The 65,488-nt window shown below is 39.4% G+C and overlaps 1 protein-coding gene and 1 pseudogene across 1 annotated transcript; both read left to right on the top strand.

Annotated features, from left to right (window-relative positions):
- The first annotated feature begins 1,520 nt into the window (after nucleotides 1-1,520).
- On the top strand, nucleotides 1,521-16,200 carry LOC108712705 (chromaffin granule amine transporter). Its single transcript, XM_041587744.1, is given in 9 exon segments — nucleotides 1,521-1,651; nucleotides 2,155-2,464; nucleotides 2,803-2,935; nucleotides 7,938-8,056; nucleotides 10,547-10,627; nucleotides 10,703-10,754; nucleotides 11,984-12,167; nucleotides 14,031-14,147; nucleotides 14,887-16,200. Coding segments are annotated over 9 exon segments (1,320 nt in total). The 5' UTR covers nucleotides 1,521-1,536; the 3' UTR covers nucleotides 15,096-16,200.
- A 13,159-nt stretch (nucleotides 16,201-29,359) lies between these two features.
- On the top strand, nucleotides 29,360-42,857 carry LOC108712706 (annotated as a pseudogene).
- Nucleotides 42,858-65,488: the final 22,631 nt, after the last annotated feature.

Here is a 65,488-nt window from a genome sequence, read left to right on the forward strand (position 1 = left end):
TCATTAAAAATCAACTTCTCGGGAAAGCACTTAGCTAAGTCTTCCTCTGCAGCAACACACCCTTGACCTACACATTTGTTCCCAACCCCTTTCTTTCTGTCTACTCTTCCTTATAGATTTTAGGTTAATTGAGGCAGGAACCTAGTCTCAACTGTGTATTAAATCTTTAGCACTGATGAATTTATGATTACTATTCCCCTATTTGCATCTCGTAAAGCACTGCCCTTCTGTTCCTTTAATATCCACAGCTTCCTATTTCCCATCTTTTCTATGTTTATGTAGAGTTGACCAATGTGACACAATTGATCTTTTAATTTAATTGAAAGATGGTACCTGATTAGTCTGTCAATTAAGTCAACTTGTCCAAAGAAAAAGACCATTATTATTTTCAAGATAGGATCCATGGGGTAACCCCTTTCAACAACACAATTATTGATAACTAGTGATGGGCAAATAAATTTGCCAGGCATGGAGTCATGGTAAATAAATTTGTGATCATTTTCGGCTGCGAAAAATCAGCCGCGACAAAATAAATTGTTAAATTGTTGAACGCATAAAAATTGACGTGTGTCAAAATTATTTTAACGTCCATTGACTTTAATGCATTTTAACAAAATAGTCTCAAGTGTATAAAAAATGTAGTTCGCATCAAAAATTATTATGATGCCCATTGATTTCAATGCGTTTTGCTAATTTTCGCCGTTTTGCAAATCTTATTACAAATTAGCCCATCACTATTCATAACCTTAAGCTTGTTATTTCTTTTATTTTCTTTAGTGGTAACTCCAAGGGGCAGATTTATCAAGGGTCGAATTTCGAGGGCTGATAAACCCTCGAATTCGACCCTCGAAGTAAAATCGTTCAAATTTGAATATCGAAGGATTTTAGTGCAAATACTTCTATTGAACAATCGAATAAAAATCATTTGATTTTAATCGACTGATCGAAGGATTTTTATTCGATCATAAAAAACTGGCAAAGTATGTAGTCAAAGTATTTTTTAAAGAAACAGTACTTCGACCATCGAATGGTCGAATAGTCAACGATTTTTACTTCTACACGTTCGAATCAAGTTGAAGTCGAAGATCGTAGTAGCATATTCGATGGTCAAAGTACTCAAAAAATTATTTCGAAAATATTTTTTTCATTCTAATCCTTCACTCGAGCTTAGTAAATGTGCCCCTAACTGTTCACCTCACAAGGAAAACTAAAGGTGTTTTAGTTGATTTCTGCTAGAGTAACATATTTATATATGTTTTTATATGTTTAGTGAAGGTTATATAAGGTTAGTGTAGTGTAACAAAAAATGAATGCAGTTCTTATTATAATGCAAAGGGAGCTTATCAGTTGTATGAAAGGTCATTAGCAAATTAAAGCAAGTCCTCATTTGTTCAAACCAAATAAATAACTTCGGAGGTACTCTGTAGAAATGTATTAAATTAGTTTACCATTTGTTGATGTACCATGTTTATATGTTTGGCTGTACATTCAGTTAATAAGTCTGTTTATTTTAGGAGTAGCCATTATTACAACACTATGGGAGGATGTTCCTCATGTCAGTGCCTGAAGGAAAAGTCCAACTCCCGGTGGTTGATTTTGTTTGTGATTACAGTGGCTTTGGTTGTGGATTGCATTCTATTCACTGTTGTAGGTATGTTTCCATGTGTTTTAAATATGTTAACAGCTTGTAACTCTGCATAAAGCACCTTTATATAAGGAGTCATTTATTACATAATGGCCTAGCACTAAAGGATAAAATGTGGGTAGAATTTCCCCTCATTAGGCCACCATGCTTGTATATGGTTTATAGTGTGCAAGGTGAATGCTGAAGCACACTTCAGCCCTGTACCTACCATCAGCCTTGATTAGTAAGTACTAAGCTCCTCAAGTGCTGTTTGTACAGACAATGTTTAATGTATTCAAAAGTGCACCTTATACTGTAGGTGAAAGGTTCACCCAAATGCAGGATTTTACTGGGATTCAGAGAAAAATATAGGATTGCCATGCGATAGGATCGGTTGAACCAATATCTTGCACTTTGCACAATCTTGAGAGTCAAACAAATTATGATATAGAAGACATAATTAGAATCAATGTTAGAATGAAGTATACGTGTTTACACTAATCACATACTAAATTTTATTTCTCTTGCAGCTCCAATTGCTCCAGCTATTCTCTATGACATTGAGTATAGAAAAGGAAACACAACATTTCAGAACTCCTCTGGTTCTTATCATGTTGCCAGCTATGCTCTCCTTCCAGATCTTTCACTCTTTGAAAATTCAAGTAAAGAACTCTACCATGACCAGATCATTAACAGCACTGAGAGTCCTACAGTTAAAAGGCATTGTTATAAGGGGAAGGAATATTTAAATAATCAAAATTTGCGAGTGGGTTTTCTTCTGTCAATCAAAGCCATAATGCAGCTTCTGACAAACCCCATAGTGGTTAAGCTCATCAATAGGTAAATCCATGTCATTAGAATTAGCTCAATTTCGAAGACTGCATGCGTGTAATTCATACTTTTTATGCATCCTATGTGATTATGAGTGATGGGCGAATTTGTCCAGTTTTTCGCGAAACGGGCAAAAAATTTGATGCTGCCACCCATTAAAGTGAATGGGAATCCGTTAAATTGTCGCCGGCAAATTTTAGCGGCAAATTTGCGAATTTATTTGTCTGCGGCTAAACACAGGAATTTGCCGCAAATTTGCGCCTGTCGAATAAATTCACCCATCACTAGTGATTATATGAAAACTTTAAATTACTTCCTTCATTTACTTCTACTTTTCACCCCTTCAGAGCTGGATATGATGCCCCATTGTTTTGTGGCTTTATCATTGTGTTCTTCTCCTGTCTTAGTAAGTATGTTCTCATCGTCACCTTTGAACCCCAAATCTCAAATATAATTGATCCCAAATATTCAAGTTTTCATGTATGAGTGTTTAGTGAATATTCACATCCCAAAATCAAGACATCTTCTAAACTCAAGGATCACTTAGAGTCGCCATATGCTGATCTATAATTACTGCTACATTGGCTGTTTGGAGTTACAACGCCGTAACATAGTAACATAGTAAGTAAGGTTGAAAAAAGACACATGTCCATCGAGTTCAACCTTTTTTTTTTTTATTAACTACCTATCTGCCAGTTGATCCAGAGGAAGGCAAAAAAAAAAAACCCATCTGAAGCCTCTCCAATTTGCCTCAGAGGAGGAAAAATTCCTTCCTGATTCCAAAATGGCAATCGGACTAGTCCCTGGATCAACTTGTACTATGAGCTATTTCCCATAACCCTGTATTCCCTCACTTGCTAAAAAGCTATCCAACCCCTTCTTAAAGCTATCTAATGTATCAGCCAGTACAACTGATTCAGGGAGAGAATTCCACATCTTCACAGCTCTCACTGTAAAAAACCCCTTCCGAATATTTAGGCAGAACCTCTTTTCTTCTAATCGGAATGGGTGACCTTGTGTCAGCTGGAAAGACCTACTGGTAAATAAAGCATTAGAGAGATTATTATATGATCCCCTTATATATTTATACATAGTTATCATATCACCCCTTAAGCTCCTCTTCTCCAGCGTGAACATCCCCAATTTGGCCAGTCTTTCCTCATAGCTAAGATTTTCAATACCTTTTACCAGCTTAGTTGCCCTTCTCTGTACCCTCTCTAATACAATAATGTCCTGTTTGAGTGATGGAGACCAAAACTGTACGGCATATTCTAGATGGGGCCTTACAAGTGCTCTATACAGTGGAAGAATGACCCCCTCCTCCCGTGACTCTATTCCCCTTTTAATACAGCTCAATACCTTATTTGCCCTTGATGCTGCTGACTGGCATTGCTTGCTACAGCCAAGTTTATCATCTACAAGGACTCCAAGGTCCTTTTCCATAATGGATTTGCCTAGTGCAGTCCCATTAAGGGTATAAGTGGCTTGGATATTTTTACATCCCAGGTGCATGACCTTACATTTAAGTGATTTGTAATATCATTTTGTGTTCTTTGTTTCTTAGAGTAATGGCACAACTAATCATTTTGGAGTGTTGTGTCTTCCAAGTTCTTTCAAAGACATCAAAAATTTGCCAGCATACGGCTGCTGAGACGCAACTTTGCACTTTAGGGAATTAGCGTAGTGGTAATAAATTTGCACCTGGCAAAGTGACACAGAGTTGGGAGAAGCGGTCGCTGGCGAAAATTGCCCTTTAGTGAATTTGCTCCATAAACTCTAATGGGTGAAAAAAAAATGATTTCCCATAGACTTCAATGCACTTTGGCAAATCCGGTGAAGCGGAACAGGTCAGAGTCGCCCATCACTAAGAATCACATGAAACTGCCAGCACAGATGTTAGTCATGGTTTCATACCGTGCCTTCCTGGGTGAAAAAGTCTTAAAGGGCATGTATCTATCTCCAATATACTTTAATTAAAACATGTGTACTGTTTTTATAAGAAACCTGACTGTATGCAGTGAAATCCTCCCTTCATTTACTGCTGTGAATTGTCAGATGGTCCCTAACTGCTCTGCAGGGAAACAATCATACCTGCCTTACTTCCCAGTCATGCAGAACTCAAGCAGCTTTGTTTGTTTCCCTGTAGAGCAGTCGGCGACTGAGTAGAGATTTGTATTGGATTTTATTTTTGCCTTTACATCCACTTTACTTTTTCTCCAGCTGCAGGGACAAAGATCATGGAGCATATTTAAGCAGATAAACAGGGATTCTATTTGGAGGATTATTTTGCTGCAGTCACTGGTTCTGCAGAGCTGGAGAAAGTTTGTATTAAACAATACAAAAACTATAAAATTCACATTAGATTACATAACAACACAGGACCCAGTGCAGTCTGCCTATTCTGCATTGTTCTGATTGTTGTCTTGTAATCTAATGTGGATTTTTTATAGTTACTTTTTCCAACTCTGCAGAACCAGTGGCTGCAGCAAAATAATAGGCAGACTGCACTGGGTCCTATGTTGTCATGTAACAATGTAGATTTTATAGTTTTCGTATTGTTTAATACAAACTTTCTCCAACTCTGCAGAACCAGTGTCTGCAGCAAAATAATCCTCCAAATAGAATCCCAGTTTATCTGTTTAAATCTGGCTCCATGATCTTTGTCCCTGCAGCTGGAGTTGGAAACAGTAAAGGGGATGTAAAAGCAAAAATAAAATCCAATACAAATCTCTGCACAGTAGCCGACTGCTCTACAGGGAAACAAACAAAGCTGCTTGAGTTCTGCATGGCTGGGAAGTAAGGCGGGGGCTCTCCCTGCTGATCATAAGTATGATTTTTTTTCCCTGCAGAGCAGGTAGGGACCGTCTGACAATTCCTATTCACAGCAGTAAATAAAGGGAATTTCACTGCTTACAGTCAGGTTTCTTATAAAAATGGTACACATTTTTTAATTAAAGTATATTGGAGATATGTTTCTTTTAAATTAAAGTAAGTAAAAATGGGAATAATGGATCCCATACTTATACTTTCATGTGATTCCCACTGACAAGGCAATTTGTCCCTATGTATTAACTGAGAAAAAAACATGTGCCACAAGCTTTAGAGTTCTTCAGTCTATTCAGTTTATTCCAAATATAGCAGCAGGTTCTGGTAATTAACCCATCACACTACTTCAGCAGAGTTTTTTGGATTATGAGTGACCTTCTAATTAACCGAGTTAACTTTTAGTGTTATGTGGCTTGAGACTATCTTGCAATATGCATTTGGACTAACTAATTACTGATAGCATGTGAACTGCCTGTATACGCTTTCCATTCTCTTTGTTCCCCTATGTGTTAGTTTGAGTAATTACAAAATAATACACCCAATAACCTGATTAATAATTTTTTAAAATGGTGAATTTTTTAGTGGTACAGCCAGAGCTTGTTGCCCACATCCTCTTATAAAAGTGCAGGGCAAAATAGTATTCTAAAGTTCACACTTACTGCTTCTTTTGTATTGGTCCTCTAGTAACTTCCTATGGCAGTGATGACCATCTGTTTTAGAAATAGTATTACCTATTTCTTTGTGATGCATATCAAGTAATCAGGGAGGTTCATTTATCAAAGGTCGAATTTCGAATTCATACAAGTTTTTTTTTATTCTAATAAAATTGAATACACTCCAAATTCGATTGGGAGGTTATTTAAAAAAAATTCAAACGTCTAAAACTCGAACCAATTTCACTAAATCAAAAACTCGAAACGAATTCAATTCGAATTCGACTAAATTTGAATTGAGTTTTTTCTCTTAAAAAACTAGAAAGTCAGGAAGGCTATTAACATCTTCAAATGGGTCACTGGACCTCTCCCATTGACTTATACAAAACTTGGCAGGTTTTAGATGGCAAATAGTCGAATTTGAATTATTCCCAGGGTAAAGGTTTGATAAATTCTAATCGAGTTTGCATTATTCCTAACTCCTAATTTGTGAGTTTTGACCAAAAAAAAAACTATTTGAAAATTTGAATTTACTATTCTACCCTTAATAAATCTGCCCCTTAATGTCATTCATTACCTTTTCTTTTTGTCCTTAGCACTCCAACTTTGCATACTTCGGCCTACAAAATTATCCCCAACAGTAAGTATCTGCACTTATGATTAAGGGGGTTATTAAGTTAAGTCCAAATGCCAAAAACTCGAAAATGTCAAGCTTTTTGTCCTATAACATTCGAATTTTTAGTGGGAAAAAAACTTACATTTTTCGAGATTTATTATACCCTGAAGATGAAAAAAGTCTGAATCTGAAAATCCAGCATTTCACACCTACCAAGGTTTTATATAATTCAATTGGAGAGGACCCTATCCTATCCTGAATTTTCTGTGGTCTGCTCTGGAATTAGCCCGAAAATTTGGGCATTTTTGGAAAAAGCCCAAAAAATCTACAGGTTCTGGAAAAAACTCAGAAAAAATCTTACAATTGTCCCCAATCTGATTAAATTATGCTTTTTTACTAATAAACAAGGTCCAATCGGGGATTCTAGTTTGGTCTGACTTTTTAAAGTAAAATACTCATTAGAAATTGGATTTTGGATTTTGTAACCCTCTTTCTTTTCACATGCTATTCCACCCACACCCTACAAAAAGCTTACATTATGGTGACTGCAGGTGAGAACAAGTATCTCCAGTAAAGATTTGTGTATGAGTGTGTTTTGGAATTTCTTGAGCTAAACAGGTCAAATACTAAAACTAGTTTTCCTTTCCAACATCCTGATTCTTGCAAGCAAATGTGGATGGAAGAGAATGTAGTTAATCAATTTTCTAGTCACAGACAGAAAATAGGTTTAACTTTCACAAAAAGAGAGTAATTGCTATATACAGTATTCATAATATTGCAGTTTTTCAATGGAATCAGAGGAAGAATATAGAGGAAGCAGACCCAAAGTCTGTAGGGGGGCCAAGGAAGTATAAAAGGACCCAGGAGGCCCTGATTAATGAGCACTTTCAAGATATATATATATTGGTAAAACGGGTCAACCTCTGTATATGTTGGGGGCCCTAAAATTAATTTGCTGTGTGGCCCAGTAACATCTAGTCATGCCACTGAATGGAATGCTTTCTATTGGTAGTCTCCTAAAACAAAATGTCTTTCTCCTATGTTATGAGTGCAAAGACATACATAATGGACTTCTGCTTTTCAGAGGGGTTTAATTATGTCTATGTCAGCTGATTTCAGAGAGTGGAGGCAGTTGATTAAGTCTAAAAACAAGATAATGATATGTTGAATGGTCACACTGAAAAGGTGTAAATAGACATATACTCTTCAATTAAATATTGAGGAGAAAAGGGTTTAAACTCTCTCTCTCTCTCTCTCTCTCTCTCTCTCTCTCTCTCTCTCTCTCTCTCTCTCTATATATGTATTTCCATATTTTCATAGCAACTCTCAAAACACTTGCTCAGTATTGAATGATGTCTCTTATTATTATCCTATTACATAATTTGAGCTGAGGCCCTTTTGTTTTTCTTTCTTAGGGGGTCTCTGTATTGCTAATCTTACCTTTGGCATGCTGGAACCAACTGTACCCATTAGAATGATGCAAACCATGGCATAGCAATATGCTTTATGATAAAAAGTTTCACTTCTTAACATAGACCTCCCCCTTTTTAAAGGATTATATTAATAGCTTTCCCTTACCTTTATTCATTTTAGTTGCAAAGTTGCATCCATATGCATGTTCATTCATATATTGGCAAGGGCAGATGATTATTTTTCTATTAAATTGTACTCAACATGAAATACTTAAAAGACAGAACTTTTCCTTCATGCAGTATAGCAGGAAATAATATCCATCACCCTTTTCGAAAATATCTGTATTTTCAATTGCATACTCTATAGCTGACTGCCATATATAGAACACTATTGAAGGAACAGTAACACCAAAAAAGGAAAGTATTCTAAATGAATGTCAACATAATGTAGTGTTGTCCTGCACAAGTAAAACCAGTGTACTTGCTTCAGAAACTCTACTATAGTTTATATAAACAAGCTGCTGTGTAGCCATGGTGGCAGCCATTCAAGCACAGGATACACAATCGATAACAGATAAGTTCTGAAAAATCCTATTGTATACTACAGATCTTATCTGTTATCTGCTGTGTATCCTTTCTCCTTTTCCAGCTTTGAATGGCTGCCCCCATGGCTACACAGCAGCTTATTTATATAAACTATAGTTGTGTTTCTAATGCAAACACACCAGTTATAATAGTGCAACACGTCGGTACATTATACAATTTTATTTTTTTGGTGTCACCATTCCTTTAACAGTGTCATCAAAATTCACTTACTGGAGACCACTTAAGGTAATAAAAGATACTTTATTTGACACAGGCTCAGTGGATTCTGAACTCATAAAGAGTCAGAACACTAAGTCAAAGTCTATAAACTTGAGAAAGTATTACATAAGAACTTACGGACGTAAAGGACATTACCAATGGGAGAGCATAGAGATATCATTTCACAGCACAGAAAAACAATGAACTGCAATTACAGCTCTGCAGTCAAGGCCAGGGCTAACTTGAGAAGATAATCCATCCAGGTCAGAGGAGCTCCCAAGGGAATCTGCATACACAGAATTTTATTTTCTATCAACAGTATTCTGAATATTTTGATACAAACATACCTGCACTAATTGGTCTTGTCATGTACAATTGGATTTATATACCCACAGTTAAATCCATTTCTCTGTAGTCGACAGGGGGACACTCTTGGTACAAGAGTAAGGTATGTAGAGGAAGTACCGGGGGTAAAGCCAAGGGTTATTGGCACGCCCCTTCTTTTCATTTGTTAAGTAAGTGTCCTGCCTCCTGGAGGGATGCAGCTTTACCCCTATAGTTCCTGTGTCCGACGGAGACTGCAGAGAAATAATATTATTCATCTTTCATTATTTATGTGGTGTAAGCTAGTACTGGGCTGAGGGTGTAGTGTTTCCCTACAAGTTCTGTCACTCTGAATTCTCCATTCACTTTTACCATCAAAGAGAATAAAAACCTGCAGACAGAAAAACTGTTTCTGTTGCAAATGCAGGGCCAAAAAGTGGACTTCTGACTTACTGCACTTACAGCACTCTGTACCTTGCTTTTTTTTTTTTTTTTACCTGTGAGCCCCATTCATATGTAAAAAGATATGGGGAGCAACACAAGCATGAAAATAGTTCATGGGGGTGCCAAATAAGGGCTGTGATTGGCTATTTGGTAGCCCCTATGTGAACTGGCAGCATACAGGAGGCTCTGTTTGGTAATACTTCGGGTTTTTATGCAACTAAAACTTGCCTCCAAGCCAGGAATTGAAAAATATGCACCTGCTTTGAGGCCACTGAGAGCAACATCCAAGCGGTTGATAAGTTACATATTGCTTAGGAGCCACTGGTTGGGGATCACCGGTGTAAAGGCATTACCACACTAAGGGGCCAATTCATTAACTTCAAGTGAAGGAATAGAAGAAAAAATACTTCGAATTTCGAAGTGTTTTTTTTTGGCTACTTCGACCATCAAATGGGCTACCTCGACCTTCGACTACGACTTCGACTTCGAATCGAAGGATTCAAACTAAAAATCGTTCGACTATTCGACCATTCGATAGTCGAAGTACTGTCTCTTTAAGAAAAAACTTCGACCCCCTAGTTCGCCACCTAAAAGCTACCGAACCCAATGTTAGCCTATGGGGAAGGTCCCCATAGGCTTGGCTAAGTTTTTTTGGTCGAAGGATAATCCTTCGAATCGTTCGATCAACCGATTATTCCTTCGATCGTTCGATCTAAGTATTTGCGCAAAATCCTTCGACTTCGATATTTGAAGTCGAAGGATTTTCATTCCCAGTCGAATATTGAGGGTTAATTAACCCTCGATATTCGACCCTTGTTGAATTTGCCCCTAAGTTATTGTAATGATAATATATAAAACATTATGGCCGGGCAATGTGCAATAATATAAAGTTATGTATTCCAAAAGTTGTTTTTCTTTGCTGAGACAAGGAATGTTTACAGAAATAATCTTAATAACAAGGCCTGACTTCTCTTACGCGTATGAATTGAATTTGTGTATTCCTATTTTTAACAGGACTGTCTTTCATTCCATCCGTGGTCGTATATATAATTTGTCTGAATGCTTTTGCAGGGCTCGCACAAAAAATTGGGAGGTAAGTTATTTTAAAGCTTAAGAGCTGCATCATTACGACTTGTCATCTTATCCAATGAGTTCTTCCCTATTGCAGGTGGCTATGCATTATGCTTGGAATGATAATGCAAGGAATCAGTGTTATGTGTGTAAGTACCATTGCTTATTGCACATGGTAATATGAATTCATTTCTTTATATTTATATTTTATTTATACCCATCTACTGGATGAAGCTTTCTTTATTAATCTTACATTGTGTAAAGAGAAATTATTTTCAGTTTCAGATATTACAGTGCATGTCCCCCACAGACCACCCTAGAAAGAGGGAATGGCAAAGTAGTGACATGTTAACTTCCCCTTTCTTACGTTGTATGTTTTGGGGTGCATGGGCATATATATGGGGGTCACCAATACAAGTATTCTACTCTTTTGTTCTAGACATTAGGACCTGATTTATCGAGTCATGCACACATGCATGGTCTATAATTGTTTACTTCAGATTTTACATAAAAAATTATCTGGTTTTGGAAAAAAATAAAAACATGCCAAACTTTGTAATGTCTTAAAAAACCTGCTTGTGGAAAAACCTGTTTCTCTAAGGCAAAGTAATTGATTATACAAAGCTTGAAGAACTCACTCAAACTTTCTATAACTGATTGCTTGAGCCCAGAGGTCCTTAAAGGAGAAACAAACCCCTTATTAAAAAAAAAAACCCTACCCTACATAGACCCCCCTCCCTCCCCACCCACCCAGCCTAGCTGCTACCCCGGGGAAATGCCCCTAACTTTTTACTTACCCCTCGGTGCAGATTCAATGATAGGAGTTCACGGCAGCCATTTTCCGGGTCTTCATGTCTTTCTGGCAATTTTGGCGCGTGTGCAGTCGTCGCAAACTGGGAAATTGCTCCAACTGCACATGCGCCGCCACGCATGGCTCATTGTCAGATTTCCGAAAAACCCAGAAGATGGCTGCCGTGAACTCCGATCCCTGAATCTGCACCAAGAGGTAGGTAAAAAGTTAGGGGCAGCAGCTAGGCTTGGGGGAGGGTGGTCTAGGTGGAGTAGGGGGTAGGGTTTTTTTAACAAGGGGTTTGTGTCTTCTTTAAGGTGGCTATTAATTAAAATTATAATTTATCTCATTATTTTCTGAAATATAATATGACCAAATCCGCACAGGTTATTTCCCCTTATTTATCAATACATTTTCCAACAGCTAGAAATAATTTAAGTCTACATATGCAACCATTCAGAAGCCATTTAGGTAACCATCAGCCATCGTTTTGCAGTTACAACCTAGAATGCAACAAATGGTTTTAGAGATAACTATATGGAGTATTTTATTATTTTTGTCATGCTGATTAACCATTTTCTTTTCTAGATGCCTTTAGCAAACGATATATTTGGACTTATTGGACCTGATGCCTTCCTTGGAGGTGGCTTTGGATTGCTGGAAACATCAGTAATGCCCCTCATGGCACATCTGGTAGATTTACGGCACACTTCTAACTATGGAGGCATCTACGCCATCTCTGATATCGCTCTTTGTATTGGTTATGCAGTGGGTATGTTACTATACAGCCGTGGGTTATCACAAAAGATTCATAAAACATGAATAAATACACAGTGGAATTGGGGTGGATGTATTTAGAAAACACTTTCACAGGTATCATTTATTTTGTACTACTCTTAACTTAGAGATGGAGACATAAATATGGGTTCTTACACCAGAGTATTGGTTTCAGCAGTCTTACCATACATAGAAATAGAGATATCCACTGTACAATATATGTCAATACCCTGTAAGACAAACATAAGATATATTAATAAACAACACAATTTATTGTATAACAGTTTGGGGTAGATTTAATGAAAGGTCAGGAATAAAGTTATTTCTGCATAACTTTTCCAAACATTAGGGGGCAAATTTACTGAAGGGCGAAGTGGCCATCACTAGCGAAAATTCACCAGAAATCCAATCCGCAGGGATATTGCAAATTTCACCAGAGTTTCCTTCGCCAGGTTATAGCTGGTGAAGTGATAAGATGAAGCTAAATCCTCCTCAATCTTATGTCAGTGACCTCATATCCTGTCTGCAGAAAAGTCGTAAAAAAAAAAAAGTTTAAAACACTGGCGTTTTTTCATATTTTATAGTAGGACTGTTAAATATATTTTTTTAATTTTTATTAACCATTTGAAAGTCATGCCAAATTGGTTTTAGGGTGGGCTCATGTCTAGGATGATCTCTTTTGTCTTTATTTTGCTTCCTTGGACATTTGTAATAATAAGTGGCCACTTCAAGTATTTGCACCATCACAAATTAATAAATATATATATGACCTATATGTACCCGCCCTATTCAAATTGACCTAAACACAAGTGTACTTACAAAATTTCACTAGGCAAAAATGAACACTAGCAAAAGTCCACTATGAAATGCTCGCACTGATCAAGTTTCGCTGGTGAAACTTCCCCAGCGTTCAGCTGCCGAGACGAATCTTTGCATTTTGATGAATTAGCGTATACTCTGCGAATTAATGTCTGACAAAGTGGTGTGAAGTGTTGCAGAGGATTTAAATACATTTCATACATGTTGAATAACTTTTGATCTTGGCAGCCTTATTTTTTTGGCCCATGAGTAAAAACAGCTAATTGAATGGACATTTGGGCCAGATTCAATTCAGTGAGAAAAAGGTTTTATCACATGAAAACTCACGAACGAGATTGAATTTGAGATGCAATTCAATTCAGAAAAACATATTTCATGGTTTATCAACGTATTAAACCTATTAAAGTCTATGGAAAAAAAAATATGAACTAAATTTGGATAAAAGTTTTCTCTTCCTGAATTGAATCTTGTCCATGACTTTTCATGTGATAAACCACAATAAACTTTTTCTCACTGAATTGAATCTGGCCCTTGCTTTGATAAAACAGTAGAAGATAGATGCTGCAGCACCTTCTTATTGTTCGGTGAAAGGGTGTATTTATTAGCTCAAAAAATGGGCATAGTTAATATTTATTTGTTTAATGCAGAATAAGATCATTGGTAGCAACAAATTAATTCACACTACTGAAATAGAAGCACCATATGTTGCATAGCAAAATGTAACTAATGCTATAAAATAACGATGGGGCACAAACTTGGACAGCAATATTCTTAAATATAATCTAAAGTGCTTCTACATATTTGGGAAAATATGAGAGGTACAATTTAAATCTGATTCCCAATAGCATATCTAATATCTGAATTTTTGTGGTGTTATGGTGCAAATTACTGTGGCCGCTGTATTACGTTCAGAATGCTCTTTATCTGTATCATAAATACTATCGTATAATAATAACCTGTCTACAAAATTTGACTATACAAATGATGGTATCAGGTCACGTTTTCTGGGCTTATATTTTGTAACTTTCTGACTTCTTAGGCCCATTGAGTGGAGGAGCCATTGCCAACACCCTTGGATTTAACTGGTTAATGATAATACTGGGAATAATAAACATTGCTTATGCCCCTCTTATCTTTCTATTGCAGAACCCACCTGGCAAAGAGGAGACAAAGATGAAACAACTCGGTTTTTTCATAGTAGAGCCTTATTTGTTAAATGTTTTACAATGATTTATAGTGATGGGCGAATTTGCGAAGCGGCGCCGGTGTCTCATTTTTGATGCCAGCGTTCCGTTTTGAATTTTCGCGGCTGTTTCGCAAATTTATTCGCTGGCGTGAATTCGCGCCTGGCAAATAAATTCGCCCATCACTAATGATTTACACTTTAAAAACGCTTTGTAAAAAGTGGCTTCAACTAAATGTAAAGTGTGTGTCGTTTCCACTTTAGATTTTGCATAACTCATTAATTTCAATTGAAAAAATTCAGATACCAGATAAATTTGAGGGTAAAAACCCAGCATAAAAAAAGGGTATAAAGTACCAATAGCTGATCACTGCTTTTACACAACATTTTCAAGTGGCGGCTGCTTCTTACAAAATGCATTGATTAAAAAGCGTTTTTTTATGCAACAATGTGTGGTTTATAAGAATAAGCAGCATGATTTTTTTTGGAATAAGGTTTATATGAGCCAAATTAATTTTTGTTTTATCTACACTGTGTATATCCTCTATAAGAGTGCACCAAATAAATAAACTGACCATTTTAGGTGAATTAAACACTGATGATTGTATTACTCTTTACTAGATTGGTAACAAATGTTTCCTAGCTTTAATAAAGCTGCTTCATACAATGATGCTTTTCTCTGCTGTAAGCTACAGAATATTGTGTCTTTCAGACAGTACTAAGCCAAGAGGAGAAGCGAGAGCAGGAAGACTCATGACATCTTCCCAGATATGTTCCTCACCTGAACCTGTGATAAAGAGTTGGCCTCTGGCTCTAAGAATAACAAAAGCACAACTTGCTGACCAACAACAACACCCCTCATTCTTCTTTAAGCAAAATGAAAGGATTGTGCCTTATTTAAACAATGGCAAACTTAAATAGACTTTTACAATGCAACATTAGCTAAATTATTAAGGATCAGGTCTGGCACATGTAGGACATTCATTATGGACCAGATTAGAATCCGGTCAGCAGGAGGTCACAAACATCCTGTAATATATGTGCAATCTGTGTATATTCAGGGACCCCCAGGCAAACCAGTTGTACCACTTGCGCAAAAAAAAAAAAATAATAGAACATCCATTGTCCACTGAGGACTTATAACAACTCTAATGTGTTACACAGGATACCTGTATTACTTGTATTTAGAACCATTTCTGTGCATTTATAATGATTTTACAGATATCCATCTTTACCAGTTTGTAGTTATTATGGGATATTCATGCACTAAAACACCCTATTGTTTTGGCTGCCAGATCAGATTTCAGACAAGTGTTAGGGATAAGGTGGGATAGATTTTGCAAGGGGAATCTGCCCTAAATGCATGATCCGTTGCTATTGAAACATTGAGAATGATAAAAAAAAAGTGGCAAATCATATCATTTTGGATTGAACATTACCCCACGTAAATATATTGTCAACAACTGGGGAATTGATGTATAAATATATGATGTTTTTGAGATGCAGCTGAACTCATTACTACAACCATGAACAATGTGTGTTTTAGCGGTGATCTGAGGCACAAGCCCCAATGCCTTCACCCCTCACTTACCTCTGTTGTACCTGGAGAGGATCAATGGGGATGTAATGCTGGTACAGTGAGTTAAATCAGTTATTAAATTGCCCAGGGTGGTTATTTGCTGCTTCTAATATACTGGTGCCTGAGGCAATGTTCTACTGTAGTCTTTATGGCAAAATGAACCTGTGTACTTTAATCACTGTAAACACATTAGCTTTAAAGATTATACAATAAGGGACCCATTTACTAAGGGTCGAAAGTGAATTTTCGAATTCAAAAACTTTGAATTTCGAAGTAATTTTTGGGTACTTCGACCATCGAATAGGCCAAAATTAGATTAGAATTGAAAAAACTTCGACTTCGAAAATCGAAGTACTGTCTCTTTAAAAAACCTCAATTTCGACACTTCGTTAATTGGCTAAGTTTTGAGTAGTCGAAGTATTTTTTTGTAAAATCGTTCGAATCGTGTGAATAGAGCAATTTAATCGATCGAACGATTTTTACTTCAATCAAAAACGGCTTTTTTTCAATCGAAAAAAATACTTCGACTATCGAAGTATCAAATTCGATGGTCGAAAGTTTTTTAACTTTGAAATTCGACCCTTAGTAAATGTGCCTCTAAACGTTTTATTTTACTGATGTGACATTAAGGGGTTTATTAACTAAACTCAGAATTTATTTCACATTTTATAAAAAAAAGAAAAAAAAAACATGACCAAACTTCAATGCCTGTTGCGACCTTATTTATTAATATTAAATTTTTTGCCCGAAAACCCCAAATTTTTCAGATTTTTGGGTTAAACCCAGCAGAACCCTGATATCTTCAAATTGAAATTTGTGCCTCTCCCACTGACTTATACAGGACCTCGACAGGTCTGAGATGGTGGATAATTGAATTCGGTCTTTTTGCAGCATCTCGAAAAAATCAAGGTTTTTTTTCACAAAATATTCCAGTTTTTGCCCCAAAAAATACAACCAAATAAATTCAAGGTTTAGTAAATAACCCCCTAAATATCTGTTTTATATATTAAGGCCAACTGCTTGAAAGGTACAATGTATTAATATTTTAATAAAGATATACATTTTGCACTGTTCCCATATTATTATTTTATTTTTTTTATTAACATGTATTTATATAGCGCCAACATATTGCGTAGCTTCTTCTCATGGGCTTCTTCTGCCAAACAAGGCTCGGGCTCGGGGGGCGTGGCCTAACCGCCAATGTAGTAAGACGTGTTCCCGCTGAGCTCCGGTGTCATTGATCCGTGCTGACTGATCAGAGGGCTCCACAGCCACGAAATTTAATAATCGGCTACCTAACACCACCTGTACTGTCGCAGATGGGGGGCCACAAGAAAGCTAGCGACACAACAGCGTCTAAAATGGATAAATATGTCAGGCTACAGAATCAAGATGGCGCCCGACTCCACAGAACGGACCCGCCATCTTCACAACCTCCACCAGGTCAGTGTGCGGACCAGTCTGATCCGGAACCGACTCTGCAAGAAGTCCTCCTTGCGATCCGTGAATCTAGGACTGCGGTGGAGGTGAAAATTGATACCAGGATCGAGGAGGTTAAAACTGATTTGGCGCTCCTGCACCAAGATCTTCAGAAGGTGCGTGAGCGGACCGCGGAGGCGGAGAGGAGAATCTCCGACATCGAGGATGTTACTAGAGATGTTCCGCATTCCATCAGTGATCTACAACAACAGCTAAAGATGTGTAGAGCCAGGGCTGATGATTTGGAAGGCCGGCAGCGGTGGATTAATATCCGCGTCACGGGTATACCTGAAGGCCAAGAAGGGCCCAACCCGGAACTCTTCCTAGAGGCCCTGATTAAACAGCATGTGGAGGCACGGTACCTTTCTCCTCTTTTCCTAATTGAGCGGGCTCACAGAATCCCCGGGCGCCCTCCGCCTCCGGGTGCACCTCCACGCACTATGATAGCCAAAATTCTCAATTACAGAGACAGAGACGCAATCCTGAAACAAATGCGAGTGAAAGGGGACATTACTATAGAGAACGCTAAATTACTGTTCTTTCCGGACTATACACTTGAAGTGCAGCGTCAGAGGGCAAAATTTGCAGAAGTCCGAAAGAAGCTAAGAGATAAAGGTATTCCTTATTCGACTGTGTTCCCCGCAAAACTCCGTCTGATTGATGGTGAGACCACCCGTTTCTTCGATACTCCCCAGAGTGCCATGGACTGGCTGGAACGGCAAGGTGCACCGGCTTCACCACGCAGAGCCTGAACACCTTCCTACTGCAATGTGAGTTGTCCCAAGATGCAGGTTATTTCAAGTGCTCGACTGTCTCACACATGCTCCCCTCCTGCTAGACTGTTGCCCATCATGGCGCAGGAGAGCCGACAACTACACCTGGGGGACCCCAGGTTCGGACATTTGGAGACTCTGTTCACTGTTGGGACTCGGAGCGCATTGGGTAATATGATATGTTTACAAGTTTAAGTTGAGTGCAATTACTACTGCAATGGTTCAATCGCCCCTTGCAAATGTTTGCTTACTTCAGTTTGGGGCCAAGGCCCACCCCAGTTTACAGGGTGGGCAGGGAGGGCTAGGGTTCTATTTTGTGGGTTTTTTCTTTCCCTCCCCTATCTTTACCTTACCTTTACGCTTGGGTACAGCGCTTGGTCCAGCAAAGGCAGTCAACCATAGGTATATATGGCAACCACAACATTAGTATCGTGGAACGTCAGGGGGCTCAATGACAAAATAAAGAGAGCTCTTATGTTTACAGTTTTGAAACAATGGGCCCCTGAAATAGTTTGTCTCCAGGAGACTCATCTAATAGGGCGCAAAACTCTTGCACTTAAGAAAGGTTGGGTAGCCCAGGCGTACCATGCTACATTTTCCTCCCATGCCAGGGGGGTTGCTATCCTTATAAAAAAAAGCCTTCCCTATGTGCTCCACCAGATTCATACAGATCATTACGGGCGATACATTATCCTACATTGTACAATTAGATCAACTGAACTTCTACTGATTACTGTCTATGTGCCTCCACCCTTTAGTATGGAACTTATGGATCAGATAATGTGGAAAGTTATTGCTCTGCCCCTCCTCCCTCAGTGCTGGGTAGGTGACTTTAATTGCTGCCTAATCCCGGCCCTTGATAGACTTAACTCCATAGACACTACACCGTCTAAATTTAAAAACTGGGTGGATAGTATGGGATTACTGGATATTTGGAGAGCTAGGAACCCCTCTGCCCAGTCCTACTCATGTCATTCAGGGACCCATCGCACCCTGTCACGTATCGACATGGCCCTGGTTTCTCCAGAAGTGGCCGCTAAGATTGTAGACATCAATTACGAACCAAGATCCATTTCAGATCACTCCCCCTTACGTATTAAGTTGCAACTGTACCCGCATCAGGGGTTCAAAAGGTGGAGACTGAACTCCTTATGGCTCTCATGGGAGGAAGTCGTAGAAAAAATTCAGACCTCAGCTGAGCATTATTGGGAGGAAAATAGTAACTCAACATCTCCTGCTCTCCTGTGGGATGCTTTCAAGGCAGTGGCTAGAGGAGACATTATTCAAACAATTAATGCTGTTAGGGCTAATACTAAGCTACAGGTCCAACAGGCTGCTGAGGAGGTGGAACGGGTTGAGCAAGCTTATATTGCAGCTCCTTCAGAGGGGGGCCATGCTCTTCTGGTCCAAGCTCAAACAGCTTTGAAGTGTAAATTCACTGAACTGACCCAGAAAAAATTGTTGTATGCCTCCCAAAGGGGGTTTGAACAGGGAGAGAAGTCGGGTAAAACTCTAGCATTCCTTTCCAAAATAGCTGTGCCTAAGACAGTGATTCATAGAATCAGGACTGGAGAGGGCCGTATCCTAACTGATCCTAAGCAGATAGCTGCCCAATTTAGGGAGTACTTTTCCGAATTATACGGTACCCAAGCCAAATACTCCCAGACGCAGTTGGACAACTTCATAACAACCATACCTCTCCCCAAACTTCATCCCGCATATGCTGCTCTATTAGATAGCCCTATAACGGCTGCCGAAATTCAAGAGGCGATCAGTGCAATGGCGACCTCGAAATCTCCTGGACCTGATGGTCTACCAGTAGAATGGTATAGGGCCTTGGGAAAGAAAGTAACGGGTACTTTATGTGATATTCTGGCTCAGGCCTATGACCAGGGTACATTGCCTCCATCATTTAGTAATGCTTTAATTGTTTTGATACATAAGGAGGGGAAGGATGTGGAATCCTGTGGGTCGTACCGTCCAATATCCCTTCTTAACGTAGATGATAAGATCCTAGCGAAAGTGTTGGCTATCAGGCTCAAGCTGGTTATCACCGAATTGGTGAATCCTGATCAGACGGGTTTTATGCCTGATCGCGCCACTGATGTAAATCTAAGGAGGCTTTACTTTAATTTGCAGGTCCCACATGACAATATAGGTTCCAGGGTGATACTGTCGCTTGACTCAGAAAAATCCTTCGATTCTATTGAATGGGCTTATCTATGGGGAATCATGAAGCACTTTGGGTTTGGGGATCGTTATATTAAGTGGGTCCAACTCTTATACCAAAAACCAATGGCCCAAATACAGGTTAATGATTTTATAACTGATAATTTTCAGCTAGGAAGGGGGACCCGACAGGGATGCCCTCTGTCCCCCCTTCTCTTTGCGCTGGCTATAGAACCACTTGCCATACAGATCAGAACATCACCGCAGATTAAAGGGCTCAAATATGGCGACATTGAGGAGAAAATCTCCTTATACGCGGATGATGTATTGCTATACTTAGCTGACACAGGTCCTTCCTTGGTAGGGGTACTAGACCTGTTTGACACATTTACTAAATATGCTGGTTTACGCATCAACTGGGCCAAGTCTGTAGTTTTCCCTCTAGACCAAGACCTGGACCCTGGTCTGGCAGCTGACCACAGACTGCAATGGGTCACTACCTTTAAATATCTGGGGATACATATCCATAGGGACTTAGAGCAATTTGTACCCCAGAACATTTCCCCCATCACTAGACAGCTCACATCAGCGTTGATATCCTGGAGTTCACTCCCCCTTACCCTCTGGGGCAGAACTAACGTAATCAAAATGATCTTTCTACCAAAGTACCTATATGTACTGCATAATTCACCGCTGAGCATAGCTAAAGATACCTTAGACTCTATACAAGCCCTGATTAGACCCTTTCTGTGGGGTAATAAAGTCCCCAGAGTGTCTCAGAGCACGTTAATGACACCGTATGATAGTGGGGGATTGGGATTGCCCAATTTATATGCTTACTATCTGGCAGCCCAGCTGGCCTACATTAATTGGTGGCTAACACAGGACCTGGAAAATCCCAATGTAATTCTGCAAGCCAAATATGTGGGCTCTCTGGAGGCTCTGCGGAACTGTGTCTTTAGAAAGGAGAGGGATATTCCACACTTTCCACCTTGCATGAAAGCTCCCTGGTTAGTGTGGGTGACAGTAATGAAACTAACCCGAACCAAACCCCCAATCGTATCCACAGCACTTCCCTTATGGGGAAATTCCCATTTACACCATTTTCTAGATACAGAGATCACTAGATATTGGGCACCCAAAGCAATCAAGTATCTGGCGGACTTGGTGGATGGTTCTAACTTCATCGATATGAACCCATTGAGGGACAAAACTGGGACCCCAAATATGCCCATGTATAGGTATCTCCAACTCCGCCACGTGTTTCAGGCTCAGTTTGGGACAGGAGTTATAGTTCTAGAGGAGCCCCGGGTGCTCAGCCAGCTCAGACGGGAGGACACCTCCAAAATGATCTCTAAACTATATGCCATAATTGTGGACACTGGTCCCAAACCCTTTGATAAAGCTTTAGCAGTGTGGAAAAGCGATATTCCAAATCTCAGTATTGATCAGTGGGATGAAGTAACAGGGAACCTTTATAACTTTCTAATTAGTGCCAGGGACAAGCTTATTCAGCACAAATTTATTCTAAGAACTTACCTCACTCCTAACAGGTTATACCGCATGGGGAAACTCCCAGCACCACTATGCAAGCGGTGTGGGGATCCGGATGGGTCCTACTGGCACATGATTTGGACGTGTGCAGTCATCTCTAGATATTGGGCAGCGGTAACACATCATATACAGGAACTTCTTGACCTTCCTTCTATCCTTCTATCTGTTCCCCAGAGATTTGTTTGTTGGGCCTAGTTGATGACTTTCTTAATGCAACCAGAACAAGAGTTCTAGTTAGGTCCCTCCTCTACTATGCTAGGAAAGTCATGATTATGAAGTGGATGGCTCCTTTACCTCCAATTCAGGGTGACTGGGTACAATATGTTAACAAAATGCTCCCTTTGATCAAACTGACCTATGAAGCCAGAGGTTGTCCTGGAAAGTTTGGGAATATTTGGGACCCTTGGACCGATGTGCACCTGCCAACGTTGCCTTGAATTATGCATGATATTATTTTGTGTGCTTATGGAATGTAAATGATGTTACGTTTCTATGGACTTGCTGTACCTCCCCCCCCCTTTTTTCTTTCTGTATCCCACTTTTTTGTTTTCTTTTGGAAATGTTAATAAAAAGTTACCTATTAAAAAAAACAAGGCTCGGGCTGCACCGCTATTCATTCAAAAATAATGTGACAATGGGAGTCAGTTTTCTCATAGGTAATTCACTAATATTGGGAGAGTTTTGGAGTGAAATGTTAGAATTATAATCTACAAAGGACTGTAAATAGATGGAATGATAATTCTCACCCCAAAACTCCAAAGGTTTAAATGCCTGGGGGAATTCAACTTAAAAAATGCACCCAAGCATTTTTTTATACAAGGAAAACCTGTTTGTTGTCTTTTACGTGTTTTACCAATCTGCAAGGGAGACAGACAAGAATTACATCCATTTTTAAAACACAAAACTATGCATTAAGTGACCTTCTTGTGAATCAACCCAGCAGGGTATAAATTAAACTGTTGGCAATAAAGAGTGCAGTTTAGTGAGCCCCTTATCATATGCCAGAGATTTATTTAAATGCCAGCACCTTAGTCTGTGTAGGTGCTGGCATGTACCATATTTTGATGCGCATATATTCAAATACAAAAAAAATTCTAAATTTGATGGAATTATTTCAGCTTCAGTCCACAAACATCCTGTAATATATGTGTAGTCTAGTCGGTGTATATTTAAAGCCCCCTTCTGGCAAACCAGTAGTGCCACTGCTGCAAAAAATAGAGTAGCTATTGTTCTGAAGGAAACAATGTCTTGTAATACAGGTATGGGATCCAGTATCTGGAGACCCGTGATCTAGAAAGATACGAATTACGGCCATAGACTCAATTTTATTCAAATAATCCAAATTTTGAAAAATTATTTCCCTTTTCTCTATATTAATAAAACAGTACATTGTACATTGATCCCAACTAAGATATAATTAATCCTTATTGGAAGCAAAACCAGCCAATTGGGTTTATTTAATGTTTACATGATTTTCCATTAGATTTAAATTATGACGATCGAAATTACAGAAAGATCCCTCATCCAGAAAACCCCAGGTCCCAAGCATTCTGGATAACAGGTCCCATATTTGCAAACTCTCATATGTTACACCTCGTACCTGTATTACTTTATATACATTATGTATGTATACAGGTGTTTTCTTTGTTCAGGGAAAACTAATAGAGATTGCTGAGCATTTTTCAGCATGAAACCCCATGCATGATAAGTAGCTTGATGCAGGGTTTCTTTTATGATTGCCTGAACACAAAACTCAGAGAGTCATTAATGGGCCCTAAGACTTGTAAAAAAGCATTTTACATGAATTCATTATACCAAATAGGAATATATTGCCTCCAATAAGGATGGCCTTTCTATCATTCGGAGCTATCTGGAAAACAAGTTTCCAGATGAGGAATCCCATGCCTATATTTATATTCAAATAAGGATTTTTATATTCTGCATGTGGACTCCTGGATTTCTTTGTTCAAATGAGGCTTGGGCTGAACAATGTTCCAGCCCAATGGCCCATTCAGTGATCTACATTCACCATTTATACATTATTACACTGTTGATAACTAGAATAATGTGACAATGGGCAGCATGCAGGTACATCTTGTATTTAATTCTCTGATATCAGGACAGAGTTTTTCCATCTTAAATTAAATCACAGTTCTTGTTTGAGATGCTAGAATTACAAATTCGAAAATATTGTATATAGGTGGAATGATACAAAAATGGATAATGCTGGCAACCAAATTCAAGAGGCTAAAATGCCTGCCGGAATTCCACTTAAAAAAAAAGCCAAAGCACCCAAACATGCGTATATGAGAAAAACCTGTTTGCTTGCTTTAATTTTTATCACTTTGGAGTGAAAAAATTCACAACGGAGAAAGAAAAAAATTCCAAAAGCAGTTTAGCCTTTGTAAAATCCAGGTCTTTGCAGCATCTGACCATATGACCAACATGTCACAAAAAACTTCTCTTAACTATTGAATCAGGAAGAAACAAGTGCACCACAAAAAACGAATACCTGCCAAAATGTGGAATCTCACCACAAGTCCATGCCTGGCGAAACATTTCACTTATACTAGTTGAGATATTTTCAAATCCTTCAATAATTAGTGGGTATTTTGTGTCCTCATGAAAAAGTCCAAAAAACGGCCTGATTTAGTCCTTCCAGTGAGACTTTTTTCAAATCCAAATTCTTATAGAAATGGAATCAAACGCCAAAAATTTTCCAATCAGTCCCTGTGAAAAAAATATATTGGCTTTTAAAACTCCCATAAACTCCCATGAACTCGAAATTCAACCAATCGAAATTTAATAATAAAATCTAATTTTTTAAAACTCGATTTCTAGTCGAATCTAAAAAACTTGATTCAAATTGTTTTCTCTGAAAAAAAACTCGAATGTCAGGAAGGCTGCAAACATCTCCAAATCCCTGGATCCCTGGACCTCTCCCATTGACTTAAACAGCAATTCATCAGGTTTGGCGAGTTGAGTTTGATTTCTTAAAGGGTCAGAGTATGATAAATCTCAAAAATCAAATAGATTTTTTTTAAAAACTCTAATCAAATTTAAATAACTCCCTAGTCGAATTTGACAGTTTTTTGACCCTAAAAAAACTAGAAAGTTTGAATTTCGAATTTTCAATTCGACCCTCGATAAATCTGCCCCTTAATGGAGAGTTGGAACCTTATTTGTTTAATAGTAAACGCTGTTTCACACATTTATTGAAAAGGTGGGATTGGAAAAAGAACAAGTAATCACATCTTTGAAATATTTTAACATTTTCGTTAGGTTGCAAATCTATTTCATTTTACCACATTTAGGCCACTTACTGGAACTTTTTTCACAAGGCTACAGTCCATGGATTTGGTCTAAAAAACACATTAACATATGCATGTGTGCTGACTTGAACATGCCGAAGGACTACAGGGATTCCTGTTTGACAAGGACAATCCAGACTCATCTTTGCCTTTTATTGTTGAGGTTGATGCATCTGAGATCGGTGCCGGAGCAGTATTATCTCAATGACATCCTGTCTCCGGTAAAATTCACCCATGTTCCTTTTTCTCAAAAAAAATTCCTCTGCTGAGGTCAACTACAATATTGGCATCCAGACTCATCTTTGCCTTTTATTGTTGAGGTTGATGCGTCTGAGATCGGTGCCGGAGCAGTATTATCTCAACGACATCCTGTCTCCGGTAAAATTCACCCATGTGCCTTTTTCTCAAAAAAAATTTCCTCTGCTGAGGTCAACTACGATATTGGCAATAGGGAATTATTGGCCATTAAATGGGCATTTGAGGAATGGAGACATCTCCTTGAGGGTGCCAAGCATACGGTTTCTGTGTTCACAGATCATAAAAATCTGCTAAACGCTTAAATCCTCGTCAAGCCAGGTGGTCATTGTTTTTCTCACTTTTTAATTTTCTCATCACCTACAGGCCTGCAGAAAGGAATCTGAAAGCAGATGCCCTTTCTAGAAGCTTTGTCTCCAAGCCTAGGGAGGATTTGGAACCAGTCCCTATTGTTCCTAAGGAGATGATTGTGGCAGCCTTGAGTCCGGATCTCTCTACCTCCTTGTCGAATGCCCAGGTAGATTCCCCTCCTGATATTCCAGTGGGCAAGTTATTTGTTCCTAGTAATTAACGTGAAGCAGTCTTTCACGAGACTCATGATTCTAAAGTGGCTGGTCATCCGGGTCGTGCGAAGACTTGCGATTTGTTGTCTTGTACTCTCTGGTGGCCGACTTTAAGACAAGACGTTGCCAAATATATTGAGTCATGCCCAGTCTGCCAACGATCTAAGCCATCTAGATCTTTACCTCAAGGGTTGCTGCAGTCACTTCCTATTCCTGAGAAACCTTGGACTCATATATCCATGGATTTCATTGTAGAATTACCTCCATCGAATGGGCATACTGTTATCTGGGTAGTGGTGGACCGTTTTAGTAAAATGTCTCATTTTATTCCTCTTTCTACCCTTTCCTCTGTCAAGACTCTAGCTGAACTTTTCATTGTCCATATATTTAAGTTTCACGGGGCTCCTCTCAATATTGTGTCTGATAGGGGGGTTCAATTTGTGTCCAGATTCTGGCGGGCTTTTTGTTCATTAATGGGTACTGATTTGTCTTTTTCTTCCGCATATCATCCCCAGACCAATGGTCAGACTGAGAGGACAAATCCGACTCTGGAACAATATCTTAGATGTTATGTCTCCTGCAATCAGGCACTTTGGGTTAATTTTCTTCCGTGGGCTGAATTTGCCTATAACAATGCCATTCATTCCTCCACTGGCAAGTCTCCTTTTTTCACGGTGTTTGGTCTTCATCCCAGAGTTTTTTCATTCTCAGGTTCATGTGATCTTCCTGCTGTTAATTCCTTTGTGGAAGAGTTTTCTAAGACTTGGCAGGAGGTTCAGAAGTCATTATCTTCTGCAGTAGCTGCTCAGAAGAAGGCTTCAGACAAACATCGGAGAGATTCTCCTGTGTATCAGGTTGGTGACAAGGTTTGGCTCTCCTCCAAAAACATTTCTCTGAAAGTCCCTTCAGCCAAACTGGGTCCCAAATTTATTGGTCCTTTCTCTATATCTGATGTTATCAACCCATGTACTTTCAGGTTAAATCTTCCTCCCGAACTCAAGATTTTTAATTCCTTCCATGTATCTCTGTTGAGACCCGCTAGAGTGGTACATCAGAATTCTCCTCCTCCTCCTATTTCTGTTGAGGGCCAATCTGAATTCTTGGTTCACAGGTTGATTGACTCTCGTATCTCTAGGGGTAAACTCCAATATCTGGTTCATTGGAAGGGTTATGGTCCTGAGGAGAGATCCTGGGTTTTCGCCTCTGATGTTAAGGCGGATAGGTTGGTGAGACAGTTTCATTCTAAATTTCCCAACAAACCTAAGGGTCCAGTGGCCCCCTCTGGAGGGGGGGGTAATGTAAGGTACTTACCCAGGGGACGGCAGGGACGCCTGCCGCCCCCTCGACGGGGACGCCCGTCTCGCACCTCCTCCGCCGATGCGGCTAGGCCCCAGGCGCCGGCTCCTATGGAGCGCGCGGCGCGCATGCGCTAGAATTAAAGACGCAGGCACGCTGGCGCAATTGCACTGGCGTGTTTGCGCAGGCGCTGGCGCTGATTCGCCAGCGTCCAATGGCGCCAAATTCAAGTGTTTAAAGGGCCATCAGTCCTTTTGTGCCTTGCCCAACGTAGGTTCTGTATATGGTTCCTGGGTGCGATTATTTCTGTGATTCTTGTTGTGACCTTGGCTATCCCTGATTCCTGTTTGACTTCTGCCTGCCCTGACCCTTTGGCTTGTCCCTGACTACTCTTTGGATTCCGTTCTGTACTTCAACCCTGTTAGTTGCTGACCTGGCCTGTGACCTCGATTACTCTGCTGCTTACCGATTTTGTACTGCATTCCCGATTGGTTTAGACTTGGCCCGTTCCTGGACTTTGATAACCTTTACGTTACGTTCCCTTGCTCGCCCAGAGTTCTTCCCTCAGTCTCCTCACTATTAAGTCCTGGCGGCATCCGAGTAGCGGAGGGCCCCACCCGATGTGAAAGGCGGCGGTTATAGGCCGAAGCGTGAGCCGAGCCTGGGACATTGGGGTTTACTCTGGGTTGTGGGATACTGAACGTTACAACATGCTCTGTGCTGCTGTCACTTACTGAGCTTAGGGACCCACTCAAAATATACAGTACACATTGAATAGAAAGGTCACAATATAAGGATGATTAGTAATTAATGCAGATAATTACTACGACAGCACAGAGGTAACAGTCAGTAAAATCAAAAACGTTGTGAATTTGCGTAGTAACGCTCTTTCGCCAGACCGAAAATTTGCCTGGTGTTAGAGAGCGAAGTTGCGCCAGAATCTATCTCCTTGGCGAATTTACGCCAACGAAGTGCCAAAATGACGTCATTCCCCTTTAGTAAATTTCCCCCCCGTGCGCAATTTCAGGTCTTCGTGAATTAGCATTGTCCAGGTGAATTTACGCCTGGCGAAGCGTTGCGATGTGCACGAAGCCAGCGCTGGCGAATTTTCGCTGGTTAGTGAATTTGCCCCATAGAGTCTATTTTAAGTCTATAAATTCTAATGTCTAAAAATGATTTCCATTTCCTTGTAATTGTTGGTAACTAAACTGCATAAATCCATATTGAAGGCAAAACAATGCTATTGATTTAAGGTATGGTGATGAAAATCACAGATTACTTAATCTATAAAACCCCAGCATTGTCTGAGCATTCTGGATAATAGATCTAATATAGTAAATATATATTAAAACCAATATTTCCATAAGTCATGTATATTCCAAAGTGCAACCATACCAAATGAAATTCATTTTCTTGGCTCCTAAACTATCTTTCATATCTGTCTCCTACATCTGCCTATCCATAAATAATCCTTGTTGTGTCCATTCGCATTAAATAGAATCCTTAAAATATGTATACAATTGCATAACAATTTATCAGTAAATTATATGAAACATGAGTATTATTATTATTATATAGCATAAAATTTTGTCTAATAACAAAAAGCAATTCATTTGTAACAAACTACAGGTATAGGATCCGTTATCCTGAAGCTCATTCTCCACAAAGCTCAGAATTACTGAATACCTGTCTCCCATAGACGCCATTTTATATAAATAATCCAATTTTTTAAAATGTATTTCCTTTTTCTCTGTAATAATAAAACAGGACCTTGTACTTGTTCCAAACTAAGATATAATTAATCCTTATTGGAAGCAAATTGTCTAGTAGACTTAAGGTTTGAAGATCCATTATCAAGAATTCTGAGCATTCTGTACAACAGGTCCCATACCTGTATTACTAATTCACACACTTCTGAGTCCAAGTCAGAAGTCCAAAAAGACTTCCCTCCTCTCAGTGGTGTAACTAGATGCTACGGGGCCCCACAGAAAATTACATTTCAGACCCCAAAATATTGAAAAGTTTGCCTAGCCAACCAAGATAAATTAAAATTTCTATTAATTAGTGCTTCACTGGGGCCCCTACACTCCTGGCCCCCCAGCAACTGCAGGGTCTGCTTCCTCTGTAGTTACGCCCCTGCCTCCTCTCAGGACGGGGGTAGAATGAATGGCCAAACAATTGCAGAGGCAAAGTGTGTTGCTTGTAGTCAATGTTGTACAACAAGTCGATTAAATATATCCTGTTTTGCCTCTTTTTGACTGTAAGCAACATATCACTGACTAATCTCCTAGAATTGTATCTCCACCCACTGCATTCCATCCTCAATGCTGCTGCCCACATTGTCTCACCTGCATCTAAATCAGTCTCCACCACCTCACTGCTAAAGTATCTCTCCTGGCTCGTGGTCAAGTGGTACGTAAGTATAACATTCTTATTCTGGCCTTCAGAGCCCTATATTCTTCTGTATATACAGTATCTACTTTCATCTGTCCATACATTCCCTACCAGGTCCTTCACTCAGCTTAGGACAATCTACTAAACATATAGTTCACCAGTGTAGTCAAGCATAAAAAGTTTCTTGCTCATTGCACCACAACTCCAGATGCTCTACCACCATTAGGAAAAGTTCCCATACTAACACTTTTCTCAAAGCTCATCAAATATCACCTTCTAGAGAAAGCATTTAACTAGTCTTCCTCTGCAGCAACACACCCTTGACCTTAGCACTTCTTCCCGAGCCCTTTCTGTTTTAGTCTGTCTCTTCTTATAGATTTTAAGCCCTTTGATGCAGGAACCTAGCCCCAACTGTAAATTGAAATGATGAACTTGAGTATTTATAATAACAATTCCACTTTTGTGTTTACACCTTATAAAGCACTGTGTACAAACATGTCTGTTTTCTGGGTATCATGTCTTGCTGACAATACGTATATGCCCAATGAATATGCAGGGGTAATAGTTCCTCCAAACTTGCATTCCTTCTATATCTGTAGCTTCCTATTTCCCATCTTTGATAATTCACCATGTTTATGTACAGTTGACCATTGTGGTATTAATCGAGAACTGGGACCCAATATACAGTATTTATACCCAAAACCTGTTCTGGTTAGTTGCAGATTGTACTCTAGACTCTCAATAGAGACAGTATATCCAAAGACCCATCACTTGATTTGCTATATAGTAGGGATGCACCGAATCCACTATTTTGGATTCGGCCGAACCCCCTGAATCCTTTGCAAAAGATTCTGCCGAATAACAAACCGAATCATTGGAAGGGGAAAACATTTTTTACTTCCTTGTTTTGTGACAAAAAGTCACATGATTTCCTTCCCGGCCCTAATTTGCATATGCAAATTGGGATTTGGTTCAGCCGGGCAGAAGGATTCGGCCGAATCCTAATCCTGCTGAAAAGGCCGGATCCTGGCCAAATCCAGAACCGAATCCTGGATTCGGTGCATCCCTACTATATAGAATCAGTTGGGTAATCCCTTTGAAACAAAAATGTATTCATAACCTAATGCTTCTTATTTCGTTTATTTACCTAATGGTAATTCTAGTCATTTGTTTGGAAGTGAATATAAATGGTGTCTTAGATGATTTCTCCTACAGTAACATATAAGATGTATACATTTGGTAAATTTTGGTTTGTACATTTTTCTAAATTTAGTCTTAGTATAGTGTAACACCAAGAAAATGGATGCAGTTCTTATTGTAAGGCAAAGGGAGCTTGACATTTGTATGAAATATATTAAGGGCATTAGCAAATTAAAGGAGACATTTTGTGTAAAAAATAAGAATGTACCAGTGCATTATACTCATTTAGATGTCTCTTTATGGTTGTTCTAAACAACTGAAAAAAAGTCTGTTCTCAAATTTGCCCAAGGCAACCACAGCCCTTTAGCAGTGAAGATATGTGTCTCCAAAGATGCCCCAGTAGCTCCCCATCTTCTTTTCTGCTGATTCACTGCACATGCTCTGTGCTGCTGTCACTTACTGAGCTTAGGGACCCACTCACAATATACAGTACACATAAAATATAAATGTCACAATATAAGGCTCATTAGTAATAGATAATTAGCCTAGTCCTGTCCCTACCGACTATGCCTTACCTTGTGCACTTTTTCATCTCCAATTTGTATCTGTATGTTAGCCTCCCACCCACTTAGACTGTAAGCTCTACAGGGCAGGGACCTCCTTCCCACTATGTCTGGTACCACATAGCTCTTAAGCGTTTTGTCCTATGATTCTGTATATATATATATATATATATATGTGATTTGTGATTTGTCTCCCCCATGTATACTTTTATATATATATATATATATATATATATATATATATATATATATATATATATAATATATATATATATATATATATATATATATATATATATATATGTGTATATATATATATATATATATATATATATATATATATATATATATATATATATATATATATAGTACTTTTATGCACTGTACAGTGCTGCGGCTCCTTAACAGCGCTTTACAAATAACGTTATACATAATTACTACATGGCATCACAGAAACCAGTGCAATTAGCATCATAATTTAATAATCAGCCCTGTAGCATCAGCTTATATAACAGGCCAACCTAATTTTCTGCTGGATAATTAGTGACGAGCCCTAAGCTTAGCTTCTCAACAGCTGCTCAGAGCCCACTGAGCATGTGAGTGTTGCAGACACTTTGCAAGATGGGGACTCCCTGTGGAAAGTTTGAAGTCTTGAATCATTGCTGCTATTGAGAAGCCGAAACTTTAGGCTGGTGCAATAAGTTCAGTATATAAAATATGGCATTTTTAGTCACATTAATTTTTAGGGTTAAGTTCTCCTTTAAAGGAGAAGGAAACCCCCAGGGCGCTAAACCCCTCCCCCCCTCCCCTGTGCTGCCCCCCCTCCCTCCTCCCCCCTGGCCTACCTGTCCCCCTGGGCAAATGCCCCTAACTTTTTACTCACCCCTCTGCGCAGGTCCTGTCCACGGAGTACGCAGTCGCCATCTTCTCCCACGCGCGTCTTCTTCCTGCTCTGATCGGCGTTTTCTGGCGCATGCGCAGTAGGAACAGGTACCGGTACGGCTCTACTGCGCATGCGCCGAATGTCACGAAGTGAAATCGGAAAACTTCGTGACATTCGGCGCATGCGCAGTAGAGCCGTACCGGTACCTGTTCCTACTGCGCATGCGCCAGAAAACGCCGATCAGAGCAGGAAGAAGACGCGCGTGGGAGAAGATGGCGACTGCGTACTCCGTGGACAGGACCTGCGCAGAGGGGTGAGTAAAAAGTTAGGGGCATTTGCCCAGGGGGACAGGTAGGCCAGGGGGAGGAGGGAGGGGGGGCAGCACAGGGGAGGGGGGGAGGGGTTTAGCGCCCTGGGGGTTTCCTTCTCCTTTAAGTGGAATCCATGTATAGAGACTTTGCACATCTATAGTTACCAGAAATTCACATTTTTAATATGAATGCTTTTAATCACCTGTAGAAAGTTGTAAGTAACCTGTTGACATGTACTGCATTAGTTAACCTAGGCTGTAGCACCATGTTTATGTTTGCCTATAAATTCAGTTAATAAGCCCCTGGCTGATACCATTGGTCTATCTCGAATATGAACCATGAATTTATGCATATGCATATATTACGGGTCTTACAACAAATAACTGTTTAGCAAACATACGTGATATTTAACTAAAATGTAGATAATGGAAGGGTCAGCCATTGATAGCAAGCAACCAGATAATGCATTTCAATAACTGTTTGGACTTGTTGGTTTTTAAGTCTCATTTTGTTAAAAGAAAAAAAAAAGGATGTTTTTGTATACAAGAGTCAAAATTGAACTGCACTGGAAATATAGTGAAATATTAAATTATTCATTAAAACAGGAAATCTTTTAAATAACATTTTGAAAAAGCTGCAATTGGTCCAACAGTTTTATTTTAACATCTTTGTGATGAGAGATATCTATGTTTGTTTCAGGAGTATCCATTTCCATAACATTATGGGAGGATGTTCTTCATGTCAGTGTCTGAAGGAAAAGTGTGACCCCCGGTGGTTGATCTTGTTTGTGATTGCAGTGGCTATGATTGTGGATTGCATTCTGTTCACTGTTGTAGGTATGTTTACATGTGTTTTAGGTATGTAGACAGCTTGTAATAACTCTGCATAAAGCACCTTTTTGTAGGTAGTCATTTATTTCTTACTGGCCTAGAGCTAAATGATAAAATGTGGGTATAATTTCCCCCTATTTAAGACATGACGCTTGCCCTTAGTTATACTTGCACCTGATACGCATGTGCCTAATATGTTTATAGTGTCCAATGTGAGCATTGAAGCAAACTAGAGCACTGTACTCACCATCAGTCTTGACTAGGAAGTGAGCAAGGGTCAAGGTGGGCAAGGGTCTGGATCTCTCTTCACTAAAAGGCTTAGGGATACCCCTCTGGTCTGAGGGTCATCTTCCCCGCAAGGATTAGAAGACCCCATTGTCCCAATCCCTGCCGCCAAAAGGCACTTCAAGGGTAATGGCACCATCTATGAACCCAAAGGTTCCAACAATTGCACCCACAAGGGGATCAAGGTTCGGGGGTGGGGTAGGAGTTTAATGGCCACCCCCCCCTAGATCTTGAGCAACCAGACCATAAGAGCCCAGAGCACCTTGATCCAAAAGAAAAAAATCACAATAAAAGAATGATATAGAAAAGCTGAGAAAAAAATAGATAAATAAAACTAATGATAGTGGAGAGCCTCTCAGTCAATGTTAGAATAAAAGAAAAACATATATAATAATTACAGAATAATACTTGTTTCTTTTGCAGCTCCAATCGCCCCAGCTATTCTCTACGACACTGAGTATGGGAAAAGAAACACAACATTTGAGAACTCATCCACTTCTTATGTTGTTTCCAGCTATGCCCTCCTTCCAGAAAGCTCAAGTAGAAAACCTTACCTTGACCAGATCATTAACACTACAGAGAGTCCTGGAAATAAAGGGGAGTGCTATAAGGGGAAGGAATATATACATGATGAAAACGTGAGAGTGGGACTTCTCCTGGCAATTAAAGCCATAATGCAGCTTCTGACAAACCCCATAGTGGGTAAACTCATTAACAGGTAAATACATGTAATAATAATTAGCTGAGTTTTGTAATGCATACTCTTTATTCTAAATGCATAATTGGGGACTACACTACTTTTGATTGAGATAACAAGTTGTACTGAAAAAAGAAAAAACTTAAAGTTACTTTCTTCATTTACCGCTACTCTTTTCCCCTTAGAACTGGATATGAGGCCCCATTGTTTTGGGGCTTTATTATTGTGTTCTTATCCTCTCTTAGTAAGTATTTTGTCATCTTCACCTTTTAACCCCACATATCCCAATAAAACTGATCCCAGATGTTGAAGTTTCCACGGATGAGTGAAAGTGTATATTCAGAAAAAAAAAAAAATAATAACCACGACAGCTTTTAAATCACTCCTCCATATGCTGACCTGTAATTACACTTGCCAATAATTTCACTTTCATTCATATTCTATATTTCAAAGTGATGCATCTTTGTATTTTGCAGTGTTTGCCTTTTCCAATTCATATGCCATCCTTTGTGTGGCCAGGGGGATACAGGGCATTGGATCATCCTTCACTACAGTGCCTGGTAAAATATTTCTAACATATGATTTTAAGACAATTCACCTACAGTATTTATGACATGCACAAAACTATACAGTTAGTTGAATGAAGTGTATCTTACTAACCAAAAAGTTTCACATACTGAGGATCTTGGGAAAACTTTGGACAAACCTTTCCAACCAAATGAATTGCAATATGAATAGAAAATTCTATTCTAACAATGCCACATTGGGATATCTTTAAAACCTGACAGAGGCTGCACTTCTCTCCCACTTATTTTTACATCTGATGACATTGGCCAAAGAAGAGGGTCATGATCAGATCTTTCAGATTCTAATCATTTCATATGTGGGCCATGAACCTGACAATAAAATCTACAAATTAGCTAGCAAGCTTTTCATCAGATATACCTTGTTGGTCATCACAGATTAAAAACAACAATGTGACATTGCCTTAGGATGAAATACTCCTTAAAAAAATATATTCTATGCCAATGATTCTGTAAAGGCTCACTTGAAAAGCTGGTGAGTCCCAAGATACAGCTTATTCCTGGGGGGAAGTGTTGTGGGGGATTGTTTTATTTGTAATAATATATACAACATAAAAGTTTGCAAAATAACTGTAATAGTGAAGGTAGTTTATAGTATGATAATTATTGGACCTGGTTAATAAAAAGAAAAGTTGAGTATTGGACTGCAGAATTAGACCAAGCTCATTAGAAGGACTCCAAGGATCAAGAAATAAAATGTTTATAATTCATTCTAGAACATTATAATATTTCTGCTTTGTGGTGTAATTGAATATAACTGTCCCCTTAGCTTTGGGCATGCTGGCACAAGTGTATCCAGATGATGCTGAACGAGGGAGAGCAATGGGTATAGCCATGAGTGGTGTTGCCATTGGACTACTTGGTAAGTTCTGTAAATAAAAAAATATCAGAGAAAATTCTAATTCTTACCTAATCCAAGAAAAGTGTGATAACCTCCCCACCAATTTCTGTAGTCAAGAAAACTAAAGTCCTGTGATTTTAAGGGTTCAGATTTGGTTCAGTTGGGTACTTGGATTTGACTAAATCTAAATCCTGATGAAAACGGCTCAGATTCAACCAAATCCTTAACCAAATCTTGGATTCAGTGCATCACTAATTCTAGTCTTTACCAAAAAGATAGTCATTGCCTGGCTGGTACATCAAGTGCTACAAATCTCTACTGTAAGAATGAAACCTCCTCGACTGCCCTTGCCATTTCCTTTCTAAGTTGTTTGAAGTATGTTCTTCTATCATATAAATATAATATATTTACATTTGTATCTAAAAGCACTAAATAAATTGGTAAAGCATTATTTTTTGAGTGAGTGAGTGCAACAAATTACAGAGAGTTTTGTTCAACTACTATATCTCTGCAATATTTAGTCTCAATCATTTGTAGGTCTTACACATTGTCTATCTCTGCAGCGGGGGCTCCCTTCGGTTCTGCCATGTATGAGTTTGTTGGAAAGTCTTCTCCATTTCTGGTTATTGCAGCCATGGCTCTTCTAAATGGAGGTAAGAAGAGATAGGAAAATAAGTGATACAATGCCAGGATAGTTGATGGTCATGGCTCCATACCATGCCTTCCCAAGTGAACATGGCTTGAATATCGAAAAGACAGCACTATTATGTAATTCCCAGTGACATTAATAAGGGAAAATTGTCCCCATGTTTCATGTGAGAAAAAATGTTGCGGTTTATTTAATTTTGAACCCCAAATATAGTAGTGATTACTACTAAGGATTTCATCGTTCGATCGAACAATTTTACTTCGACCGCAGGATACCCAAATTCGCTGAAAAAAACTTCGACTTCAATATTCGAAGTCAAAGTATTTCAATTCGATGGTCGAATTTCGAAGTATTTTTAACTTCGAAATTCGGCCCTTGATAACTCTGCCCCTTAGTGTGCTTCAGCAGAATTCTGAACTAAAAAGAACAAACAGATGTTTTTATATATAATTTTTAAATCTGACATAGGACTAGACATGTCAGTTTCTCAGGTGCCCTCAGCCATGTCACTTGTGCTCTGATAAACTGATGACCTGAGATGGCTGCCTACACACATATATATTTTAGATAAAAAATTACACAGTTTTTTTTCAGGAATAAAATGTTATATGGTAGAGTGAGTAACATGTAAAGTAAAGAGTATAATTTAGAAATAAAAGCTACACCATGAAAATCATGACAGAATCCAATTGATTACTGCTATTATTCTATTAACCCTCTAGCAACTTCCTAGGGCAGTGATTACTACAAACTATATGTTTTGAAATAGTATTAGCTATCTAATACTACTATATATGTGATGGGTATCTAATAACCCAAATGGCATTACCTTGTCTCTTTGTCCCTAGCACTCCAGCTTTGTGTACTTCGGCCTACAAAGTTATCCCCAACAGTAAGTATCTGCAATTATGATTACCTATCAGTAGGTTCTAAAGGAACAAAAGAAATAGATTAGACCAGTTTTTAAACACACTTTCTTTTTTACATAGGCTATTCCTCCCACACCCTACAAAAATCTTCTCTTGGACCCTTACATTATGGTGACTGCAGGTGAGAACGGGGCAATTTTACCCAATAGAGCTTTTGCTGAACATACTTTTTGCCTATTGTTAATTAAGACAAATTTCTGTTTTGTTATTTCTTGAGCTAAAGGGATACTGTCATGGGAAGAAAACATTTTACAAAATGAATCAAATAATAGTGCTGCTCCAGCAGAATTCTGCACTGAAATCCATTTCTCAAAAGAGCAAACTGATTTTTTTATATTCAATTTTGAAATCTGACATGCGGCTAGACATATTGTCAATTTCCCAGCTGCCCCAAGTCCTGTGACTTGTGCTCTGATAAACTTCAATCACTCTTTACTGCTGTACTGCAAGTTGGAGTGATATCACCCCTCCCCCCCCAGCAGCCAAACAAAAGAACAATGGGAAGGTAACCAGATAACAGCTCCCTAACACAAGATAACAGCTGCCTGGTAGATCTAAGAACAGCACTCAATAGTAAAAACCCATGTCTCACTGAGACACATTCATTTACATTGAGAAGGAAAAACAGCAGCCTGCCAGAAAGCATTTCTCTCCTAAAGTGCAGGCACAAGTCACACGACCAGGGGCAGCTGGGAAATTGACAAAATGTCTAGCCCCATGTCAGATTTCAAAATTGAATATAAAAAAATCTGTTTGCTCTTTTGAGAAATGGATTTCAGTACAGAATGTGTTTTGAAAAAAACATGTTTTCCGATGACAGGATCCCTTAAACAAGGCAAATAGAAAAACTGAGACTGGTTTTAGTTTCCAACATCCTGGTTCTTGCAAGCAGATGCGGGTGGAAGATTACCAGCCATAGACTGAGAATAAGTTTTGCCTCCCCACAAAGAGATCAATTGCTATATATACATATATAATTATGAATTTGTCAATGAAATGCTGGTAGCCTTCCCAAATAAAATTTCCTCCTCCTATGTTACCACTGCAACGATAAAACCTCCTGCATACTAGGCTTCTGCTGATCTGAGGGGCTTCAATATATAAATATTTTGCGAATTTAAACTAACTCAGCTGATTACAGAGTTGTAGTGAGTGTAACAACAAAACAATGATCTGTTCATTTTGCTCATGGTAAAAAAAGGTGTATATACTGTAGGTAAATACTGTTCATTTAAACATTCCAAAGGAAAAGGCAGAATTGGTGGGAGTGGGAAGGGGATAATAAGCAATCTGTCAGTAATATATTGATTATATATTTCCTTCTTTTACTAGTAACTCTCAAAACTCTTGCTCAATATTAAGGGGCCGATTCACAAAGGGTCGAATATCGAGGGTTAATTAACCCTCGATATTCGACTGGGAATTAAAATCCTTCGACTTCAAATATCGAAGTCGAAGGATTTTAGCACAAATCTTGCGATCGACCGATCGAAGGAGTATTCCTTCGATCAAACGATAAAATCCTTTGATTCGAAGGATTTTAATCCAACGATTGAAGGAATATCCGTCGACCTTCCCCATAGGCTAACATTGAGTTCGGCAGCTTTTAGATGGCGACTAGGGGGTCAAAGTTTTTTCTTAAAGAGACAGTACTTCGACTATCGAATGGTCGAATAGTCGAAAGATTTTTAGTTCAAATAGTTTGATTCAAAGTCGTAGTCGAAGGTCGTAGTAGCCCATTCGATGGTCGAAGTAGCCCAAAAAACACTGAAATTCGAAGTTTTTTTACTTTGAATCCTTCACTCGAAGTTAGTGAATCGGCCCCTAAATGTCTTTAATTGATATTTTGTGTAATTTGTGCTGAGCCTCACTTGTTTTTCTTCACTAGTGGGTCTCTGTATTGCTAATCTTACCTTTGGAATGCTGGAACCAACTATACCCATTAGAATGATGGAAATCATGTGCGCCCCCCGCTATCAACTTGGTATGTTCTCATCTGTTTAGTTACAGTTAATTACTGTGGAAATTCCTTCCAGTTGCAGATTTGCATTCAGATGCATGTTAATTGTTATTTTTGCAAGGTTATTACCCATTTCTTGCATTCTTGTGGGTTGCTAGGGTAAACAGTACCCTAGCAACCAGACATCTGCTGTAGAGCTGCTGAACAGAAAGACAAATAATTAAAAAAACATAAAAAATAAAAATCTAAAACCAACTGCATATAGTCTTAGAATATGAAAGTTGTCATCCTTTAAGTGTTTGCTTTACAAATTTTCAAATTTGAAATTCTCTAAATTCAACCCCAATTATACTTTAACACATTTTTCCTTGATCGCTAGCATATTTCTTATTCTCAAATCGTGAGAGTTCATGGACAAGCTACGGCATACATATTACACTAACATAATTGTAGTGGTAAGGAATAAAAAAGTGAGGCTAGGAACAACAGGAAAATGTACCAGCATTTTTCTGCTCTTATTTTGTGACTCCCCATACTCACATGACCTATCCCAAAATTGAAAACACGGTAATTCTGACTGGCATGACATTAACGATCAACGGATCACTGTACTTTTTGTTTATGGGAAAAATAAATAAATAAACAAAAGTAAGGCCAGGAACAATAGAAAGTAATGCAGACCAAAGTTGCAACGTGTTTCTTTGCTGAGACAGGAATCATCTTATTAACAAAGCCTGTTTTCCCTTGAACATATGAACTTAATTTGTATATTCCTATTTTTCAACAGGGCTTGCTTTCCTTCCTTCTGTGATCACATATTTCATTGGTCTGAATGTTTTTGGGGGGCTTGCACAAAAAATTGGGAGGTAAGGTAAAAACTAGTAAAAACTAAAAGCAGCCTACTATACCTTATCGTCTTATTAGCCAATTAGTGACCTGATTTTCTTCCATATTACAGGTGGCTATGCATTATGCTTGGATTGATAATAATAGGAATCAGTACCCTGTTTGTAAGTACCAAACTCCCTCCTTTTCCGCCAAAAATAGGGGTCACCGACCCAAGCATTCCATGTCTATTTTAGACATAAAGAGGTTGGTTTATTAATAGGGATGCACTGAACCCTGGATTTGGTTTGGAATTCAGCCAGGATTCAGCCTTTTTCAGCACGATTCAGATCAGTCAGATCCTTGTGCCTTGCCGAACCTAATCCAATCCTAATTTGCATATGCAAATTAGAGTCTGAAAGGGAAATAATTAGCATTTTGTCACAAAACAAGGAAGTAAAACATGTTTTTTCCACTTTTTTCGCTTCCTGTCCCTAATTTGCATATGCTAATTAGGATTTGGATTCCGTTTGGTATTCGCCCACAACTTTCATGAATGATTCAAGGTTTCGGACAAATCCCATAGTGGATTCGGTGCATCCCTATTTATTCATTTTTAAATTCAAGGTTTTTCTAGCTGTGCTTGCAAATAAAAAAGATTATAATTATATTCAATCTCAATTTTTCTTCTTAATTGCTAGCATATTTGCAAATAACTTGAATCATATTTCATCATAGATAGAAACTTGGCTGCATGAAAAATCTTATTTTTTCATGCATTCTTACAAATTCAATTGTTAAAAAAAATAAAACAATAAAATAGCTAGAATATTGAAAATACATTTCCCAGTGACTTCTATAGAAGCTTGCATCTGAGCAGTTTATCCTAATCTTAATCTAGTACAATAGCCACATGGAGTATTTTGTTGTTTATATAATGCTGCTTCCTTGTTTTTTCATGTTTTCTTTTTTAGATGCCTTTAGCAGTTAATATTTACGGACTCATTGGACCTACTGCTGCGCTTGGATTTGGTTTTGGATTGATGGAGACATCAGTTATGCCACTTGGCACAGCTGGTAGATTTACGGCACACTTCCGACTATGGAGGCATCTATGTCATCTCTGATATCGCTCTTTGTATTGGTTATGCACTGGGTATGTAACCATGTAGATCTACAGCCGTACTCAAGGTTCATAAAACATGTATAAATTTCCTTTTAAATTAGGGGACTGTATTCAAAAAATTATTTCATAGGTATAATTTATTGTATTGGACTACTTCTTCTGACTTACAGATGGAACCATCAATATTGGTTCTTACACCGGAGTATTGGTAATGCTGTCAGCAGTACAGCCATACATGGCAATAGATCATATCCCCTGTACAATACATTTCAATATCCTGTAAGACCCAAATATAACATAGTGTAATAAAAGATATTAAATAACATTTGCGGGGCAAAAATAAACTCAGGACTTTTCCAAAGACTAGCAATTTGATACATTTCCTGCATTTTCAAAAACCCTTCATCTTGGATACCTGTTTTTATTTTTGGCCCATGAGTGAAAATGGCTCAAATATGTAGAACACATTGGGAAGACAAATGGGAGATGGGATGAATGAAAAGAACAGTACTATGTTTTTCCTAAGAAATGGCAAGTAAAATGGCAAACTGCCACATTTAACCAGGCTAACCTTTGATTCATATACAGATACAGTTTCAATAATGACATGGGCTCAGTAGAGAAAGATACTGTGGCACTTTCATTTTGCAATGTGAAAAGGTTAAGTCAAAAAACAGGCAAAATGTTGGGCTTACTCGGGTTAAAATTTAACTTTCTGAACTTTTAGGGCCGTCGTGTGGATGAGCCATTGCCAAGACCCTTGGATTCACCTGGCTAGCGATAATATTGGGTATATTAAACATTGCTTATGCCCCTCTACTCTTTTTACTGCGCAACCCACCTGGCAAAGAAGAGACAATGGTAAGACAACTAGGTTACTTTGTACTTACAGGTCTATTTATCAAGTTTTATGCAATGATTTATATTTCAAAAACCATGTAAAAAGCATAAAAAAAAGTGGTATAAAAGCACTTCCGTCCTTGCATAAGCCATTAACACCTATAGAAAAAATTCAGATGGCAGATAAATTCCAGGGTAAAAAAAACTGAATTAAATGGGGTATAATGTACCATCACATCATTTACAAGTGGCAGCTGTTTCTTACACTTGAAATTAATGTGATTGCTCAAAAGCAATATAATTAAAACATTTGTATGTGATGATTGGTGTTTTTGAATAAACAGCATGGTATTTTTTTTCAGATAATATGAGACAAATTAAATTTCATTGTGTCTTTCAGCCTGTGCTAAACCAAGAGGAGAAACAAGAGGAGGAAGACTTGTGACATCTTTCCAAATATGTGACACTATTGATGAGGAGATGGCCTCTAACAAGGGCACAACCTACTGGCCAACAACAAGAGCACTCATTCTTCTTTAAGCAGAATGAAAGGATTGTGCCTTATTTAACCAACGGCAAGCTTCAATGGGCTTGTGCAAGCAACAGAGGACAGAAATTCGTCAGCGACCGCTTCACCAGGTGAAAATTCACCCAGAAAACGCAAATTCACTGGAATGTGGAGTTTAGATTGTGGACGCCAAACCCTGGCGACGTTTCGCAAGTGTTACTTTGGCAATGTGAGCAATTGAAAGCGAAGATTCGCTAGCGCTCATTTCTGCCTAGAGCAAATTCGCTAGAGGTCTTGTGCTCAGGTTCATTTGCATACAGCGGGAAATTTAAAGTTGAATTTTGCAACAAATACATTACATTACACAAGTCCAGGGAACTTTAATAAAGAAAATAGCGTTGTTATAATGCCCTCCACATGAGCCCACTGTATAGTTAATGTTCCATATGTTAGAAAATTTATGGGGGAACCCGGTAACCCCAAAATATTTTTAAGGACTTTTGCAGGCTATCATGCCAGCATTTTTTGGACTTAGAAGCTTTTTCCACTAAAAAAATATGATGTAAGTAACAGTAGGTTGAGGAAGATCTATGCACTCCAGTGCACTTCGCCTGGTCTGAGCTGGCGAAGGCAAGTCTGGCAAAAGAGGTAATATTCAGTAAAATCCCCATTTTATTGAATTTGTGGAGTAACGTCCATTTGCCAGAATGAATTGTCGCCTGGCGATAGAGTGCGAATGACCACTAGCATCTATCTCTTTCGCTAGCGAAGTGATGCCTGCGCCTGTTAGTAAATTGGCGATGTCCCTGCGGGCGGTAACGCTAGCGAATTGACGCTAGTATTAGCCATTTCGCCCTCAAGTAAATCTTTCCCCTGGTGTAGTCACCCCCCCCCCGGTAGTTCCACCACTGGCTGCACCTATGAAGCAGAGGAATCCTGTAGTTACAGCCACCTTCAGACCAGGTGGTAGCTCCAGGGTTCCCTCAGAAACACTTCAATTGGTTCAGCGCACTTGAGTCTAAAAAAAATCTAAATAGCATTAGTTCAGTCAGTTTATTGGTTGATCCATATCACCTTCTATCAGGATGGGGGTAGAATATATAGGCATATATTTAAAGACAGAGGTGAAGTGTACAATTTGTATTCAGTGTTGTACAACCGGTTGGTTAAGTTATATCCTGTAATAAACATATTACTAGCTAATCTCCCAAAATCTCATCTCCATCCACTGCATTCCATCATTACTGCTGCTGTTACCACCTCTGATGTTTTGCTATCTACATGCATCTGTAAGCACATACCAATAGGAGTTGTATTTATTAACTACTGGCCTAGCACTAAATGATGCAATGTGAGTAGAATTTTGCTCATTAATGGAAAACTATACCCCTAAACAATGTAGGTTTCTATAAAAATATATTGCATAAAACAATTTTTTTATTATTTGAAGATTTTATTTTCATAGAAAAAAGAAATTACTCTTACAAGCATAATATTAGCACATGTACGATTAGTTCAGTTACATTATCTTAGATTGGTATAACAAAACTTGCAAGCACTGCTATAGACATATCTTTGTGTTACCAATAAACCTTTGTATTGAGCATATAAGCGTATCATTGTCTTTATTAGTGCTGTCGTCATGTGCTCAACCTATCAATGCTTCGCATAGGTCCAAGAGGGAAGGAAAAAAGTAAACAATAAAAGTAATAGTGAGGGGAAGGAGGGGAGAGAAAGTGAGGAAGGAGGGTCAGAGGATGAGAGCAGAGGAGCCAAACCATTGAGTCAGTTTGGGCTGTCTCGAATTCAGCCCATGGGAGCCATAACAGTGCAGTTTTGTATCCTGTACCTTGTAGATATGCTCTAATGGTTTCCATGTTTCTTATCCATTTCACTTCAGTGATAAGGGCCTGTTGATTTGGTAAGTAAGTGCTCTTCCACTTAGCAGCTCTTATCGTCTTCGCTGCCGTGAGTATATGTGTCGCTAGTTTATTAGAATCTGAAGTCTTCAGTGCTGTGAGAGGTAGAGCCAAGAGGAATGATAAAGGGTCGGGCTCTATGGAAAGTTTAAAAATGGCAGATAAAGTGTGGGCCACCATTTTCCAGAATTCTCGAACAATCTTGCAGGTCCACCACATGTGGTAAAATGTACCCCGCTCTCCACATCCTCGAAAACATTGCGAGGGAAGGCTGTTACTTGAGAGGTGGGCCAGCTTTGAGGGAGTGCAGTACCATCTAAATATCAATTTATAGGCCTTCTCCAATATTATGGTGCACACCGATGTTTTACCTGCTTTATCCCAAATTGTTTGCCACTGTTCCTTGTCAATTGACTCTGGTAGATCTCCTTCTCATTTATTTATATACGGTTGTGCTAAAGTGGTATTATCTTCCGCAAGCCTGTCGTATATTAGTGATATCAAGTGAACAGTCTGATCTGAGTTATTGCACAAAAGTTCGAATCGTGTGGAGGCTGGTATCGGGGTGTTGCTCTGTAAGAAAGTTTGTGTTACAAAATGACGTATCTGAAGAACTGGCCGTTTGGAATTTGGAGGTTGTCTTTAAGGTCTGGAAAGGTACGTATCTCTCGCCCTGTTACTAAGGTTGAACAGAGATGTGCTTTGTTATCTATCCAGGGGAGAAAGTCTTTTGTTTCTATCCCTGGGAGGAATTTTTTATTTCTCAAGAATGTACAGAATAATGAGTTGCGTGAGGATAGATGTAGCTTTTCTCTATATCTATCCCAGACTTGTAGTGAGTGCATTGTTGTGGGGGGGGGAGGTGGTTAGGTATGTCTCTATCTTTTCCTGGTATCCATATGATCTGATCCAATGTCATAGGGGTCAGGCTCGTGTTTTCAATTTCTAACCACAGCATGCTAGGAGTTTTATGCACTGATACTACTTCAGAAAGTCTCGCTGTCATATAGTATCTAAATATGTGTGGCACCCCTATTCCTCCTATTTTTTTTGGCTTTGTCATTATGTCCAGTTTTATTCTAGGTCATTTATTATCCCAGACGAAATTCGTGATGGCCTTTTGCAGGGAGTTAGCTGTTCTTTCTGAGAAGTATACTGGGAGGACTCTAAATAGATATAATATCTTGCGAAGTACTGCCGAAATATGGCCAAACCAAGAGAGTCCATATTTGCTCCAAGTTTTAAGCTTTTTTTATGTTTTTAAGGAGGTCAGTAGTGGAGCATGGTTGTTGTCGTACAGGAGTTCATATTTGATAGGGTAGTTGTATTCCGAGATATTTGATTGCCTGTTCTTGCCAATGGAAATCAAAATTGAGTTGTAATAGTTTTTTCTCCATAGGATGCATTTTAATTGAGATTGCTTGTGATTTGGAGTGGTTAATCTTGAACCCAGAAATGAGGCAAAATTGGTCTAGCAATTTTTTCAGATGTGGTAATGAGGTTTGAGGTGAGCTTACGGTAAGAAGAATGTCATCTGCATATAAACTGATTTTATGATCTGTCTCACCTACCCCGATGCCCATTATTTGTGAATGGTTTCTTATGGCGTTGGCTAGTTGCTCCAATGAGCGTGCAAACAGGAGAGGGGAGAGTGGGCAACCTTGTCTCGTTCCCCCTCTTATTCTGATCTCCTCCGAGAGAGATCCCATCATTGTGACTCTGGCTGAGGGGGCTTTGTAAAGCTGTTGTACTCCGCGCAGGAAGGGAAGCGGCAAATCTATCTAGTATTGTCATCATATATTTCCAGTTCAGCCTATCGAAAGCCTTTTGAGCATCCAGTGACAGCAACATAGTGGAGGTTGACTGCTTCTGTGCTAGATAGGTTAAGGTGATGGCTTTCCTGACATTGTCTGCCGCCTGCCTGCCTGGGATAAATCCCACTTGATCAGGGTGTACTAGCAAGGGTAAGTGAAGGGCTAGTCTGGTGGCCAGGATTTTTGCAAACAGTTTCATGTCTACAGTACATTTATCAAGGATATTGGGTGATTGCTTTCACAGTTTAGTGGGTCTTTTCCCTCTTTGTGGATCATACAGATAGTTGCTGCTTGCATGTGAGGTGTAGGGGGACGACCTTCTAGGAAAGATTGGTAGAGTGTGACCAGCTGAGGAGATAGAATTTCAGAAAATTGTTTATAGTATCTGGGCGAGTAGCCATCAGGGCCTGGAGATTTGCCTGATTTGGCATTTTTGATAGCTTCTTGAATTTCTTCTTGTGTGATGGGAGCCTGTAGTTGTTCTTGATGCATAGGTAAAAGGGAGGGTTTGATCCAGTCTGATATAAAGTGGGACTGCCTTGATTGTGTTGCCTTTATCGTCTGAATACAGCTCCGCATAAAATTTGCGAATCTGCTATCTTGAGCGTGTCTTGTGTAATATGTCCCTTTGAGTCCCGCATGGCATGAATGGTGTGTGTTGCATTGTAGTCTCTTAACTTGCGTGCCAGCATGGTGTGGGGTTTATTGGCATATTCAAAGTATTTCTGTTTAGTTCTGTTTAAGGCAAATGCTGCCTTGTCTGCCAGGAGTTGCATTCTCAGTAGGTTAATTCGTTGTAGGGCTGCTGGGGTGGGATTTTGTTTGTGTTGTATTGACAATCCATGTAACTCCTCTGCTATAGAAGAGATTGTTTTCTTTAAAGTAATCTGTCAGGGTCTTTCTCACAGTTGTACAAGTCTCCTGATCTATAAGCAGTGAATCATTTAGTTTCCAGGTACTTCTACCTCTTATGGCATCCCACCGATCAAAGATAGCCTCTACCATCCCATGATCTGACCATGTTATAGCATGTATATTGGCTCTCCCCACTACAGCAACCTGTGTTGGTGAATAGGAAATCGATACGTGAATATGAATTGTGTACTGAGGAGAAGTACGTGTAGTCCCTGTCAGGGGGGTGCCTCTCTCTCCATGGGGTAAATTTATCAAACAGTGAAGTTCCACCACTAGAGTGAAATTCCGCAGCTCTCAATTCATTTCTATGGGATTTTGAAGGGCGTATTTATCAATGGGTGAAAGTGAAAGTTCACCCTTTAATAAATACGCCTATAAAAATCCCATAGAAATGAATGGAGAGCTGCGGAATTTCACTCTAGTAGCGGAACTTCACTATTAACTTCACTCTTTGATAAACATACCCCCATATGTCTACCATAGCCAAGTTTCTCAGATGTTTTGTTAGACGTTTGGTATCCCATGAGAGTTCTAGGGGCTGTATGGCTGTCAGGGTATCTCTGGTTCTGTCCAAGTTGTTGTTTAAGATTGTATTAAAGTCTCCCCCTACTATCAATCTGTCCTCTTTTACCTCTGCTAATTTCTCAAAAAATGTCAAAAAAAAAACTTTGCCTTTCTTGTATTCGGTGCATAAACTGAGGCCTTCGTGACCATTTGGTTTTGCAACAGACCAGTAACACATAGCGGCCCACCTGATCTATAAATTTTTTTTGTAATTGTAATTTCACATGTCTATGGATTAGGATAGCCACCCCTTTCGATTTCGTGTTTCCACTGGATAAAAGCAAGTTGGATATGCTTTGCTCATGTACTTTGGAAATGAAGTGCGTGAAAAGTGAGTCTCTTGTAATAGGACCACATCTGCTCTCATTTTAGTATAATCAGTTAGTGACATCTTCCTTTTGTTTGGGGAGTTGAGCCCTCTAACATTGTGAGTGTGGGTAAGGGGAGAACTGGGAAAGTTTCAACTTAGATAGGGGGAGGGGGCCCTGGGCAAGCAGTATCCCAGGGTATCTTGGGGTCCACTATCGGGTTACAAAGTAGGTTGTATCCACTGGGGTTACCCATAGTAGGAGTGAGACTAGTAGGTTATCAGTTGGGTATGCCCTCCCCCAGCCCCTGGTGTATGCAAACATATAAAATACATAATCATTCAACTATGCATCAAATAAACTATTTAAGATAAAGAAATTTAAACAAGTAATAAACACAAACGATTGAAATGAAAAACCTGGAGGTCTGCCATCTGAGGTTAGAAAATCTTGCCTGGCATCTGGATCTCATCTCCGGACGGAAGGGTATCAGTCTATTTCTCCCCAGATAATGTCATTAAAGGGCATGTAAAGGCAAAAAAATAAAATCCCATTTTAACTTTCTTTAATGAAAAAGAAACCTATCTCCAATAAACTTTAATTAAAAAATGTGTACCGTTTTTTTATAAGAAACCAGACTGTATGCAGTGAAATTCTCCCTTCATTTACTGCTGTGGATAGGAATTGTAAGATGGTCCCTAACTGCTGAGCAGGGAAACAACCATACTTATGAACAGCAGGGGGAGCCCCCACCTTACTTCCCAGCCATGCAGAACTCAAGCAGCTTTGTTTATGAGGATCCCTAAGCAGCCCAGACCACACTGAGCATGTGCACAGTCTTAGTCTTGCAAAGAAGTTTAACAAAGTTACAAGATGGTGACCTGTAGCCAACTAAATAATAAATAATTATTATTGTTTGATTAGGCTTGTGGTGCAGTAAATTCATGTTTATATTTAGTATACAAAATACAGCATTTCTAGCCTTATTCTACTTTAGACTTTACATGCCCTTTAAAGAGCAGATAGAGTCCTTTCCTGAGAGTCTCATAGACAGATCTTGTAGCTGGTACCTCCTTTCTATGTTCCAAGAATACTACATGGGTTAGAGGTCAAAAATAGTCCTTGTCCATCTCAGCTGTTGGATTATTCTCGATCTATTGAAGTGAGACACCTGGAGGTCCGCCATCTGGATTTAGAGGATCTTGTCTGGCTTTTGGGTCTCATCTCTGGATAAATGTCTGTCATCCCACTTCCTCCCAAACAACGTTATTCAGGAACAAGTAGAATTCTTGCTTGAAGGTCTTGTAAACAAGTCTATAACTGGTTATTCCATTTTGTGTACCAAAGGAACTGCACAGGTTGAAAGTCAAGATCAGTCTTTGTCCATCTCAGCTTTTAACCTATTCCCAATGGTAATCCAGATGAAGATGACTATTGCTCCTCGTCCGCTATTGTCTCTTGTTGGCCTTCCAGGTGTTTAAGAGCCTCTGTGATGTATGCTGGTTTAATTCCATCAATTTCTATCGGATTTTCTCGAGCCGCATTTAGTATTGCTTCTTTTGTGCGGAAGTAATGGAAGCATACGATGATGTCTCTAGGGGGTGCATCACTCTTTGGTCTCGCTCTGAGTGCTCTGTGGGCTCTGTCCATCAGTAGGTCACTCCCTTGCATGTTCAGCAGTAGTTGTTTAAAATATCTTTTCAGAAAAGACTCCAGTTGCACCATTTCAGGAACACTTCTAATGTGTAGATTGTTCCGTCTGGAACGATTTTCTAGGTCTTCTTGTGAGTCTTGGAGCTCTTTTAGTTGCAATTGCAAGTCTTGAATCTGTGGTTCTGAATTGCTAAGCCTCTCCTTGGTCCTGATTAACTGTCTGGAGTTTTTGATCCACAGAAGAAAGTTCAGAGGTGATCTCTGCCAAGGAGTTTCTGAGTTCTGATTGGATATCCTCTTTAAATCCACATAAAAACTGTTTTAGTTCTTGAATATCTTTCTTTGTGCAAGGGGCACTGGATGATTCTTGATCTGTTGAGTCTGCACCTTGGGATCCCGTGAGCTGTTTTTTTAGCCGCTGATCTGCTTTTAAAGAAGTCTGCACCTTGATCGTCAGAACTCGCTCTACCCTTGCCCCCCCCCCCCGTCATTGTAGCGTATAGTGCAATGACAGTCTGCAAATGGTGATTAACAGCCTGTTTTCCTCTGTAGGAATGCACGTAGCAAGACGACCGCCTTTGGTAAGGTAGCCTTTATTTTTAGTCACATATATACTATATCTAATATATGCCTGTATACCACTTTAAGCTAAGTCTCTTTCTTGAATAATATTCTATAATATTCTAGGTCAGCATGACATGAGTAGAAAGTCCCCAAACTTTCATCAGGCTTATCATGATTAACAAACATCACCTAGTTAATATGGTCAGGAATAGCTGGGGAAAGGTTCTACTTGTCGCCAGATGTAAAGGCCTCTGAGTAGTTATCTCATGTACTCACACCCTGGTTGTGTAGCTTCAAAGGGTATCTTTGAAGTGGCGCAGTGCATTTAGCGGCAAGGAAAACAGTACATATGTAAAACCCTGCTTCATGTAAATTTACCATTTTCATAATAATATACTTTTTTTTTTGTAGTATGTGCCATTGGGTAATCCTAAATAGAAATCTGCCATTTTAAAAAATAAGGGCAGTCCCCTGGAATCATATGATTCACAGTGCACACAAACAAACCAAACAAATTATACTTTTTAGGTAACCAATTAACAGAGAGAGTTTTGTCTTTTAATCTCACTTCTTCCTGTTACAGTTAGAGCTGCAGTATTTCTGGTCAGGTGATCTCTGGGGCAGCACAGAGACCATGGTTCAAGGCAAGAGATGTAAAAGGGTAATATTTACTTAAATATATATATACTAGTTTGGTAAGATTCTTTAATAGGCCACTTCATTTGATATAAACTATATGTTGCTTAAGTTTTCATTTTGGGGGTATAGTTTTCCTTTAAATCATAATGCTTGACTCAGACTTGCAGTTGATACCTATATGTCAGTTTTGCTTATAGTGTACAAGGTGAGTACTGAAACACAACTGAGCCTTGTACCTTGCATCAGTCTTGACTGAGTAGTAAGTACCTGGATTCATGTACTTTGTGTACATGCAAATTTGAATGCATTTAAATGCTGGCAAATTTGAATGCATTTAAATGCAATAAAAAAAAAGAGGTGTGCTCTCATTCGGCTTCACCTTACATTGTAGAGGAAACATGCACCCAAATACAGATCATTCGGGTCCAAACTTTTATGCAGGTTTGCTTATAATTATACTGGAATTCAGAGAAAAACATAGCATTGTGGGTAAAAACCGATTCAGTTTATGATTAAGTGCCCAGGAGGGGCGTGTAACGCATGAGGCTTTTTGTACCACAAATAAGATGTTGTTGTTAAACTTTTTAAGCTACATTTTATTTACATCCGCTTCGATATTCCTAGGCCTTGCTTTGTACTTGAGGTTGAAAGCGTAGTTTGACAGTGCAGCTAACCACTGGTGCCCTGTGGCATCAAGTTTAGCAGTAGTCAATATATATGTGAGAGGATTATCTGTTCTTACTTCAAACTCTACTCCATACAAGTAGTCATGCAACTTATCTGCAATGGCCCACCTGAGAGCCAGGAATTCCAGTTTATACACAGGATAATTCTTTTCACTGGGTGTGAGACTCCTACTAAGATAGGCCACTGGCCATAGCCCTTCTGGGTATTTCTGGTGAAGGATACCCCTAATCCTTCATAACTGGCATCAACATGGAGGGTACAAAAGAAGCTTCTGTCAGCCTTTTCTTTAACAGAACAAAGGCCTCCTCACAGGCTGAGACCCACCTATCAGCAAAAGGGGTTTTAGCAGCTCTTTTTGTCTCTTTGCCATGCACATTAGCAAGCCTCAGCAATTCATTTAAAGGGTGAGCCACTCTTGAATACCCCTCTACAAACCGCCTGTAGTAACCACAAAACCCGAAAAATGATCTCAGCTTAGTGTCTCAGTGCCTCAGCCAGGTTGCCACTGCTTCTATCTTGGTGGGATCCGTTCCTATCCCTTCTGCAGAGACCACATGGCATACATAGGTTACTGAGAAGCGGCAAAACTTACATTTGTCAATTGACAGTTTCAGTCCTTCAGCTATTAACGGTCAATCACATTCATCAATCGCTGCTCGTGCTCTTCTAGGGTAGTTCCAAACACAATGATATCATCCAGACACACCAGGCACTCTCGGGCGACATGTCCCCCACCACCTTCTCTATAAGTCTCTGAAAGGTAGCACTAGCTGGGGCCCCAAAATGCCTTGGGGCATTCTGGTGAACTGATAAAATCCTAAGGGGCATATAAATGCAGTCTTGTCCTGATCTTTAGACGCCATAGGCACCTGATAATAACCAGAGCGTAAGTCCATTACCGTAAACCATTTGCTACCATAAGGGCTTCCAGAGTCTCCTCAATTCGAGGTGAGGTATACTGGTCAAGAACCGTGCATCTATTTAAAGTAGTAAAATAGTCCACACATAAACGTATTGAGCCATCTTTTTTCCTCACAATGACTATAGGGGAGGCGTAGGGGCTCCAACTATGAACTATAATTCCTCGCCCCTTCATCTCCTGCAAAGTGCACCAAAGATCCTCTCGGTCCTTAGGAGGGACTCTCCTTGGCCTCTCCATTAATGGAGTGGAGTTGGATAAGCGGATGATTTGCTTTTACTTTTAGCACATTCTACGTCCATTTCGTCTGTTGAAAAGACTTGTCTGCATGCCAGTAAACCGTTACTCAGCCTCTGCTTCCACTCCTCAGTGTCAAGGATTAGGTAGGGGGCGCTGTAGAGACTGAAGGGAAAGGGCGAGTCCTTGAGGCAGGAGCTGTATGTGCCTAGGGAACACTTGAAGGGAAAGCAGGAACAGGTTGATGAGGGCGAAGTCAGTCTGGATTAGGTGCAGAACAGGACGGAGAGGGCGAAGATCAGGAGTGGACTAGGCAGGAAGAAGAGGGCGACGACTCAACAGGAACAGACTGGACGGGGCAGGAATGGAACCCACCCAAATACAGATCATTCGGGTCCAAACTTTTATGCAGGTTTGCTTATAATTATACTGGAATTCAGAGAAAAACATAGCATTGTGGGTAAAAACCGATTCAGTTTATGATTAAGTGCCCAGGAGGGGCGTGTAACGCATGAGGCTTTTTGTACCACAAATAAGATGTTGTTGTTAAACTTTTTAAGCTACATTTTATCGACTGAGGTCCGATGGTCATGTAAAAACGGATTCAGCCAATATTTTGCACTATGCACATTTCATTTGTATGTTTGCTACATTAGCTATCAGTTAGTTCTATCAAAAATTAATTATCTAAACAATAAATGACATTAAATTAAAGGGGTTATTTACCAAAATCTAATGTTTTCTTTTGATTATTTTATTTAATAAAGTCTGACCAAACTGATTTGACTTTATTTATTATTAAAAAAGTACACTTTAATCGGATCAGGGAAAAACTCAATAAAATCGAATATTAAAATTTTTAAATAGTTAAATTTTCAGACTAATTCCAGAGCAGACCATAGTAACGTCCAAATAGGATAGAGACCTCTCACATTGATTTATATACAACCTCTACAGGTCTGAGATGACGGATTTCCGGATTCTGACTTTTTTATTATTATAATAAATCTTTAAAGTTTTTTTTCACTAAAAATGCAGTTTTTATAGTAAAAAGAAACTTGAATTTTTAGAGTTTTTGGCATATTGTAAGAAAAATACAGAAATTATTGATGTCCTTATGCATCTATGGCCATCTATGTGTAGCTAAATGTCAGCTTGTGCAAGGCCAATATTATACCAAGAAAAACTCAACTTCAAACTGCTGAGGAGTGGCATATCACAAACAAGTAGATACCAAGTTGAACCAGCAGAGGATAAAAAACAGACAGAAAAGAGATAGTAAAGAATGAGAAGATGGCTAAGAAGAGCGAGGAAATAGAATGGATCTCATTAATATTGGGAGAGTTACATAAATGATATTATACAGGAGATAATTAGGGTAAATATTAGAATGAAAGATAAAAACTTAGTCGCAAAATAAATCTTTTTTTGCCCTAGCTATTCTTTATGACATGAAATATAGGAAGGGAAACAGAACTATAAAATTTCCAATTATGACTTCTTTCCAAATCATTCACTCTTTCACAACTCACAAGTAAAAAACTGTATCATGACCAGATCACTAATAGTACTAGAGCCCTGGAAATCAAATGAAGGCTATGAGGGGACGGAATATTGAAATCAACAGAATGTTCGGACTTCTCCTGCCAATTAAAGCCATTCTGCAGCTTCTAACAACCCATACCCATAGTGGGTAAACTCATTTTAATCCATCTAATATAATAAGAATTATCTACATTTTGAAGGCTAAATGTAATACATATACATGCATGGGATCTGTTATCCAGAAAGCTTCAAATTACTGAGGGTTGTCTCCTATACACTCCATTATAATAAAACAATCCAAATTTAAAAAAAAAAAAATCATTGCCTTTTTCTCTGCATTGTACTTGATCCAAACAAAGGTATAATTAATCCTTATTGGAAGCAAACCCAGCTTGTTTTGTATATTTAATTTTTACATGATTTTCTAGTAGACTATTAATATTAGTATGAAGATCAAAAATAACAAATAAAAAAATAAATACAAAAAGTATTGCAGAAATGATACCTATATTGGCTAACAATAAAAATACCAATCATTTCTACAATACTTTTTGTATTTGTTTGTTTTTTATTTGTTATTTTTGCTACTGGCTAACACGGTACCACAGTTTTTGTTTTGTGGTATGAAGATCCAAATTACAGAACAATCTGTTATCTAGAGAACCCAAGGCCCAGAGCATTCTGTATAACAGATCCTGTTCATGTACTTTTAATTCTAGATACATCTTATGTGACTACACTACATTCAATAAAGACTCCTTATAGGTTTACTCTTCTGTCAACAGTTTTATTTTAAATAGACAGAAAAACAATGACTTTAAGAACTGAAAATGATGCCCCTCATCTCATCTCCACCTGTGTACCCAACATCTGATTAATTAATATTTGTATGGTTATTCTACAATTTACCCGTTGATTGGTAAGATACTGAAACATGTGGCTGGCAGATAACCTACCATCCATTTTAAAAGTGGTCATACACAAAACAATAAGGTTGCCTAATCTCTTACAGCACAAACAGCCTCAGCTCACACTTCTCAGCTCACAGTTCTGCCTATAACGTCCACCTTTTGCTTCGGGAGAATCCCTCCGCTACTTGGATGCCACCAGGTCTTATAGTGAGAGGACCAAGGAGAGAGTTTTGGGCATGCTAGAGAACCAAACGCGTGCAGAAAGAACGGAGAACAAGGAAAGTGATAGAGGGACAGGCCGGGTCAATATGAATCAGGCAGGGCAGTACCAAATCAGAAGAAAGGAACATAGTTGGGGTCACAGGCTGGGGTCAAAACAGTAGAGCAGTACAATAACAAGATCCGAGAGAACGGTCAAAGAACAAGCAGAGGTCAGTACAGCATAGTAGGAATGGTCAGGAACAGGCTAGTTCAGGAACGGACAAAACAGACTAAATAGCTACTGAAAATAGACATATGTTGGGCAGTGAGTGATTACCCGTGGCCCCTTTAAATATTTGAATTTTGCACCAAACACGACAATCATGCAGATTCCTTAACACCATGTTCCTGAACATATGGGGCAACACTAATTGACGCCTCCCAGGGTGATTATGATATTGTATTACTCTGTATAACAGTCCTTGTTCCACACAGAAATTCCCCAAGTCATGCTGAAAAAAATCATACCCTCCTGGCAAACTCTTCTTGAGCAAAGTAGGATTTCTGGAATTAACAGCTCTCCACAGGGGGCCTATCACAGGATTAGTTTTCTTTCTGTGAACCATCTCCTTATGACTAATGATGTTGGAGTCTCCACCCACTAGGTCAATTGGATAACAGTACATAGATAGTATAGAATCTGGCCCTCCACCAACAGAATCCACAACTCTCAACCTGGAAAAAGCCACCATGTCATACACTACAGCAGCTGTAGCACAGTAGGCCTTCATACCTGGGCATCTCCTCCCACTACCCATAATCTTCCAGGACAAGCAGGCAGGGTCATCTAGAGAGGGCATCCGCTTCGATATTCCTAGGCCTTGCTTTGTACTTGAGGTTGAAAGCGTAGTTTGACAGTGCAGCTAACCACTGGTGCCCTGTGGCATCAAGTTTAGCAGTAGTCAATATATATGTGAGAGGATTATCTGTTCTTACTTCAAACTCTACTCCATACAAGTAGTCATGCAACTTATCTGCAATGGCCCACCTGAGAGCCAGGAATTCCAGTTTATACACAGGATAATTCTTTTCACTGGGTGTGAGACTCCTACTAAGATAGGCCACTGGCCATAGCCCTTCTGGGTATTTCTGGTGAAGGATACCCCTAATCCTTCATAACTGGCATCAACATGGAGGGTACAAAAGAAGCTTCTGTCAGCCTTTTCTTTAACAGAACAAAGGCCTCCTCACAGGCTGAGACCCACCTATCAGCAAAAGGGGTTTTAGCAGCTCTTTTTGTCTCTTTGCCATGCACATTAGCAAGCCTCAGCAATTCATTTAAAGGGTGAGCCACTCTTGAATACCCCTCTACAAACCGCCTGTAGTAACCACAAAACCCAAAAAATGATGTCAGCTTAGTGTCTCAGTGCCTCAGCCAGGTTGCCACTGCTTCTATCTTGGTGGGATCCGTTCCTATCCCTTCTGCAGAGACCACATGGCATACATAGGTTACTGAGAAGCGGCAAAACTTACATTTGTCAATTGACAGTTTCAGTCCTTCAGCTATTAACGGTCAATCACATTCATCAATCGCTGCTCGTGCTCCTCTAGGGTAGTTCCAAACACAATGATATCATCCAGACACACCAGGCACTCTCGGGCGACATGTCCCCCACCACCTTCTCTATAAGTCTCTGAAAGGTAGCTGGGGCCCCAAAATGCCTTGGGGCATTCTGGTGAACTGATAAAATCCTAAGGGGCATATAAATGCAGTCTTGTCCTGATCTTTAGACGCCATAGGCACCTGATAATAACCAGAGCGTAAGTCCATTACAGTAAACCATTTGCTACCATAAGGGCTTCCAGAGTCTCCTCAATTCGAGGTGAGGTATACTGGTCAAGAACCGTGCATCTATTTAAAGTAGTAAAATAGTCCACACATAAACGTATTGAGCCATCTTTTTTCCTCACAATGACTATAGGGGAGGCGTAGGGGCTCCAACTATGAACTATAATTCCTCGCCCCTTCATCTCCTGCAAAGTGCACCAAAGATCCTCTCGGTCCTTAGGAGGGACTCTCCTTGGCCTCTCCATTAATGGAGTGGAGTTGGATAAGCGGATGATTTGCTTTTACTTTTAGCACATTCTACGTCCATTTCGTCTGTTGAAAAGACTTGTCTGCATGCCAGTAAACCGTTACTCAGCCTCTGCTTCCACTCCTCAGTGTCAAGGATTAGGTAGGGGGCGCTGTAGAGACTGAAGGGAAAGGGCGAGTCCTTGAGGCAGGAGCTGTATGTGCCTAGGGAACACTTGAAGGGAAAGCAGGAACAGGTTGATGAGGGCGAAGTCAGTCTGGATCAGGTGCAGAACAGGACGGAGAGGGCGAAGATCAGGAGTGGACTAGGCAGGAAGAAGAGGGCGACGACTCAACAGGAACAGCTTGGATGGGGGATAGAGTGCAGAGGGAGACTAGAGTGGATAGCAAGAGGAGGGCTGGAGCAAGATATAGCAAGAGGAGGGCTGGAGCAAGATATAGCAAGAGGAGGGCTGGAGCAAGATATAGCAAGAGGAGGGCTGGAGCAAGATATAGCAAGAGGAGGGCTGGAGCAAGATATAGCAAGAGGAGGGCTGGAGCAAGATATAGCAAGAGGAGGGCTGGAGCAAGATATAGCAAGAGGAGGGCTGGAGCAAGATATAGCAAGAGGAGGGCTGGAGCAAGATATAGCAAGAGGAGGGCTGGAGCAAGATATAGCAAGAGGAGGGCTGGAGCAAGATATAGCAAGAGGAGGGCTGGAGCAAGATATAGCAAGAGGAGGGCTGGAGCAAGATATAGCAAGAGGAGGGCTGGAGCAAGATATAGCAAGAGGAGGGCTGGAGCAAGATATAGCAAGAGGAGGGCTGGAGCAAGATATAGCAAGAGGAGGGCTGGAGCAAGATAGCAAGAGGAGGACTGGAGCAAGATAGCAAGAGGAGGACTGGAGCAAGATAGCAAGAGGAGGACTGGAGCAAGATGAGGGGTACAAGGTACAAGGCAGGGTCGGATCAAGGTCAAGGCTGGGAAGGTACAAGATAAGATAAAGCAAGACAAGGACAGGCAGACAAGGCAAGGCAAGGCGGACTAACAAGGGAAAAGGGGCAAGAGCTAGAACTACCTAGTTAGGGGCGCTGCCGCAGTACTAGGAAAACCATACAATGCTCTGGCAAGGAGTGGTCTAAGTGCTGCCCTTAAATAGGGAAGAGTCAGCCCTGATTGGCTGATTAAACTAGGCAGCAGCTGGGTTGGGGCTGTAGATGCCAAACAGGCTGCAGCTGAGCTGGGGCTGGAGAGGCCAATCAGGCGGCAGCTGGGCTGGGACTGCAGAGGCCAGGTTACACATAGCGAGCAACCCTACAGGCTGCTCACCTGGCCAAATGGTTAAGGTGTCGAGCCAGAAACCCAAAGGTCCCCGGCTCGAATCCCAGCAATACCTGACACTCAGAAACAGGAGAATCCTCAAAATCAAACAGCAAGTTTGACACAGAAGCAGATACTGGAGTGGACTGAACATCAGCAAAGGCAGAAATCTCATGGGGCAGCAATACGCCAACTCCTGTTTAGGCCTAATTACCACAGCATGCGGAGAAAGAATTTGAACAGTCACCTGAGCAACTAGGGCTACTTTCTTTCCCCACTCCTTTCTCTCCGGGACAACTTGCCATCCATCTGTTAGCGCTCTCACAGTCCTAATGGAACCCGGAGGGAGCTCAACAGTTTGGTGAGCAACATGGCATAACAATCCATACTTGTAAGTAACTGTAAAGTTGTTGCATGCAATCTGTGAACTGTTATCCTTTACATTAGGTAAAGCACGGCTCTTCTTTAGTACAGATTAAGCCTCCTCTTGCTTAATCACTTTCATCAGGTCAATAAAGCCTGTATCTGTTTTATCCCCCAGGAGTATTTGCAACGTGGAATACATGGAGAAAAAGGGTGACATACCCTTTAATAATTGTTTTAGGCGTAGTTTGTCTACTTCCTCTGCTGCAATGACTTTCTTAGACAAGAGATGCCGCAGCATGTTCTCTAGCCAGAGTGTGAATTGATGGTATTTTTTGTAGTACCATTTTTTGACCTTGTGTAAGACAAAACTCAGTAAAGGAAAACCTTTAGAAATAGTCAGGCAATTTATTCTTACATAATACCACATAACAGTTTTGTCTGGGTAAGCTGTTGGAGTAACACACAGAATGTCAGCCAAGGACTTACCAAAGACACACCTCTTGGTCCAGGCATTATATAGCTTTCAGAAGGCTTTTACAATAAGTGTGACAAGGGTTTCACGGAAATACCATACATAGTCTGTCTCCTCCTTGTACAATTAATGTCTAAATGATTTACTTAGTCTTACATGTTATCAAAGGAATGTTGTAACATACTGTGCCTAGCTCCAACAGTCCACAGCCTCGCAATCAGCTATCGGCTAACCAAGGCCATTGTGGTATTTCAAGTTATTCGAGCAGCACGTCTGCAGGAGGGGGCCACACCAGACAGACTGGCGTTATGCTGATACTCTGGAATTTAAGAAACAGAGTGATGATCTTTTGTTTGTATGGCCTAGTATAAACTATATGATTGACCATTGTCCACAGTAGACCATTCGCCATAATAGTCCATCCTGCCTTGGGCCATATAGCGTTATGGCGTCATAGAGGGTGGGGGTGACAACTATCAACCCTCTGACACTAGCCATTCGTCCGTTTTAGGATTTGGACCGTTCCAGATATATATATTATATAAACATTCCTCTCTTGAAACATTTAAAAATATGTTTCACATTAGTAATTATAGGCACAGTAAGAGTGCTGAGAGGACCCCCAGGAACAAGGGAGGTCTATTATAAATGGGACAGTGGTGTGCACTACTGTGAGTTACAGTTCAACTGTCGTGGCAGCACCAATACAGAAGTGCAGCTAAAAAGCTGAAATGAATGAAAACAAGGAAAACAGGAAGCTAGGGGGCTAGAAGTATTTCCTGTTTTTGAGGAACTAACGTGACTAGGAACCGCTGGAGCCGCACAATGAAGCAAGAGCTGTCTGAATATAACATGTAGCCTAAGATTTAAGCAAATATATGATTATAGTGAAGTTAGGTTTCAAAATAAAGCAAAATAAAGCATTACAGAGAGATAATAAAAGGAAATCATTGCATAGAGATAATGAGACATAGTAATAATCATCCTGAGTAAGATAAAAATGTAAAAATGAAGATTAATAAAAATGAAAAAATACTAAAATGAAGCTAAAAATGAAAAATACTGAAATGAGGCTAAAAATGCTAAATTCAAACTTTTTTCTTTTCTCTATTATCTAACTTAACCCTTCTACTATCAACTTTTCTTGTTCCTCTCTTTGCTTTCTAGCTTCCTTTGATTCTTAGGCACTTTGACTTTCTAGGGCACATACTTGACCTTTTACCTCTTTTGCTGCCTCTCTCTTTCTCTTAGCTATGACGGGAAAACAACCCATCATAGAGTGGGGAGGCTGACGGCTCTATGTATGCCTTATGAGTTAATCTGTGTGTTTTTAGTCAGACACACTTCTGCAGCATCCCCCATCGCCCCCCTTTTTCTCTACTTTGTATTGTACGGGCGGGGTAGAGCTTAGCTGTGGGGCTGGGGACAGCCTGCTCGTCTGTATCTGAGCTATAACTTTCAGAGAACTTATCTCTGAGCTTTTTTTCTTTCTTGTCAAACCTCCCCCATAAGGCTGAGAAAAGTTTTATCTTATAGATGTAAATTAAATGTGAGCAGAAGTTGGAAGGTACTTATAGCACAAATTCTAACAGAGAAATATAGACCAAGTATTAATGCTAGGATGACATGGATAGACTTAATGAAACTTCCAATGGAGTTGTTTAACCAGCTATAAAATTTTACCTAATCATTTGGAATAACTGAACTGTTCTATAAAAACATTACACTTATTGTTGCAGCTCTAAAACTTTGACTATATGACATTCAACAAACATTTCAGAAACAATATGAGTACAACCTTTTTTTTCCTATCAAAACACATGATAATCTAAAATCATACTATTTTGGTCAGCTACTCTATTTTATTTTTTTTTATAGATTTAACATTATGGGCAGGACTGGTCTTGGAATCTAGACTCTATTCAATACTAATATTAGCACATGACAGAGTTCTATTATTATGGGGTCTATCATTTTTTTTTCTACGTCAGTGCTGTTTACACACAACCGGCTACATATAGAGCTGAGGACCTGGGGCAATAATACAATAATGAGTAATTACAGGAAACTTTCCTTCTAAAACCTTTTTAAACAGATACAATTTTACCTTTGTTGTTTTTCATAACTAATCTGAAATTAAACATATAGAGAAAATATTACATTATCACATTCCCATTGTTCTTATAAATTGTACACAATTTAACTATATCACATTCAATACTGTATGAATTGAAAACTTAAAATTTAACTCATTTCAATATCAGTCCATCAGTTCATTATAGGGGAAAGTCCAATCAGAGAGACATCATGCCTTTGGATAGACATATGAAGAAATATTCAACAGTCACTTGTATTCAGTCAATGCAGCAGTCTCTGTACAGTTCTTAAGAGTTCATAATCAGTCCATGGTTTCGATATTAGGATAGGCAAAAATGTAAAGGCATCACAGATATGAATGGCAAACTTTGAAATGACTCTTTGTATGTATGTAGAGTTTCTTTCAATGAGTGGTGTGATCAATCATAGCTGTTCTATTTGGAATGGATTGGAATAATCTCAACAGCTACTGATGGATAGGGATGTAGCGAACGTCGGAAAAAAAGTTCGCGAACATATTCGCGAACTTGCGCAAAAATGCGAGCGGTTCGCGAACGGTTCGCGAACCCCATAGACTTCAATGGGAAGGCGAACTTTAACATCTAGAAAAGACATTTCTGGCCAGAAAATGATTTTAAAGTTGTTTAAAGGGTGCAACGACCTGGACAGTGGCATGCCAGAGGGGGATCAAGGGCAAAAATGTATCTGAAAAATCTGCCTGTGTGTGCTTGGAAGAGATAGTGTAGGGGGAGAGCTGTTAGTGATTTCAGGGACAGATGATAGTAAGTTTGCTGGCTAGTAATCTGCTTGATACTGCTCTGTATTGGAGGGACAGAAGTCTGCAGGGATTTGAGGACATTTTAGCTTAGGTAGCTTTGCTGGCTAGTAATCTACTGTTCTCTTTAAACAACTGCCATACGTTGACCTTGTAGGCATTGTTTGCCCAGTTTTTTTGGACGCAGCCACTGAAGCACAGTTGCCAGAAAAAATATGCCATATAAATGCTGAAAATAGTCATTTTTCGCCATACGTTGACCTTGTAGACATTGTTTGCCCAGTTTTTTTGGACGCAGCCACTGAAGCACAGTTGCCAGAAAAAATATGCCATATAAATGCTGAAAATAGTAATTTTTCGCCATACGTTGACCTTGTAGACATTGTTTGCCCAGTTTTTTTGGTTGCAGCCACTGAAGCACAGTTGCCAGAAAAAATATGCCACATAAATGCTGAAAATAGTCATTTTTTGCCAAAAAAAGTGACTCCGGTGTTTTTTCTGGAGACGGTAATATTATGGATATTTAGACAGAATGGGAACAAGGTCACACAGCTCGATGGCGGGTTGAAGAAAACAGTGTGCAAATAATGCCTACAAGGCCAACGTATACACTACTACAGCGGTGGATACGGATTACGTAAAATATATGAATGCTGCTTGAAAAAAGTGACTCCGGTGTTTTTTCTGGAGACGGTAATATTATGGATATTTAGACAGAATGGGAACAAGGTCACACAGCTCGATGGCGGGTTGAAGAAAACAGTGTGCAAATAATGCCTACAGGGCAAATAATGCCTAAAAGGTCAACTTATACACTACTACAGCGGTAGTAAAATAAAAAAAGTAAAATAAAAAAAAAATGAATATTAAAAAAAAAAATTAAAGTTGGTGCTGCTGAACTACTAGGAGCAGCAGATTAGCACACCAGTCCCACTCCCCAACACTGCTAGACTAATAGCACTGGGCTCTTATAGTAGTAGTAGTAGTAGTAGTAGTAAAACAACAAAAAAATAAATAAAAGCAGTCCTTACAAGGACTACTGTTATTGCAGCAGTCAGCAGATGAGATCAGAAGCAGGACAGCTGCCCACTGCAGCTACATACAGAGCACTGCAGTAGAAGGTAGATTACTAGCCAGCAAAGCTACCTAAGCTAAAATGTCCCTCAAACCCCTGCAGACTTCTGTCCCTCCAATAACAGAGCAGTATCAAAACGATTACTAGCCAGCAAACTTTCAACTGTCCCTGAAATCACTAACAGGCAGCAGCTCTCTCCCTACACTATCTCTTCAGCACACACAGGCAGAGTGAAAAAACGCTGCAGGGCTTCGGTTTTTATAGGGAAGGGGAGTGGTCCAGGGGAGAGCTTCCTGATTGGCTGCCATGTACCTGCTGGTCTGGGGTGAGAGGGCAAAAAAAAGCGCCAACAATGGCGAACCCAAAATGGCGAACGTCGCGCGACGTTCGCGAACTTCCGGCGAGCGCGAACACCCGATGTTCGCACGAACAAGTTCGCCGGCGAACAGTTCGCGACATCTCTACTGATGGAATTTTGCTCAGATCACCAACCTGGAAACAAAGAGACAATGTGACAATATCTGGTGTTCTGGTAATACTGACTTATCTAATGTACTAGCTTAAGAACTCTAATGAAACTACTGTATGAACTGTCAGTAATGAGAAGTGGTTGTACATTTATGATATGAGTGAAGGACTTTTGTTTTCTTGTGGTTAACTCATATGAAGAAAGTCCACAACAGCTGATAGGATTGTTGCGGATAATTGACAGGACAGCTGGGAATAAATCCAACCAAATGCTGCCAGTAATTGTGTTGTTGGAAGTGGGATGGTACAAAGACACAACTCCACTTAATATCAGTGATATTTGCAAATTTGTAACAGAATCGAAAATTTAATTATGTAAACTATCAAATACAACCTGTACTGTTTCCTTCTTATAACAAAATAATATTGATTAATCATAACCAGGAAAAACCATTTAACAAGTTCTCTCTTGTACCTTTATATATATTTATATTTTTAGCCTAAATGAAAATGACATAGACCCATTTTAGTAGCATAATTTATTTTTTTCAAATTTGGTAGTGAAATTACTGGTTATCAGACAAAATCAACAATAAATCGAAGTCACTTCTGCATTTTCTTACACTTGCAGACGTGTGATACAAGATACACAAGTGCAAAGATTACGGGAGAAGTTTTCCTGTAGCAGCGGCACAAGCACATAAGCTGCATTTTTATTAACTGAAACTTATTTAATTAGAAAAAATAGTCACAACAACATAACCCACAATATAATACTCCTCTCTTGTTGTACTGCAAATGCAGTACAATAATATGAAATAATAGATTCACATCTGTCTAGAGAATAATGAAAGGAATTTAACCTGTACCAATGAGTGAATCGGGTATGGATCCAAACTGCGTCAAGTTTACCTTCATGTTAGTGAAAAAGATCCAGATGCAGGAGATACAGAAAAAAAAAATACAGATGAGTATAAAACAGTAAAGTTAAAAATATTTGCTGTGGTTAACGTTCCTGAGCCAGCTGCCTGACAAAAAAGAAAGTTACAAAACAGTGAGAGAAGTTAAACATCTGAAATATTGTGCAACGGAGGATTCTGGGAAGTGTAGTTTTTATGACAGTATCAGCAAATAGAATCCTTCTTGTTATTAATTAGACTATGAACTAGATTTCCTCTAAAGGGTGCTGTAAGTCTAATGCACCATTAAGTACTTCAGTGTGAAACAACGGACCATGATTTATTTGGTCGTCAGGACATTTGTCTTCAGAATATTCAGGGGAAGTACTACTGTTAATAAGCTTAAAACATTCTGAACCATTAGCTCAATAAGAATCTTCATTACTGGGGGCTGCACCGTGAAACAAAAAGTTCTGAGACTGTGTAACCCTGTATCACTCTAAAATTGCCAATAGGCACATTCAAAATAGCATTTAATTGCTCCTTAA

The sequence above is a fragment of the Xenopus laevis genome, chromosome 3S (assembly GCF_017654675.1).
Source record: "Xenopus laevis strain J_2021 chromosome 3S, Xenopus_laevis_v10.1, whole genome shotgun sequence".
NCBI classification, from domain to species: domain Eukaryota; kingdom Metazoa; phylum Chordata; class Amphibia; order Anura; family Pipidae; genus Xenopus; species Xenopus laevis.